At 43.9% G+C, this 72,089-nt stretch overlaps 1 long non-coding RNA gene across 2 annotated transcripts; it reads left to right on the top strand.

Annotated features, from left to right (window-relative positions):
- Positions 1 to 39,035: 39,035 nt before the first annotated feature.
- On the top strand, positions 39,036 to 66,282 carry LOC105489283 (uncharacterized). Of its 2 annotated transcripts, none has more exons than XR_011617310.1 (4): positions 39,036 to 42,340; positions 42,668 to 42,818; positions 63,229 to 63,411; positions 63,631 to 66,282. It is a non-coding gene; the product is annotated as an uncharacterized lncRNA (long non-coding RNA). The 2 variants fall into 2 exon arrangements; XR_011617311.1 differs by lacking the exon at positions 39,036 to 42,340 and adding an exon at positions 42,361 to 42,425.
- Positions 66,283 to 72,089: the final 5,807 nt, after the last annotated feature.

The following is a 72,089-nucleotide window of genomic DNA, read 5'->3' as shown; positions in this document are numbered from 1 at the left end:
TTATTTTTTATTACATAGTCGAATCCTTCAGAATATGTTTAAACCAAATTACATTTATCAAAAAATGTTAAATAAATTTGAAATGTATATGAATCTGTGGTGGCAGAAAGCTATGATACCAGTACAAGGATGTTTTAGCACCATAGTGGTTTAAATATTGAAAGAATTTTTTTAAAAGAAATGTGAACATTTTAGGAACATTGAGAAGTACTTATTTACTAATCGTCCTAATTGTGTAGTCTAGAGAGGATGTTGTTATAAGTAATTATGGCTTGACCATATGTGTGCTTTAGCTATAATGATTGCTCCTAAATAAAAGTTGCTGTATTTAAAAATAAATAAAACATAAAGTCTTTGCTTGTTCTGCTCTGGTCATCCCTCTCTCTTTATGCTTATTCACATATGTCTGTTGCTTCATAGACATGCACACACATGCGCACACATGCGCACACATGGCACACACACACGTGGGCACACATGCACACACATGGTACACACACGTGGGCACACATGCACACACATGCACACACGGCACACACACGTGGGCACACATGCACACGCATGCACACACATGGCACACACGTGGGCACACATGCACACACATGCATACACATGGCACACACGTGGGCACACATGCACACACATGCACACACGGCACACACACGTGGGCACACATGCACACGCATGCACACACATGGTACACACACGTGGGCACACATGCATACGCATGCACACACATGCACACACGGCACACACGTGGGCACACATGCACACAATGCACACATGGGCACACATGCACACACGTGCACACATGGCACACACGTGGGAACACATGCACACACACGTGGGCACACATGCACACACATGGCACACACACATGTGGGCACACATGCGCACACATGGCACACACACGTGGGCACACATGCACACACGTGCACACACACATATGCACCAGACAAGAGAAGTGTACACAGACCTGATTTTTCTCTGTGATCCTTGAAATGTCTACCATGGAGCTTTTCATATTCTAGGAACTCATAAATATTTCTGTTTCGAGTTGAATTAAAATTGATTCTGCTCTGTGGCTAATTTTGGCCTTGCTAAGCTAAGTCACTTAGCATGCAGGGCACTCCTCTGTCACTGGGCTGGCACCAATTTGTTGTTTACTGATTTACGCTAATTCAAACAGTTTATAATATGTCACAATTTTTCCAGGGGTTATAGAAGAGATGCTTCTGGGAGGCTTGCGCAGCCACTGATAACTAGTACATTAGCCCTTGGGATGTTTGCTCTTTTTGTTTCTGCAAAGGGGAAGAAAACCACCAAAACACCTGGATATGTTTTCTAAAAAAACTCAGATATTTACACAAAAAGCAAATACATTTAAACACACACACAAACACACACTGGCACACACTCACATGCCCTGCATACACCAACATGCACAAACACACACACTACTATAATGCACTTACACACATACACACACAAGCACATGTACACACTTGCACACATGCACTTGCTTGCATACTCACAGGCACACACCTCTCTACAAACTGGCGAGCTTCTGATTTTTATACATTGATTGAAATCACTATGCAAGCCTAGACTGACAAAGTAAAACCCATGATTTCACGTTGCACCAGTTTCCAAGTAAAACATCTCACACACACGACAACAAATAACCAAGATTTTGTTTGCCTGTTTTGCTTGATTAGACCTTTCCTTCCATTTCAAAATGATAGTTCCTTCCATCAGTCTTAGTTATGAAGCATCATTGCTAGGTTCTTCCTTGGCTTGATCACATCTATTTACTTAATAAATTAATATGCACATAGGGTCTCATAACAAACCTAGCTGGTGAGATAAGTAAAACAATGTAATCCTTTGCTAAGTTTCTGCATTCGGAAAGGAAAGGTGTGAAAATGCATCGGACAACAAATTGTAAACAAATGACAAGACAATGAGTGACACTAAAAATCATGTTCTGTTTGTTCATTTCTGTCTAGAAAAACTTCTATTCACTAAGAAAAAAACTTTAATTTTGTGACAAGCACTTTTTAAAAGATGTGATTCTAGTTTGTAATTGCAAAAAAATACATATTCCTCCTCTAGAGATCTCTTTCATGGGGAAATGTAGCAAACTCACTAATTGCCACTTGAACACCGCGGTCCACCTCCTGTGTGCGCCCACCTCTGTGTGCTGCCTCTCGAGGCCTGGAATGCTCATTTCCATCAAAAGCTGTTACTCTTTCTTATCAAAGCTATGGGGCTAAATACAAAAACAGATTTTTAAAACATTATACCATCAAAACTTTTAGCTAATTCAACAGTGAACACAACTTTCACCAAAGCAACACTTATGTCTTGATTTCTTAAAATCATTTAAAAATATATTCAGAAATCCTTTAAATGCAAATTTTAAAAGACATAGGACACAGACTGAATTTCCATGAGGTCCAGTCAGTCTGGAGCCCCCTGGAAAAAGAACGCGATACACCAATATCAATAATATTTCTTAATGATTTTATCACCGGTCATTTGTCAAAAGATTTCAAAGATGCTTCTAAATAAGTATCACGACATTTCAAAATTTATAAATAAATACGAATTGTAACCCTCATATGTATTGTTCACTGGTGGTATAGAATATTTAAATCTCGGAATTTTAAAAATAAGGATCTTGCCTTGCAAGATGACATCCAAACCTCCTTCCTCTGACTCACTGTGCGGTGATCTGTGGGCTGGAGGCTCAACCACCTTCGTCAGGTTTAAACTACTACAGAGTCCTCTTACGGCTTTTGCTAGAAGCAGCCTTGCTTCCTACACTTATTAAAAGAGGCTGAATCCTGCTGTGAATGTATTGTCTTGACTCATATGCTGTCTCTAAAATATTAGGAATTGCCAATAGTCACATAGCTCAGAGAGGTTGTGGGAGCTCATCAGGACACACAGTCGCAATCTGGAAGGACTTGAATGCTCCATGAACCCGGGAAGGAGAAGATGTAAGCCACTTGTCAGCTCCTGAAGGAAGGAGGGAAGCAAGGAAGGGAGGCAGGGAAGGGAAACGGTGATGGGAAGAAGAAATGAAGTGGGTAGGGCAGGGGAAAAGGGGGCAAAGGAGCAAGCATGGTCCCGATCCATCATCCTCTCCCTGACGGGGCTCACAGCTCCATGTCAGAGCAGACAACAAGAGTCACAACGTAAAACTGCCCGACTTTTATTTCTGCCTTTCCAAGCTTTGGCTCCTTCACTAATAATCGGGATTTATTACCGGACCCATCTGCTGCCTCTAAAAGGTCAAAAGGTAAACCGCAGGCACGGGTGATGTCACCATCAAGGTGGCTGGTCGCAAATGGGCCCTGACAAGTGTACTTTTAAGAGAATATTGTTGCCAGGGCTCTCTGGGCATGAAAGGCACGCTGATGAAGAAAATAAACCTGAAATACGAAAAAGATGTTGAGTTTAACCCATTAATCCACATGATGGGGGCTGTCAGGGTTCGGTCTGTGTGGCAGCCAGAGAGGAGAACAGGCCTCTGAACCCATCTGTGCGGGTTCTGCACATTGGAGTCTCCTGAACCCCTGGAAACACTCCCCAAGACATGTGCGTGCCATGGGGGGACGATGGGGACGGACACTTGCAGGCACGTACTCTGACTTCCCAAAGCTACATCAGACTTGGTAAAAAATGGGTGTTCCTTTGCTCTCTGCTGTGAATGAGGCCTTACTTCCTGGGAGGACCATCTGTAGCAGAGCAGCTCAGCTGGGGACGCTCTCCAGATATTCTGGCTTCTGCAAATGTTGGAAGACTGGGCAATTTTTGAGGGTGAATTTGTCCACATGTTTGAAACTGTCAAAAAGATACAGTTAAGGTTGTACATCAACGGCCGGACACGGTGGCTCACGCCTGTAATCCCAGCACTTTGAGAGGCTGGATCACTTGAGCCCAGGAGTTTGAGACCAGCCTGGCCAACATGGCGAAACCCCATTTCTATTAAAAATACAAAAATCATCCTGGCATGCTGTGGTGGGTGCCTCTAATCCCAGCTACTCAGGAGGCTGAGGCAGGAGAACCACTTGAACCCAGGAGTTGGAGGTTGCAGTGAGCCGAGATTGTCACTGCACTCCAGCCTGGGTGACAGAGAAAGGCTCCATCGCAAAAGAAAAAAATCATCCCAGATGATTTTGTCTGTGTGTTCTCTCTCACTTTCCAACCAGGAAGCTCCGCTTTCCTTTTCATTTCCAGCTGAGAGTGAAAAGTAAAAAGAGGAAAGCGCTTGGTGTCAGATACAGCTCTCTCTTTCCCAGCGGAGATGGAGAACTTACCCTGCAGTTTCAGACCAAATTAGAGGCCAGCCTGGAGCTACAGCCTTGCTCTCAGCTGGTGCTTCCTGGAGATTTTCTGCTCCCACAGAGCATCACCAGAAACAAGCCTGGCTGGCCACACATCCGTCAATTCTTACCTACCTTCTATTCTCTGGGGCAGTCATTGCTGGCATCATTTTCTTTTCTTTTTCCACTCTTCATTCTGGGAACTCAGCAGAGACAGGAGTTTGTTACACACGCATAAAGGCTGAATCCCAAGCACCCCAATAAAATAGAGGCCATGCTCTGTCCCTCACGGTGACCTTGCCCTTCCTAGACCTTATGTCTTCAGGTGCTGATTTCACTGAAAGGCATCCTCCACCTGAGTGGTTATTAGAGTGTGGCACACCTGGCTGCCCCTTGGTTGTGGCTAGTTATGGCCTGCATTATAGGATGACAATAAGGAGTAAACATCTGTTCTTAAAACGAGGAAATGAGGGAAAAATATCAGGTGACCAGCAGTTGCTTATACATGGTGTCAGCAACACGAGGCTGTTACAAAGATTGAATGACATTATGCATAGAGGATGCATAGCTCCATGCCTGGCACATCGCAAGCACCTGAGAAACGGCAGCGCCCGTGCCAGGACCATTTCAAGCTCCATGCAACTTCCTAGATTGATCGCCCAGTTCTCAACACAGTTCTTGTTTCACAAGATCAACAAGTGTTAGATTTGTCTTCCACTGCACCTTTGGGACTTGACTTTCCCTTATCTTGCTTCTCCTTGGACTTGTATCAACAGAGATTTACAAAACTATTGATTTGAATTATTGCCAAGGTTGGTGGAAGGTCCTTTCATAGCTGCCTGGATGGGTGGCCTTATTCTGACATTCTCCTTTGCCACCCCCTCACTGCCCTCCACAGACACACACATACACACACACACACACACACACACACACACACACACAGAGCCTGGGGACTTGCACAAGGTTTCAGGCCAAGGGCCCTAATGGGTGCAGCTAATGCCCCAGAGCCCCTGGGATCTGAAGACTACAAATGAAAAGGTGAGGTGTGCCCTTTCATTTGAAGTCAAGGGATAAGTGTCTTTAGCCGTTTGTATTTAGTCTGTTCCCACACTGCTAACAAGGACATACCTGAGACTGGGCAGTTTATAAAGGAAATAGGTTTAATGGACTCACAGTTCCTCATGGCTGGGGAGACTTCACAATCATGGTGGAAGGCAAAGAAGGAGCAAAGTCACGTCTTATGTGGCAGGCAAGAGAGTGTGTGCAGGGGAACTCCCGTTTATAAAACCATCAGATCTCATGAGACTTACTTACTACCATTAGAACAGTATGGGGGAAACTGCCCCCATGAGTCCATTATCTCCACCTGGCCCCATGCATGACACATGGGGATTATTACAATTCAAGGTGAGATTTGGGAGGGGACAGAGCCAAACCATATCCCTTCTTCAGCTGACTTGTGGGTGGCTATTTATGACGAATGATCTTAGGAGTTAAACACCAGTTTATGAATATTGCATTAGGGCATTGTCTTTTTCCAGCTTTCCTGCTCACCACTCCCTTGTCCTTTATTCTGAATTTTTTGAAACGGAGTCTCACTCTCTGCCACCCAGGCTGGAGAGCAGTGACACGATCTTGGCTTACTGCAACCTCTGCCCCCTGAGTCTAAGAGATTCTCCTGCCTCAGCCTCCTGAGTAGCTGAGATTACAGGCACGTGCCGCCTTGCCCAGCTAATTTTGTATTTTTGGTAGAGACAGGGTTTCACTATGTTGGTCAGGCTGGTCTCAAACTCCTGACCTCAGGTGATCCACTCACCTCCACCTCCCAAAGTGTTCAGATTATAGGCATGAGCCACTGTGCCCGGCCTAAACTTTCAAGTTTAGAGGCAGAAAAGGTTTCTTGCTGTCTGCAACCAATGCCTAGACCTGCACACACACTGGAGAAGGTGTTCAATGAGGGAACGCACACAGGGGCGGGAATGCACGTGGATCGTTACTCTTCTCACAACCACTGCTCTTCCCTGCCTGTAAGTGCACACATGTGACTTATTAACAAAATGCAATTGTTTGTGATTCGGAGGCTTCTGGGTTCCAAGCGTCTCGTGTCTTTGTTCTTGTGTTTTATACTACGTGGGAGGATTTTGGATGTTTTCTTCCCAGTCTGACGAGTGTTTTCTGTGCTCTTCCTGGAGTCTAACAGAAGAATCTCTCAAGTCTATTTGCTCTCCTTCCAACACGGCAATATCAATTTAGCTAAGGAGGCACAGGTGTAATTGCAGGCATTCCTTCAAGAATTCTTCAGCTATGAATCTGCCTCCGATTAGGCAGTGCAGTTCCGTAATCACAGTTTGTGGGGAAAATTCACAGCTCCAGAGGTCCTCAAGCCTATGCTTCACCGGCGTGGTGGGCGCCCGGGCCGCATGTTAGTACATTGAGATGCGGGAAATAAAAACAAGCCCATCGCTGGGCTCGGGGTCCCCACGCTGTGCTCCCGCTTTGCCCCGTTCTCTTGCTCCGTTTCAATCAGATCCGCTTTCCACACTTGCAAAGAGCATTGCTTTGAGAAGAGATGGCACAGTTGATCAATTTCTTTCCTCCCCATCAATCACTTGGCTGAGAGGGGACTGTCCTTCCTCCAGTTCTCCAGCCACGTGTGGTCTTGGTGCTGAATGTAGATGATTTCATTTTGGGTGAATTCCGAACCATCATTTTCAAGTAATTTCTGTTTGAACCAAACACCTGCATTGCACCTCCACCCATGGCTTGTGGGGGGGAAACACCAGATGGGTCAGACTCTGTGACTACCCACTGAGGTTTGAGCAGAACTGGAAGGCAGGTGGATTAAATCTGTGTGGTGACTCCAGCACATCACTAATGAACATTTCTTAACATTTAATTTCAAAGGGCCTGGTGACCCTCAGATGTGTAGGTGTGGAGAAGAGATGGGCATTGATAGCCTTGATTAGGATCACATGCCAGTTACCCAGAAATATAACAGCTCAGCTCAAGAGTTTTAATCATTTAAAAGCATCACAACATATCGGAACGCAGTGTCTCTTCTGTCTGTGATCAACTCATTATGCAACATAAAGACAGGAACAAAAAGAACTCTCTGAGTCAGTGAAAAGACAAGGCTAACTTGCTATATATTGTTTTATTATGTTCAAAAATTGAATTTGGAAAAGTTAAATGTGTATTAAGTCATATTTGAAAGGAAAGGTCAAATTTGAAGCAAATGTAGATTTTTGTGAGTTCGGTGGTGTTAACTGGAAAATATTGATGAAAAATGTTGCAATAAAATCAGCCCCAAGTACCTATCTTCTTCTTTTTAGCTTTATTGAGGTACAAGTGGGCGAATAAAAATTGTATATATTTAAGGTATACAGTGATGCTGTGATATAAATCTACATTGTGAAATGATTACCACAACTGCTAATTAATTCATCCTTCACCTCAGAAGCACTATTTTTTTTTTCTAATGAGGACGCTTAAAATCTCTGTCATCAAACGTTAAGTGCACAGCGTTGTGTTACTGCCTCCAGGCTGTACCTGAGGCCTCCAGAACGCCCTCATCTTCACCTGGAAGTCTGTGCCCTTTGGCCGGCATCCGTCCATTTCCCTGTTCCCAGCCCCTACTTTTTGATGCAGGACTAAGGCCTTTATTTTTCAGAGAAGCATCCTCAAATTAATTGATTGCATAAAGCACAGCTCCAATGCAGCCTCTGTCGCTTTCTCCTCTATATTCACACAGGAGAAAGGTCTCGACAATTCAGTAAGCCGTGGTTATGAGTCAGGATGTTCCATGGGAAACAGAGCATTAATGAATCACCGCGAGTCAGCCAGGTGTGCGTCCCTGAGGGCAGTGCTCTTCCCCGAGTCAGTCAGGTGTGCGTCCGTCCGTGAGGGCGGAGCTCTTCCCCAACTCAGATTTATTTTTTTAAAGTTAAATCGCTCCTTCAGTCACCTCCTTGGCAGAGTGATGCTGTCAGCAACTTCATGACAGCTTCAAGTCTTTATGTGAATGACACATGTATCAAATGGTACTAATGAAACCGATGGGGCCTCCATTTATAGGCTTTAGTGTGGCAAATACATGTACATGAAATTGAAAATTTTATGATTTTGATGCTGTTAATAATGTATCCCTAATAGAATTACACATGCAAAATAAGAAGAGCTTTGGAAGCAGTAAGCCTATGTGTATTTCTGTGTAACATGGAGTAATGCACTTACAATTTCTGAAAGTGTTGCCTGCTTTTCAGTACTCTATTCCCTCTTGCAGTTCTTATTTTTCTGCCTGGGATCATTTTACTTCCTTTTGCATTTTTTTTTTTTTTTTTTTTTGAGACTGAGTCTCACTCTATCACCCAGGCCAGAGTACAATGGAGTGATCTCGGCTCACTGCAACCTCCTCCTCCCAGGTTCAAGTGATTCTCCTGCCTCAGCCTCCCAAATAGCTGGGATTACAGGTGCCTGCCACCACACCTGGCTAATATATTTTGTATTTTTAGTAGAGGTGAGGTTTCAGCATGTTGGCCAGGCTGGTCTCAAACTCCTGACCTCAAGTGATCTGCCCATCTTGGCCTCCCAAAGTGCTGGGATTACAGGTGTGAGCCACCATGCCCGGCCCCTTTTGCTTTTCTTACCCTGCAATTATGTTGGAAACAAGTTATCTTAGCTTTTGTTTACCTAAAAATATCTGTCCCTCACCTTTATATTCAAAGGATAGTTTCCCCAGACTTCCATGTGTGTTGGTTGGTTGGTCGGTCGGTCGTCGGTTGGTTTCAGCATTACTGTTCTTTGCAGCCTTTATGGGCTTGCTGGTACTGGATTAGCCCTTCCTGTACACAACAATAAAACTGACGTGTTTTCTTTTGCAAATGTTAGACAACGGGCAGCAGAGAGAACAGAGAAATCACGGAGTGAGCTCCTGAATACCGTGGCTCTGATGAGAGGATTTTCTGACTGTACTCTGCAAGGTGAAGGGGAAGCACAGCATAGTGGATTCCCTGAGCTGAGGAGGGAAACAGAATTTTGGGTGGGCAAAGAGGCTAGAATAGACAGGCTGGGGTCAGCAGGGAGAGACCCCAGAGGTCTATGTGGGGTGCCCATGAGACCTTAATGGAGGGATTTTGTTGCATATGCACAAGGGATTTTCTGAGGGTGGACAGAGCGGCCCCTCTTGTGGGGAAGGAGCAGATTGTGGAGGCTGAGCTGGTGTGAAGGTGCTGACATGGTGGTCTAGTCCGTGGGAGGACCTCATGCACACTTTGTAACACCAAGAATCAACTGGGAGAGTCCAAGCCTTAAAAGCAAGGATCAGGTCCTAAAGAAAGGCCTATTTTATTCTACCTTAAATAGTCTGATGCCTCACTAGAATAAAAGAACATTCTGACAAGGACTACAAAATACACCGAGTTCGGAGGCTGGGACATGATGAACTACAGGGTCTTGGAGAAACCTGGGTTTTCAGCAGGTCTGCCATAACAAATTGTAAAACCAAGCCTGCACAAGTTTGTAGCGTAGTCAGTGATTAATCTGGGCAGTGACACAGAAACAACACTCTTCAGAGAAACACAGCAGGACCCAGAGTCTCCACAATGGATAGCGTTTAATGCCAATGATAAAATCAAAACTCACTAGACACAAAAAGGGCCAAAGAAATGTAACCCTTACTCAAGAAAAAAATAGTTTAAAAAAACACCTGACACCTAGATTGCTGAGATCTTAGATTTCTGTGTCATCCCGTTGCTTTACATTTCAGCTTTAATTTTCTGTTGGGAAATGAGCCCTCAGTATTATTGGTCCTTGAAAATAATGGGGTCTTCTGCATTGTTTCCTTTTAAAATTTCCTTTTGTTCTTTGATTTTCAGCAATTTGCTCGTGATGTTCCACATTCAAAATCAAACGTGGTTTTGTTTGATTAATCCTGCCTGGGATTCACTGAGTTTCTTGAATCTGTGGATTAATGCTTTTAACCAGTTTTTGAAATTCTTAAAAATTGCCTCTTCTAATATTACTATCTCCTTCTGGGACTCCCATTACATGTGTACCAGACTGTTTTACCATCTTCTGCAAGTGTCTTCCTCTCTTTCCTGTTCTTTCTAGCCTTTATTTTTTCTTTAAAAAAAAAAAAAATCTGTGCTTTAACTTATAAACTTTCGATTGACCTTTCTTCAAGAATGCTAATCCTATTTTCTGCTATTTTGTCTTCTGAAGAACTCATTCAGATATTTCTTATTTTCTGATATCTTACATATTTTTTCAATGTCTAGAGTATTTAATTATTTTCTTCAGATTCCATTTTTCTGGATTTCTCTTAAAATTCTCTATCTCTTCATCCTCTTTGCCCATGATTTTGTCAATTTTACTAGCATGGTTACTTGAAAGTTCCTTCCCACGGACTTCTGGTGTTGGTTTTTGGTTTGCTTTTTGTTTGTTTGTTCCTTATCATTTATACTTTCTGAGTTTTCACATAGGTTGTTGTTTTATTGTACATTGAACGCTGCATGTGGAATATTTGCAGAAGCAGAACGGAGTCCTACTCTCCCAGGAAAGAAATCCTCTACTCTCTGTTAGGGAGCTGGGGTGAAGGACTCTTTCCTGAAATCCAGTGAGAAACTGGCCAGGAATGAGGACAGATTGTACTATCACTATCCTCAGCATTTAAAGACTGAGAAATTCATTTCTGCCATTTGAGAGTTTGAGCTCAGCTATTCAGCCTTCTATTCCATGAAACCTCTAAATATGAAAATGCCTAGGGGAATTGGCTATGTGCCTGAGGAAGGCCCCTTCGATCGGGTGGGTCTTGGTCTCCTAGGCACTGTCCAACTACAAGATTTCCCAACTTGTCTTTGCGACATTTCTGAGTAGCCCCTAGCACCCTGCAAGGCTTCAGATCTCAATACATAGCCTTGGAGTGGGGGACTGGCCGTGAGCTTGGGAGTCCCTGGGTTCAGCCCACTGTGTGGCCACGGCAGCCATAGGGAGTGCTCTATCTGCTTCTCTGTGCCTTAAAGAGTCCCTGCCCCAAAGTCCAGCCCAAGGCTTGGCCCCTGATCAGAATCAGCACGTTCACCCAAGAAGGGTCCTTTGACGTCTGTCTGAATGTGACCGCTGCATCCCTTCCATCCCTGGTTGTGGCAACAGGAGCGCTGGCTGGCAGAGGCAGAGCACTGCTGTCTCTCTTCGTTTATTTTCTTCACTTTCCCAAAATGGCTATTCGGCATCTTTTACAGCTATCAAAAGCCACATTTTCATAAGATATATTTACATTTATGTGCTAACAAAATGATTTTCATATGAAACAAACATTCAGACACAAGAAATTGCCCTTTCAATGATGGGGTTTTCTTCTATTTGCATGGAACAGCTATTTTTCTTAGTAATTTTAGCAGTTGTTCGTTTTTCTTTTTTAAGTTCAGCTTAGGGAGGTAGTTCTCACATGTACTCCCAGAGATTTATTTGTAAACAACAACAAGAGAAAGCACAAATATTAACCCCTTGATGAAAACCCTTCTGTTTTTCTGCAATCCCTGAATTACAAAGTGGAAATCCTGAATGTGGCATCAATATTCTGTCACGTTCTAGCCCCAAACTCTGTTTCCAGTGCTATTTCTCTGCATTGTCTCACCGCAGTCTGAGCCTTTCCCGGATTTCCGTGTCATTTTCCCCTCTGTGCCCCTGTGCATGCTGCTGGCTGCATTCCATGGTGCTTCTTCTTATTGTGTCCAATAAACCCCTACATGGTCTTCAAGGTCAAGGTCAACTGCCCTTCTCCGTAATGCATTTCCAGGTTAGACAACATCTAACTATTCTTTCTTCTGCCATTCAATTTCTGATATCCATTCAACTAGCAAATATGTGTTGACCTTCTTCAAATGGCACTGCTCAGGGTGGCGGGTCCAGGTGGGAACCTCACTGATGCGGCCCTTTAGCTCCCTGTGCTTATGTTCTAGGGTTACAGGAAATAAATAAGTGAACACACACAAATTCATGTGTAATAAGGTATCTGAGGACAAATCAAGCAAAGAATGGAGTATTGAGGTTGGAAGCCATTTAAATACGGTGATCAAGAATGCACTCCTTAAAAAGGTAAAGTTTGAGCAGAGAATTGAATGACATGAACGAGTAAATTATCTGAAAGCCCAAGGGAAAGCATTCCAGACAGAAGAAGTGGATAACAGAAACTTTCTGAGGCAGGAGTGAGCTGAGCAGGTGAAGGGGCAGATGAGAGGCTTATGGGGCCAGCGGAAGGAGGACGAGGGGCAGGTGAGGGGCCTATGGGGAGGGAGAAGGGAGGAGGAAGGAAGAGGAGGGGCAGAGGTAGGGTCCTATGAGGCCAGAGGGAGCAGGAGGAGGGCAGGTGAGAGACTTATGGAGTGGAGGGAGGGAGAAGGAGGGCAGGGGAGAGGCCTATGGGGAGGGAGGAGGAGGAGGGGAAGATGAGGGGCCTATGGGGCCGGAAGGAGGGAGGAGAAGGAGGGCAGATGAGAGACTCCCAGGCAGAGGGAGGTAGGAGGAGAGGGGACTGCGTGGGGCAGGGGCAGTAGATCTGGTTCCTGTGGATCTTGTGGGTGGGGTTAGGGCTCTCTGTGTTTCAGTTTAGAGGTTGGAGACTTATCACAGGCTTTGTGCACTGATGGAAAGTTGCTTGTTGTGTTTGGAAAGGTCGATGTAGCGGGGAGAGGGTAGAATACATCAGCTAGGGCACGGCATTGTCATTACTGACCCAGCGACATGGTCAGCCCTCGCTGTTTATGGATTCTGACTTGTGAATTCACCTACTCACCAAAACCTACTTAATACTCCAAAATCAACATGCATAGCACTCTTGTGGTCATTCACATATGTGCACAAAGAGATGAAAATCACTGAAAATGCACATTCCCAGCTGAGATCAAACAAGGCAAAGCTCTGCTTTCTTGTGTCAGCTGACACTGTAAACAAGTTTCTTTTTCATGGTCCAGTTATTTAGTGTTGTTAATACATTCTTGTGCTTCTTAGTGGAGATTTTTTTTGGTTTAAACACCCCCAGGTGCGGTGTGGGAGCTTTGACTGGTGTCCCAAGTGCAAGAGACTGTGACCTGCCTCACGGAGAAAACACATGTGTCGGAGAAGCTTCATTCACGTGTGAGTTCAGTGTTAATGCATCAGCAATAGATATTAACTAAAGTGCCATCAAACAGAAACACACATTTACAAGGTTGTATATGGATTTATGGATAAAAACGTGGTGACCATATGCTCACAGAAACCTGACCCTCCACATCCCCTGGGAGCAATGGCTGGGTACTTGCCACCTGAGTGTTCCCAGTGACTTTGTAGAGTACACTTACCATGTATAATGAGAATCAGTTTTACTCTCTCTTTGCTCACAGGCCTATGAGCTTTCACAAATTCAAAAAAGATTCTCATTCATCTTTGTAACCATAAAGCCCAGCCTTGTCAAGGGAGGTTGAGTCAAGTAAAGAGCCATGCCTGTAATCCCAGCACTTTGGGAGGCTGAAGAGGGAGAATGGCTTGTGCTCAGGAGTTTGAGGCCAGCCTGGGCAACATGGTGACACCCCCCCATCTGGGAGTCTTTTCCCGTCTTTCAATCCTGCACTTTTTGGAAGGCATTCATTGTGTGCAGCCTATGCTTGGGGAGTGGCGTTCATTTCACTGAGGTCAAAATATCCACATAAATTATTTGAAAATCTATTGGGAAGATTTGTCTATTCTCCTCGTTCGTGTATTCAATCCTTTATTTATATATGAATGGACCGTGGATATTTATTTTCTGCCATGGCTTATAACCCAACACTAGTTTATTCCATTTCTCACATTGTTACAGTGTTGTTCTTTGAGAATGCTTCCTACTGGTTTCAGTGTCTCTCTGACACTGTGTCTGCTACTGGGATGCCATTTCTTTTAGGCCCTCTCAGGTGACAGAGCATGGAAATGTCTACCAAACTCTGTAGATTCACACACACATATGTATACACACGTTTCTAGACCTATATAACCATATCCATGTGAAGTTAAGCATGAGTTCATACTAATGTCTCCAACCCTAATCCAGGGCCACAGGCACTTGCTGGCCTCCTGCTGCTCCTGGCTCAGCAGTGAGAAGCTGCTGCCAGGGTCTGTCGTCCGTGCATCTGATTGTCCAGTTCCAGCGCACCTGTATCCTGCTTTCAGAGCTGCTAACCTGTACACCCATGAGAAACAACCTCATCAGCTACTGTGCCATGCTTGGACGCAGTTCCCCGTGTCTTTAGTCTCACAGACTAATATCTCAAGAGTCAGGTAGGTCAGCATCATTTTTCTTCACTCCCTTTAGTGAGGTTGTTTCATTTATGTGTGATACACTGACACTTTTTTGTCAAATTTAGCATTCCTTCTTAGAAAACTTCAGCCAGACTCCTGAATGGTTATTTTTTAATTTGCTTACACTAATGTTCACACTTGTACTTCATAATTCTGTAGGTTTTGACAAATGAGCAGTGTTGTGAATCCACAATCACAGTCTCAAATAGACTATTTTTAACACCCTAAATATTTTCCTGTGCACCACATTTCCAATCTCTCCTCCCTCTGAACCCCCAGAAACCACTGGTCTCCTTATGTCGTTCACCCTTTTCAAATGTCATATAAATGAAATCGCACACTTAGACTGGCTCATTCACTTAGCGTTGTGCTTTGAAGAGACACCCCTGTATTTTTGTGGCTTGACAGCTCATCACTTTTAGTCACTCTATGATATGGGTGTAGTGACAGTTAGTTTATTCATTGAGAGGCATCTTCATTGGTGCCAGTTTGGGTTATTACGAATAAAGTTATCATATTCATTTCTATACGTGTTTTTCATGTGAGCACACTTTTTCAAATCAGCTAGGTAAATCCACAGAGGCTCAAATCCTGTATCGTACAGTAAGACTATGTTTAGCTTGGTTGAAAACTGCAAACTGCTTCTCAGCGGCTGTGACATTTTGTGTTCGCATCAGCAACACATAAGAGTCCCTGTTGCTTTTCACTCTCGCCAGCAGTTAGTATCGACCACTTCCCAAATTTCAGCCATTCTGATGGGAGGGCAGAGGTGTCCTACTGTAGTTGTAGCTTTTATTTTTCCAAGGACACATGTTGTAAAGATCTTTTCTTGCACTGATCATCCATGTGTCTTCTTTGCACTTCATATCTTTGCCCATTTTTACATGGGTTTTTGTCTACTTGTTGTTCAGCTTTAAATGTTCTTTGAAAATTGTAAATACAAGTCTTTTATTAGATATGCGTTTTGCAAATACTTTTTTCGATTCTTTTGGATTTTAATTTTATTCTCTCTTTGGATTTTAATGTTCTTCTTTCACAGAGCAGAAGCTTTTTTAATCTTAATATATTCTAACTTAGCAATTTTTTCTTTTAAGGCTCGTGCTTCTGGTATTATATCTAGAAATTGACCACCAAACAAAAGTCATCTAGATTTTCTGTTTTTTCAAAGAAGTCTTGTAGTTTTGCATTTTATGTCTTAATCTATGATCCATTTTGAGTTAATTTTGTTGTAAGATGTAGTCAGTGTGTAGGTTCAGCATTTTTCGCATGTGAATGTCCAATTGTTCAAGCAGCATTTGCCGAAAAGGCTGTCCCAGCTCAATGAATTGCCTTTGCACCTTTGTCAAAAATCACTTGCTTGTATTAATGTGGGTTTGTTTATGGGCATTTTATTCCTTCTTTTTGATATATTTTTATTCTTTCATTGGTACTACACAATCTTGATTAATGTAGCTTTATAGTAAGTCTTAAAGTCAGGTAATGTCAGTTCTCCAACTTTGTTCTTTCTAGTTATTTCTATTTAGTATTGTGTTGACTATTCTAGGATTTTTTTCATTTTTGTATAAATTTTAGCATCATTTTGTCAATATTGACAAAATAATTTATGGGAATTTAGATTTGATCCCAATGAATCTACAAATCAAATTGTAGATAATTTCCATCTTGACACTGTTTTCTAAAAACCGCTATATAAATGAGTATATTTGGGGAGTACATGTGATATTTGATACCTGTATAATGTGTAATGATCAAATCATGGTAATTGGGATATCAATCACCCTCAACATTTATCTTTGTGTTGGGAACACAACAATTCCTCTGGTGATTTGACATGTACAATAAATTATTGTTAGCTATAATTTCTTTACTGTGCTATTAAATACTAGAACTTATTCCTTCTCTCTAACTGTATTTTTGTGCCCCTTAACCAACTTCTCTTGATCCTTCCTTCTGCCTCCCACTCCCAGCCTCTAGTGACCACCGTTCTAGTCTCTGCCCTTATGAGACCCACATTTTTAGCTCTTATAACTGAGTGAGAACATGCAATATTGTGTCTTTCTGTATCTAGATTATTTTATTTAACATAATGATTTCCAGTTCCATCCATGTTGCTGCAAAATGACAGGATTTCATTTTTTTATGGCTCAGTAGTACTCCATTATGTATATATGACACACTTTCTTTATCCATTCATCTGTCAATGGGCATTTGGGTTGATTCCATAACTTGACTGTTAGGACTAGTGCTGCAATACACATGGGAGTGCAGACATCACTTTTATATACTAATTTTATTTTCTTTTGTATACATACACAGCAGTGAGATTGCTGGATCAAAGGGTAGTTCTATTTTTAGTATTTTAGGAATCTCCATACTGTTTGCCAGAGTGGCTCTACTAATTTGCCCTCCCAGCCACAGTGTATGATCATTCCCCTTCCCATACATTCTTGCCAGTATTTATTATTCTTTGTCTTTTTGATCATAACCTTTTTAAGTGTGGTGAGATGAGATCTCACTATGGTTTTGATTTGCATTTCCCTGATGATGGGTGATTTTGAGCCTCTGTCCCTATACCTGTTGGCTATCGTGTATCTTCTTTTGAGAAATGTCTACTCAGTTCTTTTGTCCATTTTTAAATCAGATAATTTGTTTCTTTGCTATTTATTGTTTGAGTTCCTTTTATATTCTGATTATTAATCCTTTGTCAGGTAGGTAGTTTGTGAATGTTTTCCCCCATTCTGTAGACCAGTGGTGCCCAACGTGGTACCCAAACTTCTTGGCACTAAGGACGAGTTTTGTGGAAGACAATTTTTCCATGGACTCGGGGGAGAGGGAACGATGGTTTAGGGATGAAACTGTTCCACCTCAGATCATCAGGCATTAGATTCTCATAAGGAGCACACCACCTAGATCCCTGGCATGCACAGTTCACAATAGGGTTCGTGATCCTTTGAGAATTTAATGCTGGCACTGATCTCATGGGGGCAGAGCTCAGGTGGCAATGCTTACTCACCCACCACTCACCTCCTGCTGCATGGCCCAGTTCCTAACAGGCCCTGGACTCGTACTTCTCCGCAGTCCAGGAACTGGGGACCCGTGCTGTAGACAATCTTTTCTTTTTGCTGTGCAAAAGTTTTTTAGCTTGTTGCAATCCCATTTCTCTATTTTTGCTTTTGTTACCTATGGTTCTGAGGTCTTACCCAAAAAATCCTTCCCCAGGCCATTGTCCTCAATTTTTCTTTTAGTAGTTTTATAGTTTCCCATCTTACATTTAAGTCTTTAATCCATTTTGAGTTCATCTTTGTCTATGGTGAAAGGGAGAGATCTAGTTTTATTCTTCTGTGTATGGACATTCCATTTTTCCAGCACTACGTATTAGAGTTGAGTCTTCCAGTCAATGAACACAGAATGTGTCTCTATTATTGAGAAATTTGTTGGTTTTAAATCACTGTATTATAGTTTTTCAGTACAGATTCAGTGCAGATTTTGTTAAGTGTATAAATCTGTCTCCATTTTCTTTTGATATTATTACAAATAGTATTTTTTTTTTTTTCCAAATTCCACTTGCTTGTTGCTTGGATCTAGAAAAGTGATTGTCTTTTGTTTGCCCGACATCTTGCTCGGCTCACTCATTCATCTCAGCTGTCGTGTTTTGTGGTTGTTGATTCTTTACAGTTTTCCATAGAGATAATTGTTTAATCTGTGAATAAAGGCCACTTTATTTCTGCCTTTCCAAATTATGTACATTTTATTTTGTTTTCTCAGCTGACTAGTTGGAAGTTACAGCACAATGTTGAATGGGAATGTGGAGAGAGCCGAGAGCATGTTCCTTTCTGTTCCCAGTCTTAGGAGGAAAGCATTCAGCCTCTTACCACTTATCGTAGTGTTAGCTATAGGTTGTCTGCATTTATCTTTTATTAAGGTAGCAGATTTCCCATCTCTTCCTAGTTCCTTGAGAATTATTATCGTGAATAGCTGTTACATTTTTCCCATGCCTTTCCTGCATCAATTGATATGATGGTATGTTTTCTCTACTTTTGCCTGCTGATGAGGTACATTACGCTAATTGGTTTTTGGATGGTGAACCAGCCTTGAATACCAGAAATAAGTCCCACTTGATCATGGTGTATAAATGTTTTCATACTGTATTGGATTTTACTTGACATTTGCATCTATGCTTCTGACAGATATTGATCTATAGTTTTTTTATGTGTATCTGGTTTTGATATTTGGGGGTCTCATAGAATAAAGAGGGAAATGTTTATTCTGTTTCTACTTTCTGGAAGGAATTGTGAAGAACTGACATCACTCTTCCTGAAATGTTTGGTAGAACTCGTTAGTAAACCATCGTGGCTTGGTTCTTTCTTTCCTTGAAATAACTTTTGATTTTATTTTATAATAAATATAAGACTATTCCTGTTATCTGTCCATCCCAGTGTGAATTTTGGTAGTTGGTAGGTTTTTTTTTTAATAGATCCATATCATATTAGTTATCAAATTTGTGGGCATGAAGTTGTTTATATTATTCCTTTGCTATTCTTTATTCTTATTTTCTGAGACAGGATCTGTCACCCAGGAGGGAGTGCGGTGATGTAGTCCACTGGGTCATGTGCAATGCTCTTATTTTCTGATATCAGCAATTTGTGTGTTCCCTCTACCGCCCTCACGTTTCTAGGTTAGCCTGGTTCATCTTGTTTAAAAACCAACTTTAGTATTTTGTTTTCATTGACTGTCTTTTTTGTATTCTTGTTTTTAATTTCATTGCTATACATTCTAATGTTTATTATTTCCTTTTATTTGCTTGGCCTAATTGCTCTTCTGTATCTAGGTTCCTGAAAATAGATGCGCATTTTATACATTGTAGATGTTTATTCTTTCCTACTGTATTCACAGAATGCTATTTACATTGGTAATGAGTCTGGCTCTGGCTTTACCTGGCACTTCTGCTGCTGTCCACACAGTGTAGGTGATTCATATCTGTGTGCCCCTCCTTCTCTCCCCACCAACTCATGGCCTGACTGTATTCGATGTGCTTATCCTTATGCAGCAATCGCCCAATACATTGTTACCACTACTGCCTTAAGCAAACAGCTTTTAGATAAGTTAAGAATAAGAAAAATAGGCCTGCGTGGTAGCTTACGCCTGTAATCCTAGCACTTTGGGAGGCCGAGGTGGGCGGATCACCTGAGGTCAGGAGTTGGAGACTAGCCTGGCCAACGTGGTGAAACCTCATCTCTACTAAAAATACCAAAATTAGCTGGACATGGTGGTAGGCGCCTGTAGTCCCAGCTACTCGGGAAGCTGAGGCAGGAGAATTGCTTGAACAGGGAGGCAAAGGTTGCAGTGAGCCGAGATCATGTCACTGCACTCCAGCCTGGCGACAGAGCAAGACTCCTTCTAAAAAAAAAAAGAATAAGAAAAATAACATATTTTACTTCACCTGCATTTATGACTTCTCCAATACTCTCTTTTTGTTTATGTAGATACAAGTTTCTGATCTATATAATTATAGGCATGAGCCACTGTGCCCATCCTAATCTCCAATATTAAAATATATGCAAATATGGAATATAGATAGCATTAAGGGCTAAACTATTGGAAATATGAACACTCTCTTAATAATGTATGTAGATTTAAGTTTCTAGTCACTTCGCTTTCTCTGAAGTGTTTCAGTCGATGAGAACAGAGACTGTATGTGTTTACATTCCTTTCACAGCCCCTTGGCACCGGGCAGCACTTGCCACAAGTACATTCCTCTTTGTTGCTGTTTTTTGTTTTTGTTTTTGTTTTTGTTTGGAGACAGGGTCTTGCTGTGTCGCCCAAGCTGGAGTGCAGTAGTGCGAGTACCTTGGCTCACTGCAGCCTCGACATCTAGGGCTCGAGTGATCCTCCCACCTCAGCCTCCCGAGTAGCTGAGACTCCGAGCACTCACTGCCACATCTGGCTAATTTTATTTTTATTTTAGGTACAGACGGTGTTTCTCTATGTTGCCCAGGCTTGTCTTGAACTCCTGGGCTCAGGCGACCGCCATGCCTCAATCTCCCACAGTGCTGGGATGATGGGCATGAGCCACTGCGCCCAACCTTAGATTCTTCCTTCCTTCCTTCCTTCCTTCCTTCCTTCCTTCCTTCCTTCCTTCCTTCCTCCCTCCCTCCCTCCCTCCCTCCCTCCCTCCCTCCCTCTCTCCCTCCCTCCCTCCCTCCCTCCCTCTCTCCCTCCCTCCCTCTCTTTCTCTCTCTCTCTCTCTCTCTCTCTTTCTTTCTTTGATGGAGTCTGGCTCTGTCTTCCAGGCTGAAGTGCAGTGGCGCGATCTCGGCTCACTGCAGCCTCCACCTCCCTGGTTCAAGTGATTCTCCTGCCTCAGCCTTCCGAGTAGCTAGGATTGCAGGTTCCCACCACCACGACCAGCTAATTTGTTTTTTTTAGTAGAGACGGGGTTTCACTGTGTTGGCCTGGCTGGTCTCGAACTCCTGACCTCAGGTAATCTGCCCGCCTCCCAAAGTGCTGGGATTACAGGCATGAGCTACCACACCTGGCCCTGATTCTTAACAAATAAATTCTGAAATGAATTGGACAAAATTCGCTTTCCAACTAAATCTGAATTGTCATGGAATCCACGTATTATGCTTCAATATGAGGCCATTCTTCTGTAGATGTGGTAGGTAGACTCACAATCCAAGCAGCAGAATTATCAGTCCTGACTCGATTTTAAATAAGTAGAAGGTTTCAAGGGAAAAGTACGTTCTGACAGCTTCACTGTTTAGCCCTAAAACACGACAGCGCTCATCTCTGGACTGGTAGGCTGGCAGCCTCTGTTCGCACCCAGCGCCAGGCCTGTGCTGGTCCACACAGCCATTCTGCCCCCAGCTGCCATCCTGGACTGGATTTTATTGCTAACCTTTCTCTCCTCAACGCTTGACACTTCCTCAGGCAGCAGAGAATTAGGAGAGAACTTTCTATCAGAAAATCCTGGGCTCATGGTGAGCAGCCTCACCTGATTATCTAGGAGTATTTCCAGGAAATCCCCAAGAGCTGCTTGGTCTGGGTTCCTTGCTGGCTTGCAGGTTGGCAAGCCAGGGAGCCCCAAGGGTCTGAGGGAGGTGTCGGCTGGAGATGAAGAGTCCGTCTTTGTATTCTCTGAAGACCCGCTTAGCTTACTGAGTCCTTTATGTTTTGCGCTAATTTGTTGGTATCCGTGCATCACAGAACACTGATTTTCTGAGAAGGGTCCCTTGGAGCTCTTTCTGCCTGTGTCTTCAGTGAGGGAGCACAGACCACGCGGGCCTCCTTGTGGGTTTCTCAGGACGCTGCCTCCCTCGGTGTGGCACCTGGGGCGCTGCCAGTGTCCCGTCAATGCTGGTTGCCGCGTCTGTGACCTGGGTTAAGAGCCCTTCCCCTTCCTCAGGTGCTGTGGTGAGAATCACAGGTCCAGTGGGGATGGCTGGGCCTGCTTCTCTCTCCTTTAGATCCAGAAATTCAGGACGGAAGACATTTCCTGTCCTGTCCCCCACCTCCGCATGCCTAGGAGACACCCGCCTGCCTGGCCGTCTCCCCAGTCCCGTGGACACCAGGTCTCCCTGGCTCTGCGTCCTCCCTCTACACTCGTGGTGGCCTCACTCGTGCGTGACTCCACTCCCAGGGGGCTGAGAGGCAGCCGCTGCAGCAGTTCCAAGGATGCTGATTAAGCCGGGGGCGGCCCTGGAGAGCAGTGGTGGCAGGGGCAGCCATGGGCCGTGGCACTGCTGTGGCTCTGAACAGTGCAGGGAAAGGGGGAAGCAGTGGCTCGCAGCATTTCAGAAAGAAGACTTTACCCGTGTCTCAGGGTGGGTCTGCATGGTTCCGTCTTCTTTTTGATCAGCTGTGTTAGGAACACCCTTTGCTTCTCTCTGAGCTTTAGTCACCACGCCTCCCCCTTCCACCTCACACCCCTTCCCGCGGCTGCCTGAACCCACCCAGGCCTGGGTAACACCCACACCTTCAGAAAAGAATATAACTGCCGATTTGACTATTTATTTCCTTTTAATGTGTCAATAAAACAGTAATTACATTTCACTTGTGTTTAGAGTTATAACTGGATAGAAACACAAGTGCACTTGATGGAACCAAACTCACAGATTCAACCCAAAAATAAAAACAGTGAAAATCGACAGTTTCTTAATACAAAGCTAACTTGTCATGTGTTTTTCAAACGTATCAAGAATTTTGTTTGGAAAATTGATCAGCTGAGGGCTCCAGAGAATTCTTGACCGCGCAGCTATATCAAGGCTCTAGGAGTTCCTGCAACAGGGGCCAGAGCAGGTGCGATGCCCAGCGGGCTTCTGTACGGCGCCGGTCCCAGCTCCCTGTAGTCACACAGGCTTATGTGAAGGGTAAAGAAACAGATTTCCACTTTCCAGGTTTCTAAATGATGCCGCCGAACTCTCCTTGCTAGCTCTGAATTTCCAGTTGGTCGTTTTGGTCTTTTTAAGCGACTCCATGAGATGAACTGAATGAGGAGGAATGAGGGAGCACTCTCACTTTTTCAATTGAAGAAATAAGAAATACATTCTCCACAAATTTAATTTTCCGAACCTTTTCCTCCATAACGTCAATTATTTATGCTCAGTGAAAGAGGAGCAGATGCACAGAATTGCTTGGATATTGGTTTTGTTTAAATTATTTGCATTATTTATATTTTGGCCCTATATTTTTGTGGCAGTCTATTTTTTCACTGTTTTTCCTTATCCACACAACACAGAGTATGTATCATCTGTTTCTCACATTTTTTATTTGTTTTTTACACATATGGGTTTATTGTGTTCACAGTAATAAGCTGTTTTTAAAAACTGAAAACATTTTACTAATTACTGAAAGAGGGAAATAAATACAGTACCAAGAAAATGTCATTTAAAATATTACATCTGTTTTCTATTTTTAAACCTTCATTACTTCCAATTCAACCCTCTAATCACAACTTACACTGCATATTAATTGTTGAACCAGATTTATCAGAAACTGTCTTTTATATAACATCATCCAAAAGATAATTCTAGAGAAGGCTGTAAAACAGATGATCGCAATGCATCCTCTCCCAACAGATGCACTGTAATGACACAGATATTGTTCTTATTAAATACTCTTTTTCTAATCCATGTGATTCTCTCTTATCTCTTAAATGTCTGTTTGTAGCACATTTTTCCGGGCTAATGAAATACCATGTGCTTCTGCGGGCATAAGACAATATTTGCACTAATAATGATGATAGTCCAACATGCTTCATTCAATATTTGAGGACAGGAGTGAAGTTTCAAACCCTAAAGAAATGATATTTTTTATAATTGTTTGCCTTTTAAAATTTTTTCATGTGTGGCATAGAAGGGAAATTATACATAAACCCACACTGACATGGAGGGGCTCGAAGTTATCAGTGTAAATGGGAATATAACCCAGAATCATGAGGGTAAATGGGAATAAAACCCAGAATCATGAGTTAAAATATATTGGCCCAGAAACAATGCTGAGCTAGAGAAAGAAACATGTAGAATATAAGATACTGGTTTTTAATATTGTTGGGTGAACCTCCCAAGTATCTAATAAAAATCTTCAAAGCCTGAAACCTGGAAAACTTCCTTTATGATCAAATATGCAAAAAGTTGTCTACAATTTCAAGTTGACGGACCTTCTGAAATTCATCTATCAGTCCTATAAACCCCATGTTAATTATATTAGATACAGAGCTGTCTAATGAAAGTTCGTTACATATTATATCTAGCTGAGAGCTCATTGCATCTGCTGGAACACTTTCAGGGGGAATCCTGAAACAATCTCATTCTGAAAGAAATTAATCTTCTGGCTCTTTTTTGAACTTTCTAACTATTCGTTCTCAGCATCTTCATATTTCCTAATTTTAAAAAAGATTTTGTTAAGTCTATTACACATATTTAAGGTATATAACACAATATGGTGAGATACATATGTATCATTAAATGGTTACTACAGTGAAACTAGTTAATAAATCTGTCATTTCACATAGTTGCCATTTCCCCCTCCTGTGGCAAGAGCAGCCTTCATTTACTCATTTCACAAAAGTCCTGAGCGCAACCTAGGATTATCAACCACAGGCCGTATGTTGGCCATCACGTCCTGAGACACATTCCTCCATCATATCTGCTACTTTACTCCTCCATCCTGTGGAATATTCAGGTCTAGGACTTTCCACCCATCCAGGACGGAATAACAGGGGCCAGACTTACCCTCCCTGTTCAAACAATTGAAATATTGATCAGAACATAGAAACCATAAATACATGTTTTTCAGACTTTGAAAATACGTGAAGTACCAGGCAGTGCAGAGCAGTGATCCTGGAGAGAATGAGCCACAAATGAGGCAACCGCTCCAAAAAAATTACCGCAGCTTAGGGCCTGAAGAGGGTCTCAGGGCAGAACTACAGCCAGGAGCCGGACAGATCCCGGAGTCTCTTGGGGTGAGCCGAAGAGCTCTGGAGGAAAAAGGCCAGAGCAACAGAAACAGGTGGAATGGAAAGGCGGGTCCAGAGGGCGCTCTCAGGTCCCCTGCCAAGGGCTGACCAGCATGAGCAGGTGGGGAGAATGCTGGGCTTGGGATGGAGTCCCCAGAAGGAGCAGGCGGAACAGTGAACGCAGCAGCAGAGGTCGGGGGAGACCTGCTGTCCCACCGGCTGCAGGGAGAAACCTTGCAATAACCCTGATTTCAGGGTGAATACTCCGAAGTGAGGGTTTCCACGATGGGGACAAGCCAGCTTCACTGTGAAGGCTGCACTGGAATTGCCTGTTTCATACACCACCACACTGTTATGATGCTGTATCTTTATAATTCTTGACATCAGGTAGTTTCAGTCTTCTGATTTTGTTCTTTTAAAAAATTGTTTTCTCTATGTTTTGTACATTGCATTTTTATATTTATTTTATAATCAGTTTGTCCATTTTACACACACACAAAAAAACCAGAAACAAAACAAAAAACAGCTGCTGGAGTTTTGATGGGAATTGCACTGAATGTATTACATAATGCTGCAACTTTCTTTGTTGATTAATCTGATGATCTCTGTTATCTAACTACAGTTTTTAAACCATTTGCATTTAATGTGGTGAGTTTGTCTGCCATACTGCAGTTCATTTTATATTTGTTCCATCTTTCCTCTGATTCCTTTTTCCTTTTTTCCCTGCCTCCTTTTGAATGTATTGTATATTTTTAAATAAAGTCATGTTATCTTTTCGGGGGCTTATTTGCTATATCTCCTTTTTTAATGTTTACTGTAGAATTTATATTTTTAAACACATTGTAGTCTACAATTAAGAAATACTAGTCCACCTGACATGTGGTATAAAATATGAGCTACTTCCGTTTCTCCTCTCCCTTTGTGTGGGTCTGTCGTAAATTTTACTTCTTTAAATATTATTTGTTGTAAACTCCACAGCATGTTTTTCAGCTTTGAGTTGTTTATCACCTTTTTAAAACATTTTTAAAGATATGATTTTGAAATGTTTGTATTTACCTATGTATTTATTATTACAGATACTCTTCATGTCTTTGTGCAGATACAGATTTTCATCTGGTAACATTTTCTTTCTACCTGAAGGAGATTTTTAAGCATTTCTTATTGTGCTGGGTAAGTGTTTCTATTTCTAAGAAAGTTTTATCGCATCTTCATTTTTGAAAAATATTTTAATAATATTAAAGTAGAGAATCCAGAAATAAACCAATAGATATATGGCCAATTTGTTATTGACAAAAATGCCCAAGCAATTTAATAAACAATTGATAAGCTTTCAACAACTATGATGTGACCCTCAGACATCCATCTGCATAACAATTAACATGAACCTGATCTGACATCACATAAAACATTTAGTTCAAAATGGATCACAGACCTAAACATATGAGCTAATACTGTAACACGTCTTCAAGAAAACACAGGTGATAAGTTTAGTACCTTTGGGTTTTCAGGGAGCTTTCTTAAAAACAAAAAATAATAATAAAATATGAAATAAAAAAGTGATCAATTGGACTTCTTAGAAATGTAAAACTGACTTCAAATGACACTCATAGAATAATTGAAAGGCTGACATACACTGGGAAATATATTTGTACAATATATATCTGACAGAGAACTTGTATCTAGAATATACGAATAACTGTTACAATCAATAAGACAGTCTAATTAAATAACAGACAAAACTTTGAACAGACACTTTAGGAAACACTTAATAAAAGCTTTCTGAACATCATTACTTGTTAGGCAAATGCAAAGTAAAACCACAATAAGATACTGCTACACTAGAATGCCCAAAGTTAAAAACTCCAGTCAAACTACATTTTGGTGAGGATATGTAGCAACTGGAACTCACCCACTGCTTTGAGAATATAAAGTGGTTTGGCCACGTTTGAAAAGTTTGGAAACCCTTCCCTGGTGAGTGAATGAACATCTGAGGTACATCCACGCAATGGGATGTTATTCAGTGACCAACAGAGATGAGCCGTGGAGCTGTGAAGAGACAGGAAGGGATGGTAGCGCATCTCACTAAGAAAGGAAGCGGGTCTGAAAAGGCTCCACACTGCATGATTTCCATGATACCACATTTTAGAAAAGGCCACGGTACGAAGGCAGTCAAATATCAGTGGTGCAGGAGTTCGAGGAGAGAAAGATAAACAGGTGGAGCACATAGAATTTTTTTTTTTTAATGGAGTCTTGCTCTGTCACCCAGGCTGGAGTGCAATGGCTTAATCTCGGCTCACTGCAACCTCTGCCTCTTGGGTTCAAGCGATCCTCCTGCCTCAGCCTCCCCAGGAGCTGGGATCACAGGTGCCCACCACCACGCCTGGCTAGTTTTTGTATTTTTAATAGAGATGGGTTTTCACCATGTTAGCCAGGCTGGTCTTGAACTCCTGACCTCAGGTGATCTACCCGCCTCAGTCTCCCAAAGTGCTGAGATTATAGGCGTGACCCACTGTGCCCGACCCCACATGGGAATTTTAGGGAGTGAAATCACCAATACTACAGTGGCAGACATGTGGCATGGCACATTGTCAAAACCCATTGAGCGTACAACACCAGGAGCGAACGTAATGTTAACCACAGACTTTAGTATCTATATTGGGTCATCACTTATAAATATAGGACAACAGTTCATGATGCTAATGCTACAGAAAACTGGGAGGAAAGAGGGAGTACATGGCAACACTGTACTGTCTGCTTAATGTTGCTGTAAAGCTAAAACTTCTCTAAAAATAAATTGCATTAGAAATTTGGCAATTTTATAAAGTATTCAGCATACACCAACCATATGGCAGCCTTTCCACTCTCGAGTTTACCTGGAGAAAGTGAAACGTGTCCACAGAAAGACTTGGACATTCATGCCAAACCCAGCTTTATTGGTAATAACCCCAAACTAGAAAGACCAAAACTGGAAATGTCAACAGGTGAGTGAACATCATATAGACATAATATCTGTATGGTGGAATTCAACCTACCCACAAAAGGAATGAACTATTAACAATCTAGCTATGTAGATACATCTCCAAATAATCCTACTGCTTGAAATAATCCACACACAAAGGAGCATACACTGCATGATTGCACTGACATACAATTAAATTGTACACTTTAAATTGGTGAATTGTATGGCATGTGTATTTATCTCAATAAATCATTTACAAACAAACTTTCTACCCTTGCTTCAATTTCAGCCTTAACCGCATGACAGCAAAACTCACCACGTCTGCACCCACCCTGCGTGGATGCCCTGGGGGCCTGCTCTTCCCACGGGCAGTCTTGGTGCTTTGCACACTGGCTCATTGTTTCAGATCCAGTGGAAATGCCATCTTCATGGTGAAGCCTCAAATAGAAATTATTTACTCCCCTCTCACCCAAATCAAAACATTCTCTTTATATCAGTGGTCCCCAACGTTTTTGGCACCAGGGACTGGTTTCATGGAAGACAATTATTCCATAGTCGGGGTTGAGGGTGGTTTCATGATGATTCAAACTCATTACATTTATTGTGCCCTTTCTTTCTATTATAATTACATTGTAACATGTAATGAAATAATTATACAACTCACCATAATGTAGGATCAGTGGGAGCCCTGAGTTTGTTTTCCTCCAACTAGGCGGTCCCATCTTGGGGTGACGGGAGACAGTGACCGATCATCAGGCATTAGATTCTCATGAGGAGAGCTCAGCCTGGATCCCTCCCATGTGCAGTTCACAATAGGATTCACGCTCCTGTGAGAACCTAATGTTGCTGCTGATACAACAGGAGGTGGAGCTCAGGCGGTAATGAGAGTGATGGGGAGCGGCTGCAAATACAGGTGAAGCTTTGCTTGCTCACCCACCACTCACCTCCCACTGTGTTGTGCAGCTCCGTTTCTGCCAGGCCTCGGACAAGCACCACAGCCTGGGGTGTGGGGCCTCTGTTTTACACTTTTAATCTTACTTGTTAGCGTACTATACTTAAAATATTTGGAGGTTTCTTCGGTAGGACAACCTATCAGACAGAGCGTTGACTGAGGAACCCTCTATATTCTTCCTGAGTTTTCTCTTTGTACACACGTAGGGAGTCATGAGGATTTAAGAAAGTCTCCCTTACGTGTCCAGATCCCCAGAATCTGCAGGCAGTGAAGGGCAAATGCACCATCATGCCCTCCCCACAGCCTCACCCCAGACACTGCCCTCCCCACGGCCTCACCCCAGACACTGCCCCTCACCCCAGACACTGCCCCTCACCCCAGACACTGCCCGCCCCTCACCCCAGACACTGCCCCTCACCCCAGACACTGCCCCTCACCCCAGACACTGCCCACCCCTCACCCCAGACACTGCCCGCCCCTCACCCCAGACACTGCCCTCCCCACGGCTTCACCCCAGACACTGCCCGACCCTTACCCCAGACACTGCCCCTCACCCCAGACACTGCCCCTCACCCCAGACACTGCCCACCCCTCACCCCAGACACTGCCCCTCACCCCAGACACTGCCCACCCCTCACCCCAGACACTGCCCACCACTGAGGAGCTGCGGAAGGGCCCTACCATGTCTGTAGGTCTTTTCGCTAGTACCTAGCAGAGTACCTAGCATATAAAGAGTAATAAAAAGGTGCAAAATGGAATGGAATTTTCATGATATGAGTACTTTGCTTCTGTTTTTTAAACAAATATTCCAAAATATCAACAGTAATAAGAAACACTGCAGAGACCATTCTAGTTCTTTCAGCACATCACTTTTTCTTCACCCCAGACCTAAACAAATAATTATAACTTTTTATATTTAGGCAGGTTCTATTTTCATGTATCATTGTTGATACACTAATAAGGTCTATGCAGGCAATTTTAAAATCTGGAACTGTTGTCTGTGGGGTGAGCACCTCCAGACTGGGGCTATCTGCAAGTTGAATGAGGCGGTCTTGGTTGATTTCTAAATAATTCTCATATATTTTTACTAAGACAGGGGCTAAGAATATAGCTCAAAGGAAGAAAAGTAGAGCCTCCTCCTAAATTGGCCAAAAATCATTAATGAAGACATTCCTGGCAGCTTAGCCAGCAAGGATCCTCTTCTCAACACAGCCAGCCAAAGATGTGAGAGCGAACACAGGCCACGTGCAGCTGGAGGAGCCCATGTCTCCTGCCGTCTCCTTCAGCTCGTCCACCACCTCTCCAAACACAGATTTCATTGAGCAATAAAAGGGAAGGGAAATGAAACTTGATTCATTTATTATTGAAAGCAAAAGAGCAGAGTAATTGAATCAAAACAAGATGATTGATATGTTTGCTTCACTTAAGACTTGTAAACTGCTGTTGTGCTCAGCTGTTTTTGTTTACGATGAATGTCGTCCCATAGTTGCTTTGAAGTTGAAGAAGTTGGGAAAAGATAAATGAAAAAGGCATTTTAAAAGAAATAAAAGAACAAAGAATATATTAGTGTTCTATCTTCTTGAGCTTTTAGTGAATTACATTGCTCTAGGCTTTTTTTTTTTTAATAGGAATTAGAAAGCTAGTGGTGTCCTCTGTGTGGGACCACTTCCCTGGACCTGGCCTGCTGCAGGCTTGGCACCTCTCTCTCTTCAGGTCTATTTCAAGCCTGAGCATGCGCAGCAAGCTGCCTTGGGGAGGATCCCTAAGCAGTCAGGGCTGGGGACCTGGAGATAAGGCCGGGAGTGCAGAAGGTGCTGGAAGGACTGACATGGAGCCAAGCAGAGCATCTGCAGGACGGGGAACTGAAGGAAGCTTGAGCACAGAGAGTTTGGGGCAGCAGAGAGGGCACACGACCCCCTGCATGACCACCCGTGGCCCATCCTACGGCTGCAAAGATCTGCCCACCTCAAGCTGCAGCTCTGTGTTCTGAGACAATGCAGAAGTTACCATTGTTAAAATCAAGGGGAAAAGGAGACAATGGACCACTGGAAATTATCACAGAAATAAAGTTAGAAAATCTCCAAGAACCATAGGGACCACACAGGCAGAGCAGCTACCCAGGAGAGAGAATTTTACGTGAGGTCCATGGAGCCTTTCATCCAGGGAGGGTGAGAGGGTCCTGAAGCCTTCTGGAGAATAAGGGTGAGGTGTTAGAATGGCATCAGATCTCTGCAAAGGATCACTGGACACTGAACCACACAGAGCAACCCTTCAGAATTATCAAGGAAAATTTATTTAAAACTTAGAATTTTATACCCAGACCAAGTATGAACATGGGATAAGGACATTTTGAAGACATGTAAGGACTAAATAAACTTAACTCCTACACACCTCTGGAGGAAACACAAACAGAGAAAACACTGTGGCTAAGAAACACTGGGTTTTTATGTAAAAATTAACTCAAGATGGATTAAAGACTTGAATGTAAAATCTAGAACCAAAGAAACTCCAGAAGAAAATCCAGGCAATACCATTCAGGACATAAGCACGGGCAAAGATTTCATGATGAAAACACCAAAAGCAATTGCAACAAAAGTAAAAATTGACAAATGGGATCTAATTAAACTGAAGAGCTTCTGCACAGCAAAAGAAACTATCATCAGAGTGAACAGAAAACCTACAGAATGGAAGAAAAATTTTGCATCCATCAGGCAGTCTACAAGGAACGTAAACAAGTGTACAATTAAAAAAAAAAAAAAAACTCTATTAAAAAGTGGGCAAAGGACCTGAACAGACACTTCTCAAAAGAAGACATTTATGTGACCAACAAACATGAAAAATAGCTCAACACCACTTATCTCTAGAGCCACGAAAATCGAAACCACGGTGAGATACCATCTCATGCTAGTTAGAATGGTGATTATCAAAAGTCAAAAACAATAGATGTTGGCCAGGTTACAGACAAAAAGGAATGCTTTTACACTGTTGGTGAGAGTGTAAATTCGTTCAACCATTGTGGAAGACAGTATGGGAATTCCTCAAAGATCTAGAAGCACAAATACCATTTGACCCAGCAATCCCATTACTGGGTATATACCCAAAGGAACATAAATTGTTCTGTTATGAAGATGCATGAACATGTGTGTTCACTGCAGCACTATTCACAATAGCAAACACATGGAATCAATCCAAATGCCCATCAGTGATAAACTAGATAAAGAAAATGTGGTACATACATACCACAAAATCCTATGTACCCATAAAAATGAATGAGATTATGTCCTTTGCAGGGACATGGATGGAGCTGGAACTTAAAATAAAAGTTGAAAAAAAGAAACAAACAAACAAGGGCGGGTGCGGTGGCTCACGCCTGCAATCCTAGCACTTTGGGAGGCCGAGGCGGGCGGATCACGAGGTCAGGAGATCAAGATCATCCTGGCTAACACGGTGAAACCCCGTCTCAACTAAAAATACAAAAAAAAACTAGCCGGGCGAGGTGGCGGGCGCCTGTAGTCCCAGCTACTCGGGAGGCTGAGGCAGGAGAATGGCGGGAACCCGGGAGGCGGAGCTTGGAGTGAGCTGAGATCCGGCCACTGCACTCCAGCCTGGGCGACAGAGCGAGACTCCGTCTCAAAAAAGAAAAAAAAAAAAAAAAAAGAAACAAACAAACAAACAAAAAGAAACACCAGGCACAGAGAGGCCAAGGGAACATTTAACAAGAAGACATGAGGAAGGTGCAGAAGAGAATAACAGTCACGCGGCGCCTGCAGCCCCGGCCGCAGTGGAGATCTTCTGGAGGAATAAAAGCGCTTTAGTGGCACTGACATATGACTGTCAGTTTGACCATATCGAGAAAATACAGGATCCTGTCAGAAATGTTAGAGGTGAATTATTGATAAGCACACAGAAGAGTAAGCTAATGAAAAGACAATTATTAATTCCAAGACAACAAGAAATTGGCAAGGAAGAGCATCTGTACTAGGAAGGTCAGCAGTGAGGAAGCATACAACCGTGTGAAAGTGCTTCTATTAATTATGATTTAACAAAAGTATCCTAATGTGTATTTGGAGAATGAAGAGGGAGGATGTGTACTTGTGTGTTTATAGGGAGGGTTAAGAGAGCTAACTTTTCTTCCTTGGGCGGATGCCATGGATAATGTCTGAAATGAGAACAGAAGACAGTATGAGGATATGATTTTCGTATCAGAAGCCAAAAGTCAGATGAAACAGCTTCTGGGTTTGAAAATGGGTTCCTGTGGATCACAGGTTGGCATGCTTTTTCTGTGAAGAGGCAGAGAGCAAACATTTGTGGGTTTTCCACATTCAGTGGAAAATAATTAATTCTAGTGTTACAGCGTGAAAACAGGCTTAGATAATACAAAAGAAATGGTCCGGGCTGCAGTCCCCCCAAAACTGTGATTTACAGAAATATCTGCTGGTTTGTATTTGGCCCTCAGAGGGCATTTGCTGTCCCTGCCTCTCAACAGGAGGTGGAACCTGGGGAGTACGGCCGCGTCCGCTGCTGCTTCATTGGTCTCAAGAACCGTCTGGCTTTTAATAATATTTTATCTATTCCTTGGGAAAGAAATCTAAATTTGATTTTTTAAAATATGACATTTGGCTGGGCACAGTGGTTCACACCGGTCATCCTGCATTTTGAGAGGCCAAGGAGGGAGGATCTCGAGTCAAGGAGTTTGCCCAGCCTGGGCAATATAGTGAGACCCCATCTCTACAAAAACTTAAAAATTAGCCAGGTGTAATGGTGCCTCCCTGAAGTCCCAGCTACTTGGGAGGCTGAGGTGGGAGGATGGCTTGAGCCAGGGAGTTTGAGGCTGCAGTGAGCTATGGCCACGCCTCACTCCATTCTGGTCTGGGCAAAAGAGCAAGACCCTGTCTCAAAACAAACAAACAAAAAGATATTTTTTTTTCCTGGACTAAAGGAAAGGAACATATTTTGGATTAAGAGAGCACACTGTTTCAGGAAAATATGATACAATCTGCAGTGGGTACACATGCCTTACAGTTGAGAAGAAGAAAAAAAAATTTTCATAATTTTTAATGGAAATACTGTAAAAAGAAATATTCAGGTCATCAGAGCCTATATACCTCCTTTAATTACATATTATTCTGCATGTGGTAGATACTGTTTGAGCAAATAGCTTAGTGGAAGACAGAGTAGTAGTCAGAAAGAAAAGCTCTGCCCTTCCTGCCTCTCTCTCTGGGAACAACTGTTCCAGTCCATTGACAGCGTCAGGACCTTCTGGAGTTTGCGACCACGCTGAGCCTAAACACAGCACAGAAGAGGGGCTTCCTTCTAAAGCCTGTCTCCTCAGAGTCCCCTTCTCCTGCCCAGATCTGGTTTCAAGCCCAGATGTCTGAGTCTCGGGTTTTGACCTGTTCTTCTGTGTTCACTTCACAACATTGGTTCTGCCCTGTGCCCAACACTGGACGATTAACACGTGATCTTGGGTTCATGAGTCCACCGGGGCTCAGCCTCCACTGTGGACGGCTTCCTCCCGCCACCCCTGGAATTGCTCCGCCTGGACCCCAGACCCCAGACAGGAGAGTGGCCATTCGACCAGGCAGCCTGCTGGACTAGGCACCGCTCGGGGTTCGGGAGGGAGCAGCTCCCTGACACATTGACGCTTGTGCACTTCGGGCTTGGCATTGTGTGTGGACTCCTGTCCCAGCCTTAGTTGCACTGGCTGCTCTTGCTTCAGAAATGATTTTTGGGGAGGTTAGTGCCTCCGCAGGCCTCCTGCCTCCCCTAGGCTTGTCAGCAGGATGCCCAGGCATAGCTGGACACTGCCCCTGCTTTTGTTCCGTAGCCCTGAGCCTGAGGCCTGTCAACAACTGGTATGTCCTGGGAGGGCGACTCCAACAGTAGCAGTGAGTGTCTGGTCTGTGGGACAAACAACTGACATCAAAGCGTACTGTCGAACAAACAATTGCTAGTTTCTTTCATTTCCGCGTTACTGATGCGATTGTAGATTAGTATTACTATTGCCATTGTAAAAAGAGTATAGATCCATCAAAGATGGATCCATCTTTGGGCCAGGACAAAACAGTGTTCTCCATGTCTCCCGGACTTTACGGTGAATTGGTTTGGACCTTTGCCTTTCTGTCTTGGCCTCAATGAGTTTTCTTACATCACAAGTCAGTTATTATAGATACTAAAGGCAAAAGCATTTTACAAATGTTAAAAACCAATCTAGGCGCACCAGAAATAAGGTCTATCCCCAACTCCATCTTTTAGCAAAGCCTCCATTTTTCTTCTTAGAAATATTTTGCGTTCTGCATGGATTTTGACACCAGTGGCTTTTGTAAACTTTAATTGGCATTAGAAGGGCAGGTGGAACATCCCATCTCAGTGGGCATCGTATGTAAGACCTGGCGTAGGATTCGGGGCGAAAGGCCGGGCCCAGCGGGCTGGCTCCGACAGCCTCAGCATCTCCAGCACGAGTGAGACAGCGAGCTTGAAAGTGGCATTTTTTGACAGAGTTCCACCCTACGAATCGAGTCAACCAAGTGGGGAGTGAAAAATTCATTTTCTGACAGGGGCGTCAGCAGAAGCATCAGACGCCAACAACAACACATCCATCGCGGGGTGAGAACCTGACAGAGTGGAAAACAAGGGCCTGGGAGGCTGATCTTTCCCTCCCAGCTGTCTAGAAACATCATTTCACAGCAATTATTGCCCCTGCTGGTTCGACGGACTGTGGACCTCAGAGTCTTTTCTCGTTATTGAACTCACACAAGAAACCAAACAAATGTAAGAGCAACTGGGGCTTATCCATGATCCACAGAAATGATTTCTGCCTTCCCTGCAGAACGGACGGCTGTCGCTGGACAGGGCCCCCGAGCGCCTGGGTGCAGTCAGCTCCGAAGACTCTCCCCTGGGACACCTGCCCAGCTGCGGCCGACCCCGGGGCGCACACCCTTCCGGAGGAAGATGGCATCCCTGCTGCACACGGTGGCTGTGCTGTGCTTTCCAGAGACACCAAAGATCCAGCAAGCCCCAGTTTGCGTCAAGTATCACGGGAATGGAGATGCTTTAAGGCTCCGACTTGGGCGGCCTGTTGTTCACGTGCTAAGTGCACTCTGTGGACCCGAGTGCCGAGGGTCCCATTTCTCACACAGCATGGAGTGGGTGAGCCCCTCAACTGTAAAATGAAGCCGTCAGAGCACAGCGTGAAAATGTATTAGAGACAGTTACACGAGGGGCCCCAGCACGGCGCTCACACTTTCAATTGGTAAAATAATGTCTGTACAAATTGTTTTTGGTACATTAAGTACCTTTCACAGCCAAAATTAAAAAAAGAAGAAGAAGAAGAAGAAAGAAGGAAAAAAACAAAACGACACAGAGACACAGATCGGTACACACGAAACACAACCAGTTTCTTCTCCGGCAAAGTAATTTCATGCAGAAATTTTTTATTGAGATTGTTTCTCCAGTTGACAGATCTAGTGTACAATGATAAATGACAATGTGCCAGGCAGCTTGTCAGCCTGTGCTGGGGGAAATCTCACCGAAACTCCTCCATAATAACAGTAAGTCCGTGTTCCTTCCAACAGAAGGTATTTTAAGCTCGTAAGCACAGGGGCCGAGCAAAGTGGTATTAAATAGCAGTGAGATGAAGCTGAGAAGAGATTTGTAAATGTGTAGGAATCTAACAGCTCTCTACTGGCTATGACACTCTGACAAAGAAACCAGGGTTATGAAAAATAATCTGACCGTGTCGCTAAATCTGTGAATTTCAAAGGTTTCAGCAGCCCCGTGTCTGAGCTCCTTTAATGGATGTGACGGAAAAGCTATGAATATGATCACGAACCCTCAATGCGTCGGTGTCCGGAGGAGACCTGCTCAATACAACTGATGGGCAATGACACTTTGCAAAGTTGTCCGGTTCAAAGGGAAGATTAATTACAGTCTGAGATCTTAAACCACACGCAAATAAGTGGCACTTAACAGCCAAATTCTGAGGACAGGAGGCTCGTCTTGAGGAAATGTTCTGCAGCCTGGCTCCCAACGGCAAGTCTCGGTCGTCCTGGGTTTCACTGCTGGGTCCTCCCTGTCTGGGTGATAACAGGTCAGCATGTTGGGGAGAGCTGGTTTCTCTGGGGAGCATGACAGGCATGCCAGCCGGGTGTCCCCTGTGAAAGCTGCACCCCAACTGAGCTCTTACCGGCTACATGCGTGGGGCAGTACCTCCCTGAGAAATATCCCTGCTATGACATAGATCAAAGTGTGACTTTCCCAAAACTACAAAGTGAAACAATAGGTCAATATCTGCTCTGTGATGGGTGATTGGTTCAAAAGCAGGACGAAGAAAATCAGGGCTCTCTGCAGCCACGTCGGAAGCACTGTGTTTTACTGAGCAGAAATCAATGCAAATCAATGGCAAATCCTGCTGTATGACAAGAACCTTGGATTCTGGTCTTTTCTCTGATCCCAGCGAAAGAACAAGACCCTCCATCTCTGGGGCCTGGGTTTCCTCGTCTGTAAAATGAGAGCATGGATCCCTGAGGCCGGAGCCACCTTTAGAGTTGGGGAGAGAATCGGTTTCCTTCACGGGACAATTGTTTTCAGAGTTCAGCACACATATCCGGAGGTGTCTGTGCTTTCTGTTCTAGAACTCACTGGAGATATTTACAACTTTTATGCTCACGTGTAAAATGGAAGCATGGTCCTGAAGTTGGCAGGCTCCTCAGAGGTGGAGTTTAGGCAGAGTGCAGGGTTCTGGTCTACCCCGCCTGGTCCTCAGGGCAGTGGCTCCAAGGAGAAGATGGCTGTGTGTCAGCCGCTCAGCACCTCACAGGTGCTGGTGGGAGCAGCCCTGCTGAGATCCTGGCCATCTGGCAGGCTGCACGGACCTGAGAGGCTTTGCTCTGGACACACTGCAGCGGTCAGTACTGGGGAACCATTGTCCAGCACAGGTGCATCATCTCACGTGAACCTCTACACAGCAATCACTCTTCCTTGGACAGAAGGTGTGGCCAGGAGGCTTGGACGGTGGATAAGGCCACGATAGTAGAGAAGGCTGCAGCTGGCCAGGACCCCAGAGGCCTGGCATCCCAGGTGGGCAGGATTATCTCTCATTAAAGTCAGGTGACCACGTTTTCATGAGCAGAGAAAAACATGCTCATGGAGTCAATTGCAGTCTTACATGTCAAAAGCATGTAAACGTGTTAGGCACCAAACCCTGGCCTACAAAAATTTAACAATCTAATCTATGCCCAAAAATAACTAAAATAAGTAAAATACAATTCATGACTACCTTTCCCAGATAAGTTGTGGATCTTTAATACATATTTTTATAAATTCTATGTTGAACACCAATCAAAATCTTAATATGAAATATTTGAATCTGTAAAAAATGCCCTTATTGACAAATTTTTAAAAATGAACTATTTAGAAAGAGTATGAGATAAAATATAAGATTAATAGGAAGACGTGAGTGCGTGGTGTAAAGAATCAGGAAAAATGGCTACCTTTCCAATTCACTTCCCTGTTTTCACGCTCATTATTAAGTTTGAATACTTCAGTTGTTCTCGATATCATTTTTAGCAGATAAACACTGGAGGAAAAAAACACCATTTAAACCACTGTTTAATCTTTGCTACCGAGGACCTCTGAAATTACCCACTTTGAAGAGTTTCTTCCACAGAAACTGACACTTTCTTGTTACTAGTTTTAACGATAATTACTCATTTTGTGATCTGACCTTGGAAGGAATCTGACAACAGTACATAAAGGGTTTGATGTGAACCCAAGTTCTTCTAAGAAAAGACATATTATTTTCTAAGGCTCCATGGCAAAGAGTTTGTCAGTCTTTCTTGCTGATAATGCTGCTGTTCTTAGAGCAGTACCTCCAAGACTGAAACTTTCGCTAAATTCTTAATATGTTACTTAAAAATGAACGGATATGACGGCAGTCATTCTGAGTGAATCTTAATGGGAAAGGTGGAAGTTTCTTTACATTTTGCTTGTGTATTACGGCTTCGAAATATATTTCTCGCAAATAAGTTAACTTTAGCAACCACTGGAAACTGTATCTACTAAAGTTAAGAAAAAACAGGGAGCATCATATTAACACATCAAAAATCAATAGATTGACAAGTATCTTTTAATCCAAATAATACTCCATTAAATCTATGCCTGCACCAATAATTTGTTCTGTCCAAGTGAATACAATTTATTCTTAGAAACCATATACACCAGCCGGCTAGCACGGTGGCTTTCTTTGCCTCCTAGGAGTCTTCTTTTCCATTCGTATCTCAGTGATGAATGGAATCATCACTTGATGATCGCACTTTCATGTGGACACTTTCCTTTGGTGCAGAGTCTCAAATGCATGTTTGAAAGTGATCGTATATAAAAAGAATTTTTTTAAAACACAGAGGAAAAAAGAATCAGGCCTGGCCATGTTGTTTCTGATGAGAACTACTCCTTTAATATTAGACCTCAAGTTTTACAATTACTGAACTTTTCATGCTCTATTCTAATAAAAGCATGGATACCTCATGTTTGAGAAGAGAAAGAAAATAGCCCACTTAGAGTGGCATGATCTGACATGTTTAATGTAGCTGTTTGAGGGCATAGTGATATGTAACTGTAGCGGGCATCAGTTTGTCTATGAATGTCTGGGTGAACACAAATCTACTTTAAAGAGAAAAATTTTAAATATATTAATAAATTACAGAAGTGTTAGCACAAATCAATGTACTTAACGCAAACAAATGTGTAAAACATGTTGATGTTTAAATGAATCTACATTTCTAAATTTTAAATGACCTATAAGATGCATTATAATTTCTGTCAATTTTCTGCATTTAAAAATATTATGTTTTGTCAAAACATAATAGTCATTTTTCAGATGGCTTGAGATTTAAATAAGTATAATTATTTCAATTATTGTATTTCTATTTTTAAAAGCAAAACAGAAATGGCATCTATCTATATTTCGAAAACCTACAAGCTTATCCTCTTGTATGTTTTAAACTTATTAATGCATTCTCTAGTTTCAGGAAACAGTGTTTCTATGCATATATATGTATATACACACAAGCAGAGAGATAGATAGATAGATAGATAGATAGACAGATAGACAGACAGATAGATAGATAGATACATAGATAGATAGATAGATAGATATGTAAATTGAGCCAAAGGCCAGGACCTACTTTATACGATGAGAACGTTTCTGCGTCGTAGTTACCTTGAAGCCTCAGCCCTGTCGACATGATACCTAACATCTGGTCAGGATTCCAACGAACCAGCAAGTCAGCCAGCCATCCAGATGTTTTCAATTCCTTGACAGTCGACATACAGCTGTGATATCTTACAGAAACACGTTTATCTCCTTGCCAAGCCCCATTAATAGCCCAATTCTTTGGTCTACAAATTTGAGGCTCACGATACTTATTCATACAAATCCCAGGCTCCTGCCTTTACTGGAGCTGGAGTGAGGCAGGGGAGCTTCCTCCCCGGGCCCGGCCCTGCCTCCTTGTGCTGCTGCTTTGGGGACAGAATTGCGAAGGCCCTTCAGGGCACCCTGGCTTCGGGGCTGCGAGCTGCTGCCCAGCACAGAGCAGCTGGGACCGTCACTCTAGGTGGGGGGCAGGAGAGGCACCTCTCCTATTGCAGATGGGAGGTTTGGACCAAAGTCCAAGAGGCTCCAAGTCCCCACGTGGGAGGCTCCAGAAAACGGGTGGGGTGGGACAACGGTCCTCAAAGAGCAGACTCAGGTCAACATTTTCAAATTGTCTAGTTTTTCCATTTAAAACTCAAATCTACCCATGGAGCCTTTTTGTCTCATGCACGAGGATGTAGCAGCCTGGAGACGTGGCTGGAAACCCTGGTCTCCGCCACCAAGGCCAGCTGCTCCTGCCCTCCCTCAGGTCCTGCCGCAAAGCCAGGCACTGCTCACTACACCCAATGATGGGGCATGGGAGGAAGTGGCGGGATGCGACTTTGGGAGATGAAATGCATAACAGCAGAGGACCCTAGAGAGGAAAGCAAGTGAACTTGTTTCGCGTAAATACACAGACTGACTTCCACTGGAGCTGTCAGAGCCAGGAGAGGAGGGCAGCCCAGGCACCTGCCATGGCCACCCCAGCCGTCGTCATCCCCGTTCACGCTGGCAAATTTCCATTCCTTTTCCAGAGGCCATGGAGCGGAGGAGGCACAGCACTGTGCTGGAGTCACTCACCCGCGATTCAGACAGGCCAGGGCCAGCTTTGTTCCATGAGTGAGTTACTTACCCTGCCGAGGCCTCAGTGTCCCATCTGTAAAGTGGGGCTAGCAAAGTTCCTACCGCAGGAGAGCATTCTGTGATTCCACGTGATGATTTAAGGGAGGCAAAAGCATTCACACGGAATTTAAGGGAGGCAGGGAGCACTCACTGAGCACGGTTACGACTGTCACTAAGCTGCATTCTTTGAAAGTCACGATGTTAGACCCTGGCACGTCTGAGGTCCACATTTCCCTGTATTTCCCAGTAGCACACGGCACAGACCGCGTGCCTTTCCTCCATCTGCTTACCGAGTTGACGCCGCCACTTTCCACCCATGGTGACGTCCCGTGCCATGCCAGCACATTGCAAGGTCTGTCCGCATAAAAGAAAGTGGCAGATATTGACGTGGAGGCCTTGGACCTGTCCACTCTCCCAGGACTCTGCCACAGGCCAGGCTTTGCTGTGATCACTAAACCTGGTTCAAAATGAGCCACTTTAGCCCTCATCATGGTGGCCTCCAGGCATCCCGGCAAAGGGACCCACTCCGGCTTCCCTCTCCGGCGGTGCTCTGGCCGCTGTCCAGAAAGACTCTGTGCTGCGGTAATTCAGAGCCTCCAGGTCCACCTTAAACTCACCCAGGGCCCTGAAGAATGGTGTGAGCTCTGCCCAGGGCTGGTGGAGCAGCTTGAACGCAGCGTGTCCTTCACCTTTGCTGAGTTAAGTACACACGTGCACGAGGAAAGCAAAATGCCCTTTAAAAAGAGAAATCAACCACAGTTGCTAGAGAGTTGCCAGAATGACCCTGAGAACTGTGACCATCTGCAGACCTGCAAAGAAGCCAGAGCGAAGCATGCGGGGGCTTCCGGGGTCTATTGGGGATCCAGCAGGGGGCTCCACTTCCCCTGACGTGGCGCGGACACGCAAGCGCGTCGCCAAGAAGCCAGAGCGAAGCATGCGGGGGCTTCCGGGGTCTATCGTGCATCCAGCAGGGGGCTCCACTTCCCCTGACGTGGCGCAGACACGCAAGAGTGCGTCACCTCGGACGTGTATTTGTTACGCACCAAACGAGGCTAGATCCCATGGTCAGTAGGTAGGTGTTGAACGTTCGCTCAGCAGCGAGGATTCCTAATGCCAAAGGGCTTTAGGGGCTGTTTTTGTCACACTCCCCTGGAAAGGTGTGTCGTGCGGCTTCCATTGTGTTTGCGAGCCTGAAATAGTCCCTGTTCCCCAGGGGAGGTGTGAACATTAAAGAACTACATTTGGGATGCCCCAGACACTGATTCCCTTTGAAGTTTGTACAAGTGTTCAGTTATCTCCACGGACTCAGTTTACCTATCTATAAAATGGAGCTGATCTCATCCAACTCACAAAAAGGTGGTGTAGACTCATTTAGCTTATTGTTTATTTATTTATTCAGTTTTGGAAAGCACGTGGTAGATGAATACCACTATTGGAGCGCTCAGCTTGAAGAGCGGAAGGCAAGTTTTTGGCCGAGGGTTTGCGCCCTGGCTCTGAATTCCTGAGCTCCTGTGCAATGAAGCCCTTCACGTTACTTTAATGGCGTTGAGGTATGTGCGTTTGCTTGTTTGAATTAATTGAAGTCTCATTGATAGTGAGAGCCTGCCCTCATGCCAGCCCCGTGGGCAGGCCCGAGGACAGTGGAGCGGGGGTGCAGGCCCAGCGGACGGAGGCAGAGCTTTCCCGGAGGCAGCAGGGGCTCTGCTTGGTACACCCGGTGTCAGAGTATCGGTCTCTGCTAATCCTCTCCCCTCTCGTTCCCCCTCGTGAGTTCCTAATACTTCATCTGGTGTCTTCCTCGCGCTCTTCCGAGTTCTGCAGGCTTCTTTAAGAAACTCAATGCATGCCAACCAGTGAGCACACGTTTCCTTTCCAGAAACGGATCCAATGCCAAAACATTGGATTATTTTTTTGTGTTTTGTTTTGCAACCCAAAACAGCATAATTTGAAATAAAAGCAAAACTGAAAAGAAGTAGAATTTGCAATGTTAATAGTTACTACAAATAATTTTCTCCAAAAAATATTCCATTGTTTTCCTCTTGTGTAAATGCAGAATAAAAACTAAAATTAATTTTAAAATACTTTAATGCAGTTTTGAGTTAGTGATATTTGTAAAAAAAAAAAAAAGTATTTTAAGTGCTTGAGGCACTAAAAAACCAATTATTGTGTTACTGACACCACATGTATCTATGTATGTCTGCCTGTAGCTCTATCTTGCCAGCTGATAATGGCCGACATCTCATCTCCATGCTCTAACGAGATCAGCCCAGAAAGTATCATTCCAGGAGCACTGAAAAAAAAAAAAAGAAAAAGAGATTTTAAATGGTGTTTGGTTAGAACAGCATTGTTTTCCTTGTACATTCCTTTATGTTTTGTTGCCTATTTTAAAAAAATAATAATTGGTGACTAAAATTCTAAAACTCTGGCATCATTAAGGGTGTGCACAATATAATGACAAAATCAAATTATTACACTACTAACAAGTACTGTAATTCTAGTAACTATATTTTTAAATTTTAGTTTTACCACTTTCTGTTCTCATGGAAATTATACAGGGTATACAATTTAATGTCTTCCCCATTAAAAATAAAACAATGAAAGGATATAGCTCTCAACAAAATGTAAAATTACCAACTTTAGATCTTGAAAGCAAGAGTTTCCAGAGGAGGCCTGAGCTTCTGTACTTGCAGAAGGGCCTAAGAACACAGTTTTGTGTTGTGCCAAATAGCACGGCATGATTGGTCGAGCGTAAGGTTAATGGATACATCGCTATTTGCTGGGCAGACCTCCAAAATATTAATTCCTTTCTAATGAAGTTTGTAAAAGAGTCTCTGCAATCTTGTTCCTTATTTCCAATTTCTCTGCTGCCTCTCCAGTGACTATCATCACAGCTTTTAAATGCACCCCCATCTGGAGGACGCTCGGTGTCTCCCTCACAGTCTCCTGCCTTGCATCCAACTTCAAACAGGCAGGTTCCCTGGAGACCAACCCCATCGCCGTCAAATCCATGTCTGGGCTCTGGGTCGGGGTCAGCGGGAACCCCACGGGCAGGGTCTCCGTCATGGCACTGGGATGCTGAAATAGCAGCATTTGACACATTTAAAACTTGCTGTTTGTGCAATCACTAAAAACTGCACCATTAGCTGGATTTTCAGATTGCATGAGTGCAGATCATTAAGTGTTATTACAGTATTAATTATTAGAAATGTCCTGTACTACCCAAATTAAATTGGGATAGTCAACGACCTGCAAGTTCCCAATACCACGGATAATTTAACCGGAGATCTGCCACGCTGGAGAAGGTGTCTTCACAGGCCGCTCGCATTATTTCACATTAAGTACCAATCGGGGATCTCAAAAGAAAATGAATAAATCAGACCTTAATATTTTCCTATGGCAACCTTGCCACAGGAACTTTTAGGGAAAAAAGGAAAAGGTGAGATAAGGCAGGAACTGATGTGGCTGTTTCCATGATAACTTCATGCTGAACGCAGAAAGTTGAGGAATTATGATCAGCATTTTCACAGTGAGGCACCTCTCACCATTGGGGGAATTTCACGCAATTTCTGCGTCTAATCATTTGTGTTAAGTTGATAAAAGAAAAAGAAAGTGAAATGAACATCAATATTAAGGGCCCATCCAGTCAAAATTGGATGAATATTTTTGAAAGCACCTTTGACTAAATACACCCAGTCACTTCCAAATTGTTACAGAAACCGGGTCTGAAAATCCCATCAATCACTTCTTCGTGGTCAAGTGGGTTCTTGCAGTTGTGGGGAACGACATCCAGCTCCACGAGGAAGCTGAGAACTCCTACCCCTGGGTACAGCCCAGGCCCAGCCTTGGTGGAAGAGGGCAATGTGGCCCGCTCAGCTTCTGGTCCCTGGGCTCGGAGGCCCCTTCCCTCTTTCCCGGTGAGTTTCCATGGCAACCACCCAGCCACCTAGACACATTCAGCTGGTGTTCCCACTGCAACCAGCGCTGGTGTTTGGGTATTTGTGCATCTTCCTAATTAAAAAGAAAACCAAGAAAAAAAATCTATTTTTTAACAATAAGGGGGAATTTTTTCGTTAGATACGTATTATCAATGTATATACATAATTCGATAGTTTGATGCAATAATTTAGCTCTGATGTAGATGTGTTAATGTGCAAACTACTTAACATTTTGTGGCCCAAGTTTCCATATTTGTGGAAAAAATATCTCCAACATTCCTTCCACGGAAGGAGGCTGGCGTGAGGCAAGAGCCAGGACAAGGCTTCTAACCCGTCTCCAGCGCTTTCAGCAGCCCGCCAGCTGTGCTCCTGGCTCCACTGCCGTTCTTATCTGTAAAATGCTCTAAGCATTAAATAAGAACCCTGGGACAGAGCTCCCAAGCGCATGGCCCTGATCCGTGTAAATGCAGGGCCTTCCTTCCTCATGTGCCTTCTCTTCCCAAATGTGAAATTCAAGCCTACGGTGACCCGCAGAGCAGTTGAATGGCCACAGAAGTCATTCACAACAGCTTTAATTTAACAAAGTCCTTTATGGTAAGTAACTTCCTGTCCCGAAGATTGCTACACCTTTCTAAATGGGCCATGTCTTATCTGTAAGTTAAAGCAGAAAAGGATCGGAAGCAGGCAGCAGTGTCGACTGGGGACGTGGGTTCAAATCCGAGCTCTGCCCCATGAGGTTTTGTAAAACAAAATGAGTCAAAATTAGCTCAAAGCTTTCACAACAGGTCCTGAGAGTTAAGTGTTAGTTATCACAAATAATAGCTTCTGACAGTTCTATCTGATGATATAAATGTTATGGAAAAGTAAAAGCTTAAAGTTGGTCAACTATAAGCTCTGTTAATATTGTACCTCCCTAGAGTCTCACCATAGGAAAAGAGTCACTATTATTTCCCTTGCCCCAGTAAGGAATGTTAAGGTCACAAAACTTAAACTTCTCCAAGGTCACGCACTGAAGAGCACTTGAACTCGGGCCCATGGAGTCAGAGCCAGCCTTCCTTCCATTAACACATGGAGGGCTTGCTTGAGGTCTCTAAAAAAAAAAGCAAAAAGTGGCAACAATTGTAGATTTTACAAGGAAAATGCATTAAGGACAAAATAGCAAAAGAAGTAAATCCATGACAACGAAAGCCTCCAGGCTGTTGTTGGTTTCCTGGAGTGTGGTTTCGGTGAAATCCAGGTTCATCAGCCCCAGTGGCTGCACTGCAGGGAGACACCTATCAGCTTCCTACGTCTAGAAATTCATAGCCCTTTCTAAGAGCAGATAGAGTTTGCAAAATCTCTGTCTGGAGCATAGGCAGTATTATGCCAAGCACAGCAAGCCCCTCAAACTGCACAAACATCTTTATCCCTCCTCGCTCCTGTCTTACCCTGATTTCAAATCTGCATCTTTGGATCCTGGGGAGCCAATAGAAGATGTCGGGTGGTGTCCTGGGTGCTGGTGGTTGGATGGCAGGGGGAGGCCAGGGCTACGGGTAGTAACTGTCACGGTCTCTGTCGTGGCCAAACTCAAGAGGGGGCAGCGTCAAAGGAAATGGGTTCCCCCCTCCCCCTCCCCATTCTTCCTGCTCCCTCCCTGCTCTGCAGCACCCAGCATGTGGGGTTACATGGAGAGGAAAAGATGAGATGGAAAGCAGGAAGAAAGGCTGCAGGAACACAAAGGAGATGTGTTGTGGGCTCAACAGACACTGGCTTTGAGAAGAGCAGGGGAGAGCTGCACCTGTGGGTGCTCGGGGCCCCCAGAACCTGTTAGACCCAGGCAGCCCCAGACCCCTGCTCCAGGGATCCATGGCACAGTGCTTGGCTGAAGAGCTCTAACAGCTAAAAAGAGCCAAGGCAGCCTAACCAGGAGGTTCAGTCTTACTGCATCCATTGGCCTCTTCTTAATTTGGTTGCTTAGAAGCTGTTGCTGGAATTCTAATAATACAAGGTGTGTGATGGGCTCAGATCCTTTGGTTTAATCCAATTCGATCACCCTTAGTTGGACAGAAATTAAACACATTTTCTATAATTTTTAATTTTTTTTATCAAGGGAAGACATTCTGTCTTAATACCTTCACCACAATGTTTGCACTATCATCCCTTTCTATGAAACCAAAACTTTTTAGAAACGTAGTCTTCATGTGTTTTCAGTCGCACAATTCCAGACAACAGAACCAAGTCCAATGTGCTGCTCAGAAGGTAGCTGGGCAGAAAGGCAGGAGAAGCAAAGGGTAGGTTTTCCTCCGTCAGTCTCTCCAACGCCGTGAGGTGGGAATGCCACAGCCCACACGGGCAATTTAAAAGCAAACACTGTCAAGCACTGTCGGTTTCTTTCTGTTATTTCCAAAGATGGAGAAGAAATTAAACATAAAAACTTGTTAACGCAAAGTTCAGATTACAAATTTAAGCACAAAATGTCAGTACATGCAAATGCCAATGAGCTCACTGTAACATTAACTTAAACACTTTTTAAACGCATTTCGCATCCCGGGCACGCTGACTCTAGGTCTGAAAGGTCTGATTAGAAACTTAAGATATTGTGGGTGATAGGGATGAGTTCTTTTATTCTGAGTTCATTCATTTCTTACAGCTTTACACTTTTAAGTAGTAAGCACCTTGAAAGCAGGGATTTTGCTTCCATTCATCCTGTGTCGTGTCAACCACAACTTGTTGATGTAACAAAAATAAAGAACTCTAGGAAAATATGCCCTTTACGTCCCATTCCTGGGCAGATCGAAGAGCTGGAAGCAGTACAGTCTTGTATTCCGTCGGGGATCAGGGGCTGTTTGACTCACAGTGCGTTTGCCCGTCTCACTCTGACAGCTGATGGCTCCACAATGTCTCTGCCTCTGCAGGCACTGAGTAGACTCCCCTGTATTATACTTAAAAATATTTTCCAAAACTATTTTAGCTTCAGTTTGAGCTTCTCTTTTTTAGAAGTTATTTCTCATTTTGATTTTTTGGTGAGAAAAAAAATTAAAACACCAGTAATGATATTAGAAAAGTGATATATATATATATATTTAGAAAAAACATGCCTATAAGTACCATACCCTAGAAAATCAGCCATTTTTCTGTCTTCATTTTTCTTTCCTTTCGTCATTAATATAAAGTGTAACTTTGCACAGTTGACAAATAATAGTACAAATATATACACTTTGTATTCATTTAAATAGCTGCACACACATCCATGTTTGATCTATCATTGTCTAACTGTTGAGATACCCTTGGACATTTTGAAAGTGTTTTAAAAAATGACACAGTGGACAAGCACTGCACTAGCACTTTGGGACTGATTTTTCTTTATGTCTTTTTTGTTATTTTTTGATTTAATATATCCCTTGAAAGCCCTCATAAGTTTGCAGAGTTTTCTTAGAATTATGTAGATAAATCAGAAGACAGTCACATTTCTATCACAGTTACAGTTTATTAAAAGGTATCCATTTGACCAAAAGTTCTAAACCTTCATAAAAAGCGCATGTAGAACTGTCGTCATCTTTTCAAATAGATCTAGAATCGTCTTCAATTTTTATGATTCATAATAACTAAGCTACCAAAAAACTTCTGAAATATTTTTAGGTTAATGTTTTTTAAGAACCCTAAAATATATACTCATTACAAATTTGATTAAGAATTAATAAATTTTAAACTCTTAAAAATAGTAATTCTACTCTTTCTAGGTGATTTTCTAGGGTATGGTACTTACAGGCGTATTTTTTCGAATTCTTTTCTAATATCATTACTGGTGTTTTACATTTGTTCTGCAAAAATTACATAAACAGGTAATTAGATAAAGTGAGAAATAAGTGAACTGAACATTTTTCAGTTATTTCACTTGCTAAATGCAAAAATGCTAAAAAAAAAATAGCATTTTTCACCTATCATGTTAAAAACAATCTGATAATCAGTATGCTTAAGAAAATATTATGGAGAAACTTGAGGAAGACTTTTAAGTTAGCTTGAGTGAACCAATGATTCATATTCTAGTGATCTACCCAGATGGAGGAGGTGATAGTAGATAGACAGAGAGATCGATGATAGATAGATAGATAGATAGATAGATAGATAGATAGATAGAAAATAGGTAATAGAGATATAGAGGTAGATATTCACTTCAAAATCATTGATAATGGAAAAAATTAAAATTGCAACATTTCATAAATAATTCCATAAATCCATAGATGATACATGCATTCTTGTCAAAGATTATAAGACAGGGAAAAAATATTTATGATAGTTTTTAATGATGTGGCAATGCTGGTTATATAATATTACTTGAAAAGAGCAGAGTATGAAAAAGATAATTTTACCTAGAAAAGACTAAAGGGAAAATTTTCAAATAGTGAAACATTTGTCAAAATATCTAATTATGGATTATTTTTCTGATTCTTTCCACTTTTATAGAGATTTTTTTCAATAATAAGAAAGTCTTATTTTGATCACTCAGGAAAAGATAATTTATCAAGAGTATCATTCTAATATCTCTCCCCCCTTTAAAAAATGCAGTAGTGATTCTATTTATCTTTTACTATCTGATTCTTGCACTGAAATGATCAAATGAGGATACTTTATACTATTTAACTGCAAAAGGTAACATTCATATGGAAAAGTACATAAACATGTTTCATTTTACAAGTAGTTATAAACAGAACATCTATAAAGCCTTAAGCGAGGTAAAAATGTACCATTATTACCATCCCACTAACTAACGTGTAGGCTGGATCATACATTATGTGTATTTTCAACTCTGTGCATCGCAAGACCTGATAACCATGTTCCCATCTATGCTAAGTCTTCCCCAGGGCCTGAGTCTCAGGCATCCCTCCCCTTGGCTCTCCCAGCATGATATAGTTTGGCTCTGTGTCTCCACCCAAATCTCATCTCGAATTGTAATCTCTACGTGTCGAGGGAGCGGGGTGATTGGATCATGGGGGTAGTTTCCTCCATGCTGTTCTCATGATAGTGAGTGAGTTCTCAAAAGATCTGATAGTTTTGTAAATGTTTGGAAGTTCCTCCTTTATACTTCTCTCTCCTCTCACCTTGTGAAAAAGGTGCTTGCTTCCCCTTTGCCTTCCGCCATGATTGTAAGTTTTCTGAGACCTCCCCAGCCATGTGGAACTGTGAGTCAATTAAAGCTCTTTCCTTTACCAATGACTCAGTCTCAGGCATTTCTTTAGAGCAGTGTGAGAATGGACTCATCCACAGCACTTTGTCCTGGCTCCTCCTGAGACAGCACACATCACCCCAGGGCCAGGCCTGCATGCACATCTCCCCGTTAAACATGAGGTCGAGCACACTTTGAAAACCTTAATTATAATACCTTGACCCTTCCTATATGTACATGTTTCTCTCCTTATCTTCATAAATGGGCTTCTCAAAAGAGGCATCAGTAAGGTATTTAACTCTCCATTTTCCTCACCTTGATGATTTTTAAACTTTTTGGTTTCAGAGTTCCTTTGCTCTCTGGACAATTACTGAGCTATCCAAAGGGCTTATGTTTATGCAGGTTTTAACCATTGATATTTACCATATTAGAAGTTCAAACTGATAAAAATGTTTACTATTTACTAACTCATTGAAAAATAACAGTGATAAATGTAGTACATATTATCATAAGGATAATTTTTATAAAACTAATTATTTTTCAACAACTAAGAATAAATAGAAGAGTGGCCTTGTTTTACATATTTGCCAATCTCTTTAATGTCTGGCTTAATAAGAGAAACATATTGGCATCTGCTTTCAAAACCTTCTTTTGGCTGAAGTAGATACAGAAAATGCAGCCTTGCATAGATACAGAGCTGGAAAGGGAGTATTTTAATATCTTCTGAGATTACTGTGTATGGTGTTTCCTGAAAATATACTAAAACTCAGTAAAGTGTTAATTTCTTAAGATGAGTTGGAATCAGACACAGCAATGAACTTTTCATACTTGGAAAAAACAGTCTGTCACACACATGCAATGAATCTTCTATTGTGATTTTGTGATACCTTCCAAATGTTGACCCGTTCAATGTGCAACATGAAAACATTGCATTAATTAATATCACCGCCAGTCTCACCAGATGAACATGTAAGTGTTGGGGTGCTGTTGAACTGCGTCACGCACACTTGCGAAGGAACAAGAGTAGAAAATAATACAACTAATGTCGCAATAGGCCTTTGAAGATGGTTTTGGCCTCATGGACCCCTGAAAGGTCTCAGAGTCTCCCAGACATCCTTGAACCATACTCAGAGAATGATTTATCCAATCAATAATTCCGGAGAAACAATGTTTATTAATTCCTGAAGAACCTCAATGACTAGGTCCCAGGCATGCTTCTGTTATCAACTGAGGGAATTCCTTCCATGTTGAAACAACCTCTTCTCTTAGCTTCTGTTCCAAAGGCTCTCCAGAATTCCTCTTATCCTTCTAGAAAATCCTGTTTTCTGATGTACAAGTTTACGTCTTCCTTTCTCAGACATTGAATTCTGAGGTTCTTCAGACCTCTGCCCAGGTCCTCTCTACTCACTCTGTGCTGTCCCCTAGGAGAAAATTTGATTTTAATTCCTGCCCAAGCAAAAAGGAAGATCTCACTCACTTTCCTCCCAGGCTTCTCCCAGCTCTAGGTTTGGCTAAACTACATCTGTGATGTAGTTGTGTGCATGTCTTAAAGTGTGAGACCCCTTCTCGGCTCCCAAACTTGGTCCCTTTTACCTTCGTTATCAGCTGCATCACCTCATCCTGTCGCCTGTCTCCAAGCCATTCTTGAAGTCTGCTCATTCGCTCCTCTCTCAGGTCCTCGCTAGTCTGAGCCCCTCTCTTCCAGCTTCAAAGTGGTCTTCTCAGTGGATTCCTCAAGTTGGCTCTTCCCCCACCCTTCATGTCCGTGATTGGCTAGCACAGGTGACTCTTTCAAGAGCATGAACTGATTTCCATCCCTTGTGCCACATGCTGGCTTCAGCTGAGCATGATATCCTGACATCCACAAAGGACAGGATTCTTCACAAGGTCTCCAGGCTCCCCACGGTTCAGCCCGGCAGCCTTTCCAACTTCCTGTTCATGCCACAACACCCCAGGTGTCTCTGTTGTTCTTCAGTTTCTGGGACATGTGTGCACCCTGCCTTGGATGGTCTTTCTCCAAATCTTTGCTCAATTGTGACTTTATCATGGAGGTCACACCCATGGGCCCTGAAAGATCACATCCTTCTATTATTTGCTCCTTGGTCACACAGGGATTCATGGTTAGTTTATTTACATGATTCTTTAATAAAACTATTTTGGGTTGAAGGAGTTCTTTCTGTGTTCTTGAGACAAAGGATTTGTCAGATGTGTGTTTTAGAAATATTTATCTGGATGCGTAGCTTACATTTTTTTTCCTAACATCATCTTTCAAAGATCAAAAGTTTTCAGTTTTGACTCAAATTTATCAAGGTTTTCTTTTATGATTTGTGCTTTCTTATGTCCTGCATGGAAACATTTGCTTACTGTGTTAGTTTGTTATCATGCTGCTAATAAAGACATACCCGACACTGGGTAATTTATAAAGGAAAAAGATTTAGTTGACTCACAGCTCAGCATGGCTGGGGAGGCCTCAGGAAACTTATAATCATGGCAGAGGGGAAGCAAATACATCCTTCTTGACACGGCGGCAGCAAGAAGTGCAGAGCAAAAGGGCAAAAGCCCCTTATAAAACCATCAGATCTCGTGAGAACTCACTGTCATGCGAACAACATGGGGGTAACCACCCCCCTAATTCAGTTACCTCCCACTGAGTCCCTCCCACAACACATGGGGATTAAGGGAGCTACAATTCAAGATGAGATTTGGGTGGGGACACAGCCAAACCATATCCCTTACATAAAGGTTCAAAGATTCTCTCCTGGATTTTCTTCTAGATGTTTCACAGTCTGAACTTCTCTGTTTAGATCTATGTTCCATGTGGGTTTAATTTGTGAGCCTGAAATAACATTTGAAGTTAATGCTTTTTAATGCTATGATCTACAGCATTGTCTGTTGTAAAAATGATCATTTTTCCATTGTATTACTTAGCAACTTTGTGGAAAAAACAATTGGCCATGTGTGGGTCTACCTCTGGAGTGTCCGTCTGTTCTACAGATAGATATGTTTATTCTTAAGCCAATACTACACTCCCCTAATTGCTGTAACTTAATAGTCTTGAAATGAGGTGGCATCCGTCCTCAAAGGTTTTCTCTTATTTCAAAATTGTTTTGAGTATTCTTTGCATTTGCACATTAATGTATGCTGGGATTTGCAGGAGATTCCATTGCACCTACAGACCAGCTGGGAGGAAACTGACCACTTCATTCAGGTCTTACTTTGTCTTGTGGTTTCTATTGCACAAGGCCTGCTCATGGTTTGTTAAATTACCTCCAAGACATTTATGGCTTTGATGCAATTGTCAACACTACTTTTATTCCCAACTCCAAATATATGTTGCTTGTATATAAAAACATACTTGATATCTGTATGTTGACCTTGCGTTCTGCTAGCCTGTTAAACTGGCTTACCAGCTCTAGTAGTGTTTCTGTAGGCTCCTGAGGTGTTTCTGCATATGATCATGTCTTCTGCAAAGACAGATTAATTTTTCTTTTCATTCTGTATTCCTTTTATTTATGTATTTTTGCCTTATTGCACTAGCTTGGGCCTTCCAGTTCAGTACTAAATAGAAGTGATGGAAGTGAAGATTTTTGCTTGTTCCTGACCCTGGGGAAGCACTTAGTCCTAAGCAATTAGTATGAAGGCAGCAGTGGGATTTTGTAGGTGTTCTCTCTTGGGGTGAGGTGGTTGCTTTCTATTCCTAGCTTAGTGAGAGTTTTTATATTAAATGCCTGTTGCATTTAATCAAGTACTTTTTCTGCATCTATTGAGATGATAATTTTTCCCTTTATTCTGTTAATAAGGTGAATTAAGTTATGACATTATAAATGTTAGATTCCTGAGATAAATACTACATGGTCATGATATATTATTTTTATATTCTCTGAACTTTGATTTGTTAAATTATGTGAAAGATTGTTGTATCTGTTCATGAGAGAGATTTATCTCCAGTTTTCTTTTTTGTTCTATCATAGTTTTCTGTACTGGAGTAAATGCAGGGGAAGAGAAAACCTCTCTCCTGCTCTCTGAAGGTTAACTGAAATGAACTGACAACAGACAGATGAACAGGAGAAAAAGTACATGAATTTCTTAATGTGCAAGTGTGCACGGGAGCAGTACAAAATATCAATTCAATGAAGGGCCAGATGGTTGAGGCTTAAATAACCTCTACATAGGAGACAGGAAATGGGGAGGAGGTGTAGGCAATTCTGAGGGGTAGTGAATGTTTTTCAAGAGACTTGAATGGGACAAAGAACAGACAATAGCTTGCAAGAGTGTCCGCCTAGGTTGACAACATTCCTCACTCTTGCCCCGTGAACTGAGTTGAATCCTCTTTAGTTGATGAAGTGTCCGGTGTCCGGGTGGGAATTGAAGAAAGTTATGTTCTTTCTGCATGGGTTTCAGGAAAAGACCTTCAGAGAGAGAGTTCCACCCTGAGCTGGCAGGAGAAACAGGGAAGGTCAGAAAGTCCTTTGTCCCGAGGCTGCTTCTGAGGCCTTTTTACTTCCTTTAGTTCAATGTTCTCAGCATGCCAAGTGCCCAGGCAGTGGAGTGTCATTTTCTGAGCTCATCAAACCGATTGGGAAGTGCACCCGTAGAATTCAGCTTTTTATCAAGTTTGTATCTTGTTATTGTTTCTTCCTTAATGGTTTAAAAGTATTCACCAGTGAAGCGTGCTAGACATTAATCACTCTTTATGGAATATTTTCAATTTAAAATTAAATTTATATAATTACTACAGGCTTATTCCATTTTTCTGAAATTTCTGAGTTTGAATAATTTGTTTCATTAAATTGGGAAAATATTTAATCATTCTTTCTTGTCCTCATCATCCTCTTTCCTTTTGGGGCCCTAATTATACCCAGGTCGTGCATCTGAAGATGTCCTATAGGTCATGAGGCCTCTGTTTGTTTGTTTGTCTCGAGGCCTCTGTTTGTTTGTCTCGAGGCCTCTGTCTGTTTGTCTCGAGGCCTCTGTCTGTTTGTCTCGAGGCCTCTGTCTGTTTGTCTCGAGGCCTCTGTCTGTTTGTTTGTCTCTTGCATTTTCTTCTAATTGTGCCTCAGACAGATACCTGACTAGATATCAGTTTAGGTGTCTCCTCTTGCTGTACCTTCTAGTTTGCTGATCTGATCTTCTGGAGTAGCTAATATTCTGAAGCCTTCAGATGAGTTTTTCACTTCAGATACTACATTTTTTATTTCTAGAAACTCTATTTGTTCCTTTGTGTGCACCCTTTTCCCCATGTTTTGCCCATGTTTCATCTTAAAACCTGGAGCATATGGAGTATATTGACACTAATTGCTTATGTGCTAATCCCACCATTTCTCTCACTTGTGAGTCTATTTTCATTTATTTTTCTTCTACTGATAAGGGCTCACACCTTTCTGCTCTCTTGCGTATTTGGTATTTTTGTTTGGATCCTGGGCACTATGAATATTATGTTTTTGAGTGTCTGAAATTTGTTTTCTTCTTTGAAGCTGGCCCTTCTTGTGAAGGGTAAGATGGTAAATATTAATATCTCACACTTTACAAGCCACCTTGTCTCTGTTGCACCTGCTTAACCTCACCACGGCAGTGCAAAAGTAAACATAGACAATATGCAAGCAAACGAGTGCTGCTGTGTTCCAATAAAACTTTATTTAGAAAGCCAGGTTGCGCATCCAACTTAGCCCTTGTGCCACAGTTTGTCAACTCTTGCTTTAAAAAGTGGTCAAGTATGTTTTAATTTATTTAGGTAATTAGCTGCTCGTGAACTTGCTTGGTCTTTTCAAAGGAGGAGCTGGACTACCCTTTGCTCGAGGAATAGTTCATCCCGAATGCCAAGATGTGGGTTTTTTTGAGGATATCTACTCTATGTACCAGTGATCAGCAGATAGTTTCTACTATGCTGGTTGGAATGTGAATTCCTCCCACCCAGGAGAGCTCCAGGAACCATTCGGTTGACCACCCATAGAGTCCACCCTATATGCATGGGACTTAGTGGTATCCAGTCAAAACTCAAAGAGGTCCATGTACATATTCCCAGGGTTCATTTTCTGGATAGCTCTGCCCTCTTCAGACCTTAACCCTGAAAATTCCAACATCCCCGACCTCCACGGACTCAGATGTTTGTCTCCTCGACTCTCAGCAAAATACACTTTGCTACAGTTTCCCTTCCTTGTCCTGAGACTCAGAAAGGCCCCAGGGAGACAGCGGACAATTTCAGGGCTCACTTCTTTTGTGTCCTTCTCTCAGCATTGGCAGTTCTGTGTTGCTTGCAATCCACTGTCTAAATAGTTGCTGCAAAGTGTGTCCAGTACCCACTTGTTCAGAGCAGAAAGCAAATCCTGCCCCTGGCTCTCTCTGGCTGCACAGAGAGCTCGGTCCCTCTGACTGTAGTTTATTCAGTGTGTGATTCATCTCGTCATTCTGTCAGAAAGGAGTTCAAGTCTTTTCCTTGAACATAGACCTTGCAAAGTGCTGTGAGTTCTCACCATAGAGGAAATACAATTTATTTGTGGGGATCAGCCACACACACAGGAAATCACCTAGGAGCAATACAAGAGTTAACTTTTCCTGGAATATCAACCAATGCTGCTTAGAGAAGAGGGAGAGGTGACTTACACTGAACCTGCAGGATGAGGGGATTTGGGAGAAACAGAGAGAAGGGAAAGAATTCCAGATGATAGAAACGGTGCTAGTGAACATGCAGACCCACTTAGAATCCATGGCAAATGTTCAAAACCATAACAATGAGTGACTACTCAGCTGAAAACCATTGAGGAAAATGAGACCCTGCACTGCATCTGACTGATCCTACTCTCCCTCCTCCTCTCCCTCCTCCTCCTCTCCTCACTTCCTCTGCTTTGTCCTTCTCTGTCAACCCAATTTAGCCACTAAAGTCTTCTCTTTCTCCTTCTCTCTCAAATGGATTTCTCCCTAAGAGTTTCACCTCAGCGCCTCTTTCCTTTTAAGATATGTTTTGGTCTTCTTAGCTCAGGCGTTTTATGCAAATGCCTTCCCAAATCTATTGCTACCCGAATCTATTGCTATTCTTAGCTTAGGCATCTTGTGCAAATGCCTCCCCAAATCTATTGCTCCCTCTCTAATTTTGACCAAGGACAAAGTGAGCATTTCCACTTAGTGGTAGCGAGGGCCACCATGAGCCACATCCAGGTCCAGCCACGTTCTGTGCATGCTGGTCCTCTCCAGGCTGGGGCCTTACAGCAGAGCTGATGGTGCTGCTTCCACATCTTCTGCCCACGCCAAGGGCCACGTCCTTCCTGCCTTGGACAATGCATCCCACAGCCACGTTCTTTGCCCAGCTCCCTGCCCAACATCATTCTGTCCGTTTCATCTTTTTGATGTGATTTCGAGAACTCGTCCACTCTTATAGACTCTCTTTAGGCTCCTGAAGTCTTTTTTTTTTTTTTTTTTTTTTTTTTTGAGACGGAGTCTCGCTCTGTCACCCAGGCTGGAGTGCAGTGGCGCAATCTTGGTTCACTGCAAGCTCCGCCTCCCAGATTCACGCCATTCTCCTGCCTCAGCCTCCTGAGTAGCTAGGACCACAGGCACCTGCCACGACACCCGGCTAATTTTTTTGTATTTTTAGTAGAGACGGGGTTTCATCATGTTAGTCAGGATGGTCTCGATCTCCTGACCTCGTGATCCGCCTGCCTCGGCCTCCCAAAGTGCCGGGATTACAGGCATGAGCCACCGCGCCCGGCCTAGACTCCTGAAGTCAGTTTTGAAAACCCCTGCAAGATTGCACTTCATAGAGATTTAGTGAGACCTCCCCATATATGGCTCCTGCATGCTCAGACATCTCCCCATTGCCTTGAAAATTAACACGGAGACACCCATCAGGAGTCAGGATGCCGCACACACTGGGCTAAGCCTCGCAGTCACCCGGAAGGCCCGTGCTCTGCCACCCACGGGTCTGCTCAGTTCTCCCTGGAGACACTCCGCGCTTGCCCCTCGGAACTCCTTTGCTCACTGCACCTACTGCACCTGCTGCACTCCCGCTCGGCCCTGGGAAGATCTCACCCTCTCAGCTCAGGCCCTGTCTCACCTGCCTGCTCTTCTCCATCCTCCAGGGCTGAGGGGCAGAGGATATCTGTTCCGCACGGAGCAGGCAGAGGCCTCAGTGTGACCCTCATCCTGACACCGAAAGCTCCATGACCTTGATAAGTCACAGTTCCCCTTGGTCTCAGTTATCTCGTTTGTAAAATGGGCACAGTGCGAAAATAAAATGTGTTATTTTACCAGCAGACCGTAGGTGAGTCCCTCAGATGAGGCTCATCAAGTGTGTGTTTACAGCAAGCAGTAAAGAGATCGCTAAATCGCTTTGTACAAGAAATAAATGATGGTTTTGCTGTAAGACGCAGCTGAAGAGAAACAGGGAAAGACTGAGTAGAGGAGGAGAGAGAGAGGGAGGAGGGGGAGGAGAAAAGGGAAAGGGAGAAAAGAGAGGGAGAGAGGGGATAGGAGAGAGAGGGAGAAGAGAAGAGAGAGGAGGAGGGGAGGGAGAGGAGGATAGGGGAGAGAGGGAGGAGGAGAGGGAGAGGAGTATAGAAGAGAGAGGAAAGAGGGAAGAGAGAGGAGGACAGGAGAGAGAGGGAGGAGGGGAGGGAGCGGGTTCCACTGTGTGGCCCTGCCCTTGGTCTCCCTGCACCCCCTACACTTCCTGCTCCATGGGCTCAGGCCTGTGTCCTAAGTGCAGTGCTGTTGGGGACCTGGACGCAGGAGGAAGAAACAGGAGATGCCAGGATCCAGGAGAAGCCAGAATCTGGCTCCAGACCTGGGAAGGCGCAAAGCCACGGTGACTGTGGGCCTCAGGGGTGACATGAGGCTGGCCCATGGCAGCAGGGTGTGCTCCACAGCCCTCCTCAGCGCTGAGTCCTGCCCCTACCACATCGGATGCAGAGCCCAATTCTGCAGCAGAAAACAGCCCTTCAGAGAGCATCCCTGGCCGTCTCCCTCCCCTTGACCTTACAGAAGTGGAGAAGGAGGTGCTGGAAGATAAACTGGCTCAGGAGGACCCAGGGCGGAGCTGCTGGCCTTTGCAGCCTTCAAAGCATCCAGGCTCTTCCTCCACACCTGTGGGACTGAAGGCCGCTTGTGCAGATGACTCATGCTCCCACAGGCTTTGGTCGACACTTTCAGAAAACTCCGTGACAGTGACGGGAGGCTCCATGTGCCCATTTGTGGAAGATCCTGCTTCCTCACTGCAGTTTCCGCGGCTTCACCCCTGCCTCACCACGCTTTCCCCATCTCCCCCCACTGCCGGCGTCCTGTGGCCCCAACCTTGCGTCCCCCTCGCCAGCCCCTAAGGGACTGGACAGGTGTCCGGGGCTCCCGTCCACACAGTGTGCAGGCCAACACTAGGTGTTGGTGGCTTCTGTGGTCCGGCAGGGTCCATGGTGCTGAGGGTTCCAAAATGCCAGCCCAGCCCCAGGGCAGGAAGTGCAGATTGAAGGACAAGATCTTGTCAGAGAGAGAAAGAAGCAATAACGCATTCGATTTCACCTGCTCATGGAGAGGTGCGACAGGGTACGACAGCCCACCCTGACATTTTTCCACGATGAAGCGGGGCTTCGTGATCCGGCAAGTCTGGGCTAAAATGCAAGTCCCTCGCTTAGCCTGCAGCAGTTCTTCAAGCTTCTGGGCCTCGGTTTCTTCTTCCCTCCCACGGGGACGGCTGTGCACAGCTGTGGTGTGGCCCGAGCCAGGCTGCGTTTGTGGTTTCCTTCCCGGCGCCTGCTCTGTCCTCGGGGTCTTCGGTGGCCACTCCCATTGTGGACAGAGGCCAACAGAGGCCACTTTCAGTGATACACGTTTGCCTTGGTGTTTTCCCCACACACAAAAATAAGACAGGAGTGCCCACAAACATTTTTCTTACATTTGGGGAATTAAGTTTTCCAAATCAGCAGTGTGTGCAATCTACTTGTCCACACCCATTTCCAAAGAATGTTCCTGAATGTCAAGGTGAGGATGTCCGGGAAACCCAGGATGATGATGAAGTCTCTGAAATGGGAACAGGGCTTCATGCTGGGACATTTCTGCTAACAGACACCAACTCACACCGGCGACCACTGCGAAAAGGCAGTGAGCACTAGGAATCCCATTCGGCGGGGCCCTCACACGCAGGAATCCCTTGCTCACGGAATCTCGGTGCTGAGATGTGCCCGAGTGGCCCTGAGCCTCAGCTCTCAAGGTTCCAGAGCAGGCTTTTCACCAAGAGCCCCACACAGCAGGAGTGGTGTGCACGTCACGATCACACAGTCACGAGTATCCATGTGCACACCTGCACGCCTGTCACCCACAACCCTTCCGTGTGTCTCTGCGTGCCTGTCTGGGGAAGAGCAGTGGGCTGGTTTCAAGAGTAGCAGAATTTGATGACTTGTGTATCAGTGCCTTACGTGATGGTGTCTCCACGTGGAATAAAAATGGGGTTGTACAAGGGGAATGAGAAAGGAACAAATCAGGCTCCCTGGGGAAGCAGCAAGCTACCTGTGGTGTAAATACAGAGCCCCACCAGGTGCACAAACACCACAGCAGCCCCTACCCATTTTGGGAAGACTGGCTTTATTCATTTTCTGTCAGCCCAGACTCCGAGAGACCGTGAAGTATAATTACGGATGGCTGAGGTGCCCACAGACAGGGGTGGGTCTGCAGGGACGCTGCAGGGCCCCGGTGAGTGGCAGTGCGTTGGTTGTGAGTGGCGCTTAATCACCAAGGCTGTGCTTATGAGGGATCAATGAACAGGAACTCATTACATCCCGACCAAAACCAGCCACAGGACCGGGAAGCCCAGGTAGGAGAATGCGGGTTAAATTGTATATTGTTTTTACTATTGTTTCATTTCACAAAACTGCAAAAGTCCAGGCAACATTTTGTCAGTAAAAAACAATAAAGAATATGAAAAGCCCATCTTCACAGAACATTGGACATTGCAAAACAACCTACAGCTATTATCGGATATATCAAAACTGACACGTAAAACTTTGGCTGTTGATTGGACCATATCTCATGGGGACAGCACCCGCTCGTCCTCATCCCCTCTTGGATGGCGCTGCGTGTCCAGAGGACCATAGGCAGAGAGCTGATGAGTTTAATTGAATTGGGGGTATTTGGATGATTGAAAAAATTGGTGACATTGCAGAGCTGGTCAGTAGACATTCAGGAGTGGAGAAAGCTGGAGGAATCGCCTGGATAAGAAGAGACATTCATTCTGTTCACATACCTTTTATAAAACCAGCACTGCTTTGTGGATCCGTTGTGAATGGACTATTTGTTGCTGTTTACATCTTTTAAAAGCTAAATAAACTGATACACACATTCACTCTGAGGTCATCAAAAAGGCAATTGTTCACCAAAAGAAAAAAATGATTCCCATATTTTGTATCTCATGTTTCATTTCTACCCATGGGATACGACTTCTATGTGGTTTCATACGATTTTCCATCTTTTTAATAATGCACCAGCAGCTCTGTGAGTGTGTGTGTGTAAACTATAGACAAATTACATCATGAGGAAATAATTAGGAACATTGCTTTTTCCTGTGCTGCCTAGAGGAGGGGAAAAACAAATGCACAAAAAGCCAAACAGGGATCGGATCCTGAACTACAGATGTGCAAAGAGGCCGGTTATGCAGAGCTGACACCCTGCAATTCCCTCTGGCACACCTAACTCATATCAGGTTGGGCTCATCATTGTATTATACGGCTGCACATCTGCTTCCTGGGTTTCTGAGAGACTGTATTTAAAACATAAAGGTTTAGTATTAAGGGAAATAATTAACATGTTTCTTGGCACCTGGCCCGCTGGGACAGAACACACCACACCGCCTGAACATGACAGCCTCTCTTAATATCTCACATTATCCAGAGCAATTTCCAGAGTAATACAGAAGAATACTTGTAATAATATGCCCTCCCCCAAAAGATGGCCACATTACAGACCCATCACATAGCTACGTGATTTCACAGGTGTGGACAGTGGACATTCGGGCACCTCAGTCAACATGCCGGAGGCCAGTTCCGGAGCCTGCTTGACTAGGTGTGAGTTTACTTTAGAAAATGTATCCTATCTCATGGATAAGACATTTACATTTTCCAACTAACTCTGAAAGCCCAAAAGATTTTCAGATGGAAACACACACCTATGCATACCTCAGATACTTTTATGAAAAGACCACACCCTGAAATTTATTACCACTTTAACGAGCATTTACTGTTTCCTCCGGTCTCGATGGAGAAAAAGTTTCTAGATTTATCAGGTATCCTTTAATTTTTCATTTCCTTTGATTACACAAAGAAACTCATTCTCATGGGATTTATGACTTCTCAGAACAGAGTGGGAACAGCAGAAAGGAAGGTTAGCTGCTGGGCTGTTCATTTTTTCTTTTCTTTCCCACTGTTACGATTATTTTAACATGTGGGTAATATAGAATATGTATTTATGCAATCTTCCCCTCTGACATTATTATGACATATTTTAGATTTGATGCATTTTTTTTCTGGTTTTGCTTTTAAATGTATAAAACATGTTGATGGCCAGGCATGGTGGCTCATGCCTATAATCTTAGCACTTTGGGAGGCCAAGGTGGGAAGACTGCTTGAGCTCAGGAGTTCGAGGCAAGCCTGGGCAACATGGCAAAACCTCCTCTCTATAAAAATACAAACATTAACCGGGCGTGGTTGTGGGTGCCTGTAATCCCAGCTACTTAGGAGGCTGAGGTCGGAGGATGGCTTGAGCCCAGGAGATTGAGGCTACAGTGAGGTTGATCACACCACTGCACTCCTGCCTGGATGACAGAGTGAGACCCTGTCTCAAAACAATAACTACAACAACAAAAATAAAACAACAACAAAAGAATACCTTTTTATTTTGTTTTAAATTTAGGGAAACTCAAGAAGATATTTAGGGGGTAATTGCTCATTCAACAGACGCCCTGTTCAACCATCTCTGAAGAATGGTGCGTGGCAGCGACCATCCCCTCAGGAGGCCGCAGTCCGTTCACCAGCAGAGCACATTTGGAGAAAGTTGGAGGCTGGAACGCGCCCTTGCCCTCCGCACTGCACCACAGTGAGTTTCTATTTTTCTCCCGTGGACGCCGTGGAATCTGCCCCTGCTTTATTTCTACTCATGGTTTGCACGGTTAGCTCAATTCTGGTGCATTTCAGTATTTCCATTGCAATTAGTGTTGCTGCTTTCACTGTGCAAAGGTGGGAGAGTGACAGGGAGCTCAAACTCCTCCAGGAGAACAGCCGGCCAGCAGAAAGTGATTGAATGATCTCATTTCAGGCTTTTTGTTAGACAACAGGCAGCACTCTATGAAGATTGATACAGAAGTGCTGGGCTTGGCTGGCTGGATCATCAAATGGATTGATATTATACTCCAGCAGCAGATGAAGACAAAGTTAACTGTTATCATACTCAATACAGGGGCTTGTCAGGGGCGGAAAATCACCCTGTGTCACTGATTATGGGAGCGTTTCATGACTGTCATGCGAATTTAGTGGCCAGATGTCATGGCCAGGCTGCTGGGCCAAAAACTCTTTATTTATAAGAAAAGTAAAGAATGCCTGCATGTGCAGCCCACGGAGTCCCAAATCAAGGCGGCCCTGGTGCTCCTGTGACCCCAGATAAAAGCGCAGAATGCCAGGTGACTGATTCGCAGAAAGCAGAAAGGTGTAAAAACGTCTGCGTCTCGGCTCCTAGAAGACGTCTAACTGGATTCCACTGGCAACGATTTCTGTGTGTTCCCTCCTCTGATGCACATTTCAGGGATAAGAAAGATGTCATGTGGTGAGCTTAATAATTTGGGGGGCAGTAGGAATAACACTGCCCACTTATTAGGTGTATCTTGCTCACTTCTCTTGTGGAGCACACACACATCCCAACAGCAGGGAGGACGTTGTTCCTGTCCTGTGAAGGGAATGGAGACCAGCAGAGACTAAAGAAGCTTGACCTGAGTCACACTCGGTGCCGATGATATTAGCAGGGCATGATGGGGGGTTCCCACATCCCAGGTGTCATCCCTGCTCCCCTGCTCACACCCACCCGACCCTCCGTGCCCCATTTGCGAGGAGAGCAGGCAGGGCATGAGGCATGTCGCTGCATGAAATCACAGGATGGGATGGTTCTGGACAATGCAGATGTGACCTGCCGTCTGTGTCTCCTAGATGCTATCAAACCACAACGGCAAGTGTAGGCACATGGCTTTTCTTTCCAAGTATGTCTGGTAAGGGAAAGCAGCCCCTTGCTGGGAACTACTGGGATCAAGTCCCATCAGGCCCAGCATTCTTTGCTGCATCCCCAACACACAAAACAGACCTGGGCACGCGGTGGAGGTCCACACTTGCTGAGTAAATCATTATTTCTCAACGACAAAATCTAGAAGGTGGCTGGGGGTCAGTGAGGAGAAGCAAGGCAGGAACCCAGTTCATGCAGAGCCTCAGACATCAGAGAGGGCCCAGGTGTTACTCCAGGTTCAGAGGAAGCTGATGGAACATTTCCAGTGGGCGAGCTTCATTATCTGATTTGTTTAAAAATAAAAACATTGCGGTGGAATGTGATGTGGTGGGGAACGCAGATCACAGGGACCAAAAGCAAAGCAGAGGCAGCTGCAACCAGGGGCGGCTGAGCCAGTCTGGGGCAAGTGGAGAGACGGGCACAGGGAAGGCAGCTGTGCTTGAACCCGGGGTTTGAAGTGGAACCAGCTGGGCCTGCGAGGGATGGAACCTGGGACCAGGAATGAGAGGAAGTCCTGCACTAAGCGGCTGCAGGGATGAGGATGTTGGTGGTCACCGTGGACAGTGTCAGGGTAAGAAGAGGGATGTGTGTGGGTCTAGGATCAAAAGTCAAGAGTTCTAGGTTAAGCGAACTCAACCTGAGATGCCTGTGAATCTTTCAGGTGAACTTCAGCTCAGAAAGCAGTGGCTGGCTGTGTACGTGTGGGAGTCATTCCCAACTGGGTGCCGTTAAAGCTGGGTGGAGACGTGCAGGGACAGACCTGAAGGTGGCTCAGATCCGCCAGAAAGAAAACCAAGGTGAGAGGCTGGAGGGCATTTTGTCGCTCTCCGGACTCTGTGGCCCAAACTAAAACCCCGTGAAGGGGAAGAAGGAATGGAGCGGGAGGGACGTTGCAGTGGGTCCTGCTGACCCGCTTACGCAGACTTCCTCTCCATCTGCATGTGTCTGCCTGCTGTTTCTCTGAAGAACCCTGAAAGCGTCTCTCTTTCCTTTAATCATAAAACTCTTCTTGAGAAAGCAGTGCACCCTTGCTGTATCCACATGTCAATCATCTATCACCGCCTGGTATTCTGTCCTCTTCCTACCAGATCCCACCCGATCTCTGTGGTGGCCCCAGTATGTTGCCTTTTGTTCTGATGACATTCAAAATAGCAGCAGGAGCCTGCTGGGAGACATCATCATTTGTGAAAGGAAGGTTGACCATGGAGTAAAATAAAACCAAACTATTTTTGCATCCTGGGTCTGCAGTTCTCTAGTTTCTTGATAATGCACAATTTATTTTCTTTGTCTGCATAAATAAATATGATTTTCTTCACCTGTCAGAGAATTATTCCAGTTCTTCTCTCACACACAGAGCAGGGTATGTGGAGAATGCTGGCACCCTCAGTTTTTCTGGGCCCTTTCTCTTTCTGGATATGTAAGAACATTTGACTCCCCTGCCCTGAGAATGAGGATGGTCCTGGAACTTGACTTGGCCACTGAAATGTGGGCAGAAGAGATGTATGACGTTTGCAGGAAGACACGTTTACAAGTCAGCCCAGGTCCTGCACGGCACTGGCCCTTTGGGAAGGGACAGCACAGGCTGAGATGAGGGCTCCTGACCAAAGGAGCCTGGATCCTGAGCCCCCCACGGAGGGCGACTGACCTGGAAAATCATCTTGATCTGCAGTGGACTTTGCATGAGTGAAAAATAAACTTTGATTGCCAAGCAAATGTGGTTTAGGTAATTGTTTAAATTGTGGAATGACCTAGTTTATCCTAGAAATTTGTGGGATTAAAGGAGGTGGGGTAATGGAGAGCACTTAAATTATGAACTTCTGCCAGTATAACATGCTTGTTAGCTATCACAGCAGCAAGTCTTCAAATGTAAGTACCTGGTTAATGGGTGGAAATAGCCACCTAAACACTCAGTGTTGTCAGCATAGAGGAAGGGACTATCATTTTTGTGTGTGTGATTAGCTTTTCGTTTATCTTTTCTTTCAACCCAGACTAGCCAGGTTAACACAGGGATGGGACTCCTGAGGAAGAGAGGGCAGAAGGCAATTTACCTGTGTTAGTTCACTGTGTCCTCAGACCTGCATTCATTCAGGTTAGGCAGTTTTCTCACCAGGATATCAGGAAGGGATGCTGTGTGATGCTGTGTTCTGACGGGGACACTCAGCAAAGGTGGGGTCTGCAGGCCTTGGTGTGGGGTGCTGCTCCCCCCTGAATGTCCCTCAACCTGCTGAGGTGTCCACACCCCACACAGGAGCTCTGCTATGACCACCCGGCATGACCCCCATCCTTCTTGGGCGCTGAGCCTCTGCCCAGCCACCATGGCCCCCAGGCCCCGCCCCACCCAGCTTGGCTCCATCTAGTGGATTTTGGAGTGAGAAGCTCAGGAAGGGAAGGTAACCAGAGGAGAGGGAATGACCAGGAGAGACAGAAGCTGTAGAGGAAATGTTTTCGTCAGATTTTTATCAGCTCAGTTCTATAGCACAAGTTATTTTAAGTTGATCAGAAGATGGGAATATATGTAAATATATATATATACACACACACACACAGACACACACAATATACACATGCACTTATATAATATGACACTACATATTTGTATGCTCTTTTTAATACAAAAGGACAATTATTTAGCATGTGCTATTTGTAGACAAATTCTATGGAAGTGTGGTTTCTGAAGGAGCGTTATTAGTACTGAGACAGAACACAGCATGAAGTCTATTACGGTCTCTGATTCTGTTGGCTTCTCTCTGGACCTTGACTCCAGTGGTCTTATTGACAATGCAAGATTTTTTATATTTGAAGTATGGCTTAGACGTCTATATTCAGATATTAAGATTCTCTTTAAAAATCAAATCCAAGACACATTAATTAGTGATGTTATGTTTGAATTGGAAAGAGAATGTACTTGAAAAAATAACCTTTATATCTCTAAACAAATGTCATGGGACAAATGAGTATCTACAGAATGTCCCGAAGCACCCTTTGGTCACCATGTTACACACAGACCCCTACACTTGGCCACTTTCAGACAGTTACTGATCTTTCCTATTGCTGGTATTTTGGTTTTTTAAAATTAATAATTGTGCTCACCCTAGCAGCCACTGTTTACCTGACAGGGAACTGACTATCTTCAGCCAGGAGGAGCCACTTCTGGCCAAATCCCTGCCAAAGAAAACCCATTCACCCCTGGGGCTTGGGCAGGCCAAGACAGGGCCTGCTTGATTCTAGGGGGAGAAAAAACTGCTTCCATCATTTGACAGTAAAGACACAACCAAGCACATTGTGTTCAGCCCTGCAGAATGCTGGCAGTTGGATAAAGAGGACAAAGTGTATACTTTGTTCACAATCAGTTATCTCTGAAAACTGAAATCCAAATACTAGAAGACAATTATAACTTCTTTCCAAAGTGAATATAAACTTGTAGCCACCAGTTACAATACCTAATGGGACTAAACTCCCTGACCCGGCATTTCAGCAAAAAGTGCAATGTACTTTTAAAGTCTAAGTGGCATAATTATTGTAAAATACACTTTTGACATGGAAGGAAAATTAAAAACAGATTCCTAAATAATTATCAAATTGTTTTCTGACTCTGGCACATTTTTGACAAAGAAGTGTCCGCACAGCTGGTTGGGAGGTGCTGGCCTTTTCCCTGTGCTTGGTGTAAATGTGGCTGTCAGCATTTTCATTTAACATTTTTAATGTGATTTTAAGTTTCAAAAGACACATTCCTTGGGACTTAAAATGTGATTTTACTTCATAAAATATTTCTTAAAATATGACTGCTTTTGAAAAATGGAAAAGTTCCCCACATCCCTTTAATTTTTAGCAATGTTTTCATTACACAATTTATTCTTTTCGTGGAAATTCAGTTGTGCGCATTCATCAATCTTTGCCAAAATGCTGCTTTTGTCCTGTGTCACTGCAATGCTCTTCTGGCCCGAAAGTATGGCTTGCTTTAGGAATACAAACAAGTCCCGCGTGACAAAAATACTGATAAACACTGCTTCAAATATCTTCTAAAATTAGGTTTGTGTTCATACAGCCCACACTGTGTCATAAATATTTACAAACGGATTTGGTCATGAGAACCAATGAGGTCTGTTCTTCGAGGCAACACAGGTTGGCCTCATTTTAAACCGAGGTGGCCTTTCTCTGTGGCTCCACAGCACAGGAACCCTGCCTGGGGCCCCGCTCATGACCTGACCTCTGGGCCTTCCTGACGGCACTGAAGAGATTGGCCAGAGAAGACCTCCGTGCTTCGCCTCCATCCTGCCCAACACAGAGGGCGCGTCTCAGGAGCCACACAGACCCAAGCAGACGTTCCTGCCCTGCGAGGAGCTGACACACGAAAATCCCCCTGGGGTCCGGAGGCGGAAGGTTCAGGAAAGGGGAGTCAGTGGCCTGCACGTGGCCTGCACGTGGCTTCCCGTCTGTCCAGGCTGCTGCGGCGTTTTGGATGAACACAGCTATGGAGTGAAAAGCAGAAGGCAGGGAGCACCCTGGGTTCTCAGGGCTCATTCACCCCCACCAGAGAGAAGCCCCCACCCAGAAACAGCCGCCGCCCTGCTCAGCTTCACGCCGTCATTTCCTTAGGAAGGCTTCTGTCTCAGGGGTCTCCTGAGACCCCGCATTTCATGAATTGTTTAAACTTGGCACATAACCCAATACAATATTTGTAAATGAATCGTGCTGAGATGAATAAAAATAGCGCCTCATAGGCCTGCGGGAGAAACAGCATCCTGTGAGGGGATCAGGAGGCCCTGGGCCGCGTGGTTTGTGCAATTTCCTCCCAGCCCCACGCCCACTCCTGGTTCCTACTCCACCTTGTTCTGCACAGCTGACCACACTTTCATTCACAAGGAATTCAAGGCAGGGGAGCCACCTGCTATTATTACCAAATCAGGACATAGAAGCAACGCAGTGTCCAAAATGCATGCCGGCTGTTAGTACTTTTCAAAGTAGACAATATGAAATTAAATTAAAGATGGAAAGTAACACTTATTGTGAAGCTCTTGTGTGCCGAGGCCCTCCCTGAATAGCAACAGGAAAGCGTGGTGCTGATTCAGACATGGACCGTGGCCTTCACTGTGCCTGCGAGGGTGTAGACGGCCTCTCCGAGCCTCAGGCCCAAACCTCCGGGTATAGAGTGGGTCTTGTAGGAGCCACCTGGGGCCTCCTTCCTTTCCCCCTCTCCCCACTGTTGACACTCACAGACCCTGCAGGATAAATATTGTTAGTCTCACTGGAAACATGAATCCCGAAGATTTCAAAGGGAAATAAATCTCACGGACATGAACTGACTGGTGCATTTCCAGGTAGTGTCATTATTGGGATGACCACTGTGACTTTGAGATCAGTGACCACCATACTAGAAATTGCAAAGACACACTTCAGTTGCAGTGTCCACATCAATGCCTGTGGCCACTGAGATAAAATGGGATAGCTACCACAGAGCCAGCAACCCACATCCAAACCGACAGAGCCTTAGGAAAGCCACTTGTGTTAATACCCAAATTACCAGGCAAAGACGGCAGCACTCACTTGATGGTGCTGCCAGATTGAAAGACGCTTCCCAAATTAGTCGTGATGAATATATTTGGGTGTTGGGGGACGTTAGGAATCTCGAGACTCACAAAGGTGCCCAACAAGGAAAATTAATTCATAAGTTGACAATCAGTGAATACCTATTATATCCCAGCTGCATACTGAGAAATGAGAATTCCTAGATAGAAATGAAAGAAGAGAAGTTGTAAGAAGCTGCCATTGCTTCATGCAAAACAAATCTGAAGTGTGATCAATCATGTTCTGGTAGGATCAGAGACGAGAATAACTATAACTGACTGTGCCTCATAACAATTTTGTGTCATTTTATGTGAAAAATAGAATCTTCCTCCTTGGGCTGGCCACCACCTGGGTGTCCTGTGGTTGGTGGCTCCCCCATTGGACTTATTCAAGCTCATGGATGTGGTTTCAATGAAGCCTTGGGAATGGACTTGGGTGATTTGTGACCCCACTGTGGGCTGACTGCCTCAGCAGAGCTCGGATACTAACGAAACAGGTAAAAGCCAACCTTTGGTTTAGGTTAATGTTATTGATTCCATAATGAGAGACAAATGCAATTCTTTAGAATCAAAGGGGCATGAAGTGGCAGGGTTTCCCAGATCAAGACAGTGCTAAATTCTGAGCTTATGTGCCTAAAAGGTATTAGGTTTGATCAGACCAGGAGGGAAAATTAACTAGAAGTGATGTCAGAGAAGAGGAAAGCATTTCTGAGCCTGAGAAAAACAGAACTTTTATTGATCTGAGTGGACTGTGGACGGTAGAGCTCAAGGCCTTCTCAGACGTTTGCCGTTTACACAGAAGTCCTGAAGGAGGCGGGGCCACAACACTGAAGGGAGAATTGACGTCTGAGGTGACTCAGCCCACCACTCCCACTTTCTGATACCCGGGATCCTGGGTCTGATTATCTAGCTTAGTGTGGCCAAGAGAATAGATGCATAAATCAATATGTGAACGTCTATGGCAAAACAGAAACTTCAATTCTCTCAGGAACTCAGGTGCTGTGGGTTGAACTGTGTCCCCAAAGAGGAGGTGTTGAGGTCTTAAACCACTCTGGGGAACGTGATCCTATTTGGAAACAGAGTTTTGGCAGATGTGATCAGGTTGAGATAAAATCATGCTGAATTAGGGTGGCCCTAAAGGTCATGACAGGTGTCCTTATAAGAAGATGGGAATTTGGACAGAATCGTGCTGGGAGAAGGGCACGTGAAGATGGAGACAGCAGTGGGAATGAGGAGTCTGCAAGCCACGGGAGGCCAAGGACGCAGCACCACTGATTGGAGGAGACGAGCAAGGGCCCTCCCCGGGAACCTGCAGAGGGAGTGCGACCTTGACTGCAGACTCCTGGCCTCCAGATGATTATGAGAAAATAAATTCTCATAATCCTGTTGGTGAAGGTCACCCGGCTGGTGGCGATGTATCACGGAAGCCCTAGGAAGCGGCAATCAGGTGAACAGGTGATTAGATTTCCCCGGAAGATGCTCGGTTGTTTGGGTCTGCCTCATTTTAAGAAACGAACACGCCCGTTCCACAGAAGTGGAATAGATGACAGCATTTTACCTTCGTCTCCAACACCTGTTTCCATTCGATGTCGTTCCTGCAGAGAGTTCACAATGATGAGAATGTCATGAATAGAAACCACACGGTGTCTTCTGCTCATGGGCTCCTCTCCTCAAAGGATATGGACATAAAACCTCTCTGGGCTCCAGGGCAGGAGGAGGAGAGGATGTGGCAATGTTTATACTTCCACAGGCTCAACTGTTGACTGAGGGTCCTCTGACCTCCCCTCCATGCTGTTCTGAGTGAAATCCAGCACCAAGGGAGGACCCTGAAGAATATGCATGTTGGTAGCATTCCCACTAAAACCAGGAAAAATAAACAAGGAGACGAAGAAGACGCAGCCTGGGGCAAGGGAGCTCACTTGGAGAATATTTTTCACTGAAGCC

The sequence above is a fragment of the Macaca nemestrina genome, chromosome 19, assembly GCF_043159975.1.
Source record: "Macaca nemestrina isolate mMacNem1 chromosome 19, mMacNem.hap1, whole genome shotgun sequence".
In the NCBI taxonomy this organism is placed as follows: Eukaryota; Metazoa; Chordata; class Mammalia; order Primates; family Cercopithecidae; genus Macaca; species Macaca nemestrina.
The sequence above is the reverse complement of the archived record's forward strand: the minus strand, read 5'-3'. Positions and strand labels throughout refer to the sequence as shown.